Here is a 72,089-nt window from a genome sequence, read left to right as displayed (position 1 = left end):
TGTTTAAATTTATGAATACATCTATTTTCTTGGCTACTGGACATGATGATTCATAACTGAATACATCCCTTGCTATAGAATTTTTAATTACAAAGAAAACATAACATTCTAAGCCAATGAAACCTAAAAATGAGAAAAATAAATTGTTGAAACATCACAGATGATGGTAGAAGAGGATAACAAAGAATAAGAAAAACAGGAAATTTAGATTTAACAAATTTGTTTTCTCAGTCTTAACTATGGTCAAATTACCAATGGAATATATTTCCATTTTTAATTTAATGCAGATACCATGGAGAATAAAACATTGTTAACAACACTATCCATTCCTGCACAAGATTACTCTTAAATTTGAGTAGCATGTTGCAGTATTCAAATCACTTTCTTTCACTATTGTTTTTATTGTAAAGGATTATTTCATATTGTCTACCTGTCTTATAGAGATCCATCAGGCTAAGTAGAAACTTCTGATGGGCTTGAAGATTACTCTTATTCATTCACAAAACTGTGAATGTGTACAAAGAATGTTTGATGTTCAAATGCATACCCTGTGAAATATAAAATCATAGTTGTACCAAGTAAAGTGCTTAACAGTCTGATTGGTTACAGTTTTAATGGATGTATCATTAGGTTTTTAAATACCTATTTCATTTAAAATATGAGGTTCAAAACAATCAGGTCTGGTTTTGAGTAAATTAAAGATTCATGGTTATTAATACATTAATGAACCTGCTGACAGGCTACTTAACACTCAATTCTAGGGCTGGCAGCCACAGCATATGTGCCAAGTACAGACGGCCAGCTCAGAGAGGCATTTCACTTCATTGTAGGTGCTACTGCCTCCTGCTACCCAGTTCCTGAAGTCTGGCTAGGGAACTTGGGCACAGGCAGGTCTGTGCAGTTTAGCAATAGCAGTCCTTTGTGGCTAAGAAAAAAAAGTAAAGAATAAAGAAGGAAAGAAAGAAGAAAGTAAAGACCTGATTGCAAGTCAAACTAAAAGGGAAGAGAATATATGCAGGGCTTCAGCTCTAGAAAGGGCTACTTTCCCAAAGTAATAAAGTCTGTTGTTGAATTAGGGCCCTGGATTCAGCTGGAAAGATTGTGAGGTGAGCTGCAGGGAGATATGTAGAGGGCAAAAACCTTCCAGCTGCCTCCCAACGAAGATTTAAGGGACCCCAAAACAAAACTGCCCCACAATTGCCCTGGAATTCCCTTCCCAGACCCTTCCCATGCTACTTCTAAATCCCTGTACTGCTAGATCCCTGTGATGATCACTCTGCCCTGAGGTCCTCTCTGGCCATCGCAGCAACTAGAACACAATTTAAGTAATGTAACTGCTTTTGAATCTTCTCCTTCCAGGTAAGCAAAACCCACAACCAACAGCAATCCTTGAAAGCTATATATTTCTCTTTGGTGTGAATTTGATGACTTGATCAAAGATATTGTCTAAAGCATGATTTTTTGGTATTTTAGAAGAAAATCATTAACTGCAATGTTCTGGAGAAAGGAAAGTCTTAACTACTCCTAGTTCACTCCAGGTTCAGTCTTCCTCTACTCTAGTCCTCTACTCTAGTTTATCTCCATCACACAGCTCTAGTGGTTTAAACAGTGGCCCTTAACCATGGGCTACTTGAAGCAATGTCTGCTGATATTTTTTTGATTTTTGCAACTGAGTGGGGAGGGTGCTTCTGCCATTTTGTGGGCAAAGACCAGGGCTCCCACTGAACATCCTGAAGGGCAGTGGACAGCCCCCACAATGAAGGATCACCCAGCCCTACCTGTTATTATGGCCGAGGTTGAGAAATCCTGTGTTGAGTATCATCTATTACAACAGTGTTATGTCTCCAACCCATAGGAACCTTCGCCTTTGGCCAAGAGAAACCCTGGGCCTCAGTAAATCTTAGTCTCAATGATCACAGCTTTAACACAAGGAATTCCTCTAGAAGTAGAGGAACATAGGACTGGGGTATGAGCGGAATAATAATTTCATCCCGGCTTCCAATTTATTCTCCTTTACATTCTTATTCTTTACCAACAATACCAAAACCATCTGCTAAATGAACACCACTAAAGTGATGAAAAAACATTCTTCATTACTCTTGTCACAATTTATGCTTTCTCAATAACAAAAGTTGGTTTGCACAAAAACTTAGGAAACTAGTTGTTGCTTTTTAGGTTTTTGACTCTGCCTTTCATAATACAATATTTGCTCAAAGAGAACGCTAACTGGGCATGCTGGTAATCTCCAAAATGGGAAGCTGAGGTAGGAGTACAAATTCAAGCCCAGCTTGGACAACTTAATGACTTAGAAAAACCAAGACCCAAGCCAGTAGTGATGGCTCACACCTGTAATCCCAGCACTCGGGAAGCTGATGTGGGAGGATGGCTGCGAGTTCGAGACCAGCCTGGGTTACAAAGTGAGTTTAAGGCCAGTGAACTACATAGCGAGACCCTGTCTCAAAAAAAAAAAAAAAAAAAAATCAAGACTCTCTCTCAAAATAAGGAATAAAATAAAAAGAGTGGGGTTATAGCTCAGTATGAAGGCCCTGGGTTTGATCCCCAGTACCAAAAAAAAAAAGTTATTTCTAACTTTATAACCATTAGGCCACTCAAGATTAATGAGAAAGAAAAAAATGGCTTGGAAATATTTTTTGGCAGTTCTAATTATTTCAAAATGAACAGTTCTAAAATCTAATTTATTTTTTAAAAACTTCATTTTTCAATTTTTAAAAAGAAACACAAAGATTATGCCCAAACTAGAAAATAAAAATGTGTTCATGGACAACTATGTTATGTAGGAACTGTCTCAGTTTGGACCTCAAACATAGTTTGAAACTATTTCTTTACACTATTACATAAAGACCATATTTACAAGCTATCAGGTAAGCAGCTCTTAGATTTTGTTAATCGATAGTGGACATTACATTAGTGACAGAGAAAACAACATAAACTAGATGTAGATGAATGAAGTGATACACAAAAGGAAAGATAACAGGTTACAAGACTAAGTAAAGCTAAAATAACTAAACCAAAAAGAACTCCAATTTCAAGAATTTTTCTACTGAGTGATGAATAATGTTAAAATTAAGAAATGCTGTTGTAATTCTATTACCTGCTTAAAATGTAAAATTTAAAATTATTTAGAATCTTTTCATATACATGTATAAATATATTTTAATGTATTCTATTATAATTATACTTATGTAGATCTCTATAGAGGCTCTTTTCTTGAATGAGCTATATAATTCAATACAATGTTGGTCTCTAAAGAGAATAAATTATATTCTACATTGTACATTGTACTTTTATATCATGTATATGTATAATATTAAAATATTCTGAGTTCATGATTAAAATTAGATTTTAAAAACTTTTTATAAATGGTCAGAGCATATAAAATACTGAAATCCTTATTGAAGGTATATAAAACTAATAAATTTAAATTTCATAAATGGCCCCATAATAATCTGATTTTTAGAAAATAAACCATTAAATACCCTTACATGAACTATTCAACTCCTGTAATCCTGTAACTTTCCATATATAAGAAATATGTCATTCAATTCACAAGGTAATCTACACAAAGCAATCACTAAGAATCATTTTGCAAACCACGGGAGGTTAATAATGAAACACCCTTCAATTCACATGATTTTCCAATAATTGCTATTATTTTTACTTGTTATGAGTCCAAATATCTTTCCCTATGCTTGTTGCCTTCTATTAAGTACAAAAGTCTAGAGAATAAGAATTTTTATATGAAACAGTCATTGGCCCAGCAGATTTAAAATGTCAGCTTATTCTTTGGCACACTTATTTTTGGAAGAGTATCTTTCAAAAGGAATACTCTGTCCTGAATCCTCTGTACACAAAGAACTACCAAAGATGTTATGCCAGTAATTATTTCTTGCTTTGAGACTATCATCTAAATGGTCCTTTCTTTTGAGTTCCAGATTGTAAAGACAGTAAATAAATTTTAGAAGGCCTGTGTCTCCATTTTTCTGTCTTACCTTTGACATGAACAGAAGAATGCAAAATGATTTTGTAGGTGTGCAGTTTGACTTAATCTCCAAAAGGAAGTTGGAAATGCACTCAAAATTAAATGGCAATCGTCTTATTATACAGTCCCACATACAACAGAACAATTATTAAGTTACTTAAATTTCATGGGATCAATTTTTATTTACAATATCCACATGGCTAAGAAAAGGTCCAATTTTCAACAAATTTATCTACTCTATCGCCTGCCAGACAGACCCACAGCATAACTGATGTCACATGCAGATGTGCTTTTCTATATGCTATTATTACTTAATATATGTTACTTTCACAGCTAGAAGTAAAAAAGCATAGTCATTGCTTGTTAAGCACTAAAGACTTACATTCAGGTAAGCAATAGTCCTCACACCACTGTTAGTAACATGTGCTCAGTAAATGTCTGTTAAATAATGAATCAATTTCACCTGTGTTTTCCAACTTCCATTGCAACCACATTCTTAATAAAGGAACAATCTCAGGCCTTAGGGTAACACCTATATTCCCAATGCATCAATAAACTTTCTTTTTTTCTACTTAAAAAAAATTTTTTTTGCTGCCTTTGCAATTTTGCACAATTATCACAATCAGCCAACCACACATTTTCAGAACTCTTGTAAACTTAGTCTCACATGATCTTGCAAAGTTCATTTTAAAGAAAGTTTAGTCAACTGAACAAAAGAGAATATAAACAGGTATTCTCTGCAATTTATCAAACAGATGAACACTCAACAATTCCAAAAGCAATAAGGCCATTTTGTTTTTCTTCTCTAAGCCAGTTAACTATTTGTTTCTCAAGACAAATAATTTCACTAATTAAGGCTTTAGACCTTGTCATCCCTTTATTATTTTCTCCTCTTTATGTAAAATAGTTCAGTTCTAATAAATGTTAACCAGTATTAGAATGAACTATAAAATAATTCTGATTGTCTTAGATCTGGTGAGTTCATAATACAGGACATTTTAAAAATACATTACCCCAAAATAAATATAATCTTTAAAGTTCAACACTTTAACAAAATCAAGTAGTAGTAATCCAAATTAATAGTAGAAATAAGCTTAAAATGGAAGCCAAGATAAAAATATTACAAAGAGTTTCATCACACTGTGGTTAGCAGTAGGTTTTCACTATGGAGCTCTCTATGGAGATGACAGATCTCAAACTATCAGTCATAAGTGTTTGTGACTTTTAAAGTAAAACTGAAATTCAGAGCAACATATAAGAATATTCTTTTACCAAATGGACAAACTAAACTCAAAAAAACACAATTATTTCATTGTATGTGCATTTTAAAAAGCAATGAATGCTAGACAAAAACATATCACACTCAATAATTACTCAGCTTCTATTATTATTATTGTAAAGGCAAGCAAATCAAGTACAGAAAATATTAAAAATGAAAAAGATCTGAGTAATGTCCTTTCTCCATACTCAAACATGTCACTACTCTAACTTCTAAAACATAGCCACTACTCCCTCAGCCTATGAACTTGTTGTCCTCAACTCTTGAAACTGTAAATAAGGAATATGATTGAGCGATTCCACTATTTGTTATTAGTTTTTAACTCACTAAAATTTTGGAAGGTCCCCAAAGTACCAATAAAATCTAGATTTGTTAACACAGCGTTGGAAATTTCCTTATATATTAGCATAAATAAGAAAACAAGAAGTATGGTAGTTTTGTGGTATGCATTTTTCTAAGAATAGACACCAGCAGGACTACATGACACTGCACTATCTTGTGCCTGGAAATCTAAGACATATACATGTGCTTAGTATAACCTGACAACTTAAATTTTGCAACACATTGTATTTCCATTAAAAACTAAAACATTCCATTTTTAAGTTCTAAGAGAAGACAACTTAAAGGTTTTCCCTTTTGTCAAAGACACTACTTTCAAAAGTGTTTTTTTTTTTTTTCAGGCTTTGGGGCTGGTATGTTGGTTCTAATCAATGAAGCTATGCTTCTGTTTACAATTGTTTTCTCATTTCTAGCCAATTCTGAATTAACACTGAAACCAGACAAATTATTCATATATTTCATATATGAAAAGGATCAACTGATTATGTCCCTTTTACCTGTAAATTTCTACGGAGATTTTAAAAAAATTAAACCAAAGGCCTCACACATGCTAAACAGTTTCCACCACTTAGCTACCTCCCAGCCCTTACGGAGATTATTCCATGACTGTGCAGAACGTCCTCTGAAATGTAGAAATGCTTTTTAAAGAGCTGGGTGTGGTGGCTCATGCATGTAAATTCCAGCACTCAGGAGGCTGAGGCAGAAGGATCATTTGGGAGTTCAAGACCAACCTGCGCTACAAAGTGAGCTCAAGGCCAGCCCAAACTCCATAGCGAGATCCTGTCTCAAAAAAACTACAAAAAGAAAGAAAAAAAGAAAGAAAGAAAGAAAAAAAAACCTGAAAAGAAAAGGAATGGGTCTTAAGTCTGTGTCCAAACACCTGGGTAGCTCTCAGTACTGCACTCATTTGGAAGTTTGGACCAAATCATTGGTTCTCTGCATATGGTCTCCAGGCCAGCAACAGCACCATCACCTGAAAATTTTCTAGAAATGGAAATTACAAGATTTGATCCTTGATCCAATGAATAAGAAACTGAGGATGACCCAGCAACATGTGTATTGAAATTCAGGTAACTTTGATGTGTGACCAATTTTTAGAACCTCTGAACTAGATGATCCCTAGTCTTCTCATCAAAATCCCACTGTGATTAGATCAAACACTTCACTTACAATGAGCCCCATGTTCAACTGAATGCTTTCAACCATCTCAATAGCCTAAATAAAATGCTATAACCTAGCATTTTAAATAAAATGCTATAAAACTAGCACCTCTGTTAGTACATTTAGAAGTTTGCATTTTCATAGACAAAATTTAAATCAGCAAACCTTTTATAATTAAGCAGACACCGTGACAAATGTTTGATATCATATTAACTAATAGTGGTAATTTCCACATTAAATCTTGCTTCCTTTCACATTTATAATGTAGAAATTTATCCTGGCTGTTATAAAAAGTAAGTATGCTTTTTGACAGCTAAGGTGCAGACATTTTGCATCTATTTCACACAATCAGTTACTACAAAGCTTTTTTTTTTCATTTTCTCTCCTTGCTGTGACAAATATGGGGAGACCATTCAAAAGGCTGGGCTATAACAGAACTACATTGTTCAAATAGATGAGGCATTTTAGGATTCCATCTACAGGAAATATTTAACTCATCAGAAAACGAAAGAATTCTAATCTCAAACAGAGCTGGTTCCAAATGTGATTTAATGAAGTCTATTTCAACAGTTAACAACATGGAAATGTTTTATCTAAGAACCACAACTCCCCAAGATGAAAGGGTTAGACTTGAGGTGATACCTTAACTTTCCTGAGGCTACTACAAAAGGAGAAAAAAAATAATCCTTTGAAATGACACAAAACCTGGATTAACTGTCTTGACCAAAAGGAAAGGCTGTTAAAAAAACAGCAGGGGTCAACTTTAATAGTCAAGTTTTGCTCCCCAAGAAGGCTCTTTTCCCACCCAATTTCTGTTTTGACAGGTGATTGCCTTACAACAAAAGCCCTCCCTCCTAAATTCACTTCTTTTCACACTCTCCCTCAGCCCAACCTCTCCACTGAAACAAATGCTCCTATCTCTTCCCACCACAATACAGGAAGAAGGCTTCTTCTAGCCAAATCAACTGACATTTTTAAAAACATTTTTTCTTAAATGAAATGAATGTCCCTAGGCTTCAATTTTTGTCAAGAAATTAACAGAGAAAGACCCCCAACTTTGGAACTACTATTTTCTTGCCCCAGATACACAAGAAATTGCTGTAATTAAGAATCAGAAAAGCATGTTTTATAGTAGTTAATAAAGACATATTAAAATCTGCACCACCATCCTATACTTACAAAGAACTTAGTCCTCCTCCAAGTGACTAAATCTTGTATGTAGCTGATTAATGCATACAGCAATCTATTTCACTTCCAATTACCCACTTTCAAATATTTCCTGTCAGGTAGATATACATTTCTTAAATTAACTGTATACTTGTAAGCATTTTTGTTAAAAGGCTTCCAAGTAATAAAAAGTAAGTCAACAAACACCTTTTCAAAGAAATCCTTCAGACAGTACTTGAGACAGCTTCTGAATTTTCAACATTTTAGATGTACTTAAGCTACTATATTCACTCAAATGCCAGAATGAATCTTTACAAAAGGCATATATTTGAGAAATTTTCCTCAATTTCTGTATTTAGAATACTTATGCTGTTTCCTTCCAATTATGTTTAAATGTGAATTCAGAATGGCAAAAATGGCACTAGGATCATTACAGGCAAAACTGGTCATTCTCACACTGGAATACTGAAATGCCTCCTGGGAAAAATAAACATATGTTAAGGCAAGATATGTTAATGCAGCTCAAAGAAACTGTGATTTGTAATGTCTTTTGGCTTTGCCAAGGGAATAAATCCCTTTGTCAGACTTCACTTACACTTTATAAACCTAAGCTATATCAAGTACTCTTATATATAAACAACTCAAGGAGGCTGAGGCAGGAGAATCCCAAGTTCCAGCCCAGCTGAGCAACTTAGGAATTTAGTGAGACCCTGTCTCAAGCTGAAAAATAAAAAAATGGGCTGGGGATGTAGCTCAGTTTGAAGGTCCTGGGTTTAGTACCCAGTACTGGAAACACACACACACACACACACACACACACACACACACACACACACACACAGATTTTCATCTTACTTCATACTAAAGACATCTTTAAGAAAAATAAATATAAAAGCTCACACTGCCTCCTACTGTTAGGAGGAGAGTTTGTAAGGTCAAATTACGGTCCATAAACAGCAGTTAAGTCTTACCTTTTTTTAAAAAATAATGTAACCATGTTTCCATATGAAAACCTTGAAAGGGTTGGAATATTGTCTTATAATCTACACTGCAAAATACACTACAAGGTATGACTTTAAGGATTAAAACTATGCTTCCCATACTGTATTCTTGATGTGACACACACACACAACCGGAAAAAAAAAAAAAAAAGTGCCACCCTGCTTTGCCAGATGGATGGTTACTTTCCTAGATCTAAGGCAGTATTAGAAGTTGGTTTCTCCCTTTCCCCACTTACAGTGCAATAAACTGCTCCATGTCAGCAGAGCAGAATCAAAATGCACCTTCTCATCTTGTGATCAGACTGCACAGCCATATTCTGGGCTCCTAGACACTAAGGATTCTCCATATTTAAGAATTTGGAAATGTCACTCAACCTGGCAGCAAGCTACTTCTTCAAAATCTGACAACTCTCTGAGAACACCATTGACGTGCCCCTGTCCACCTCAGCCATGACACTATTATTACTGACACTGTAAACCACTGCATATGAAATATGGAAACACAAACAATAGTTCTGGGGTTGTTTCTTTAAAAATGGCATTTGTATTAAAAGTCTTAAAATGGAAAGACTGATTAAAAGGAGTGGAATTAAAAAATTACAATTAGAATTCTCTTGATATATCACAATGGTGAAATTTTGCTCTTTGCTTCTGGAGGAACCTTTGAGAGAGAATCAAAACATTTAAAAAGTAATATAAAAGGGGAACTAAATACCTGAAATTTGAACAAAACGAAGGTCTAAAAAAAAGCCCAGAATACTGCACGACATGGACATTTTAAAATGCTGAAAATGATAAAGAAACTCACTGCACAGCAGACCCTATTGTCCGGGCTCCTTCAGGAAGATTACCGAAAGGAATCTTCGGGTAGTGTGGGGGACAGCAAATTGTGGGACATGGCGGGAAGTTCACAGGTTGGCACCGGCTGGAACAGCTGAGTTTTGAAGGCACTCTGCAGACCCAGGGGTGCTGGGGGCCCTGAATCACATTTACAAAGTCTTTGTATTGTATTTTTAAAAGCTAATCTTTAAAATTCTGTTACTACCAACTAAAAGGGAAAAAAAAAAAAAAACAAAACCTAAACTTAAAACACAGGCACACACACACAATAGTACACACAGAATTGTGCAGATCTGTAACATTTTTTTTCACAGCTGATAAAAAAAAATACTACCATTTTCCCCCAGACTCCCCTTTGATACAGTAGGTAAACAAAATAGATTTTTTTTTTTCCACAAATATCAGCAGACACTTTCTGGCACCCCACACTGTATTGGCATCAGTGTTAACAGTCCCAGTTCAGATGTGCAATACTTCAGATTGGATACACTGTAACAAGAATCCAACTTTGCATAGACATCCTCAGAATCCCAGTCAGTCACAGGGTTGCCCTTCCAAGCCGGTAGAAAAGAAACCCGATTTTAATTTCCAGCTACTCCTGGAAAATAAGGGAAAAAACCCCGAAAGTTTCTTCCTCTTCCTGCTCCTTCATATGCTTTTCCCGGACTTCCTTCCATGTATTTAAAACTTAGAAATACAAAAACAGTTGTTGACAACAAAAGATGGAGGGAGGATTCCCCTCTTTCCACCTCGTTCCCTTCCATTTCCCCCACCTCCCCAACCCCCTCTTTTTCCAAGCTGAAACTTTTTGCTTGCCGGGTGTCAAGCTGCCAATACAACCCCCTAACGGCTACTTAAATGGGGAAATATGCATCAACCAAAAATCAATGAGAAACGTACATGCTGCAAAGAGCCACATTTCCACCAGGGTCTCAGATGGACCGGACAAGCCCCTCAGACAAGGGGTAAAGAAGGCAGGGGACGCTGGCTGAGGAAGCCAGTAGGGCTCCCGGGACACCCCGACCAATGCAAAGTCGTCTCCAATCTCAAAGCAAGAACAGAAATCACATTTAGAGTCGGATGCGTTTGGCTTTTGTGCGCAGAGCGTGGCCAGCGCTCGGCGGCCACGGGCGCCTCAGAGGATCACGCAGGCCGAGCAGCAGCCCTCGTCGCCGTTGGGCTGCGCCGCATAGTTCATCTGCCGCACGATCTCGGCGAACAGCTCATCCACTGAGGCTTTGTTTTTGGCGGATGTCTCCATGAAGGGGCAGCTCCACTCCTCGGCCAGGGCCTTGCCCTCGCCGTAGGAGACCTCGCGCTCGCCCTCCAGGTCCACCTTGTTCCCCACCAGGATCATGGGCACGCGCTCGTACCGCTTCACACGGATGATCTGGTCCCGCATGGGCTTGATATCCTGGAAGCTCTGCTGGTTCACGAGGCTGTAGACGAGGATGAAGCCCTGGCCATTCTTGATGTACAGGTCCCGCATGGACGCAAACTGCTCGGTGCCGGCCGTGTCCAGGATCTCCAGGACCGACGGCGAAGAGTCCACCTCGATCTCTTTGCGGTAGAAGTCCTCGATGGTCGGGTCGTACTTCTCGATGAAGGAGCCCGTCACGAACTGCACGGTGAGCGCGGACTTGCCCACGCCGCCCGAGCCCAGCACCACCACTTTGTACTCTCTCATGGCTCCGTCAGCGCTCTCCCCACGCCTGCCGCGGCCCCGTCGGGGCTGCGCGCCTGGGAAGGCTGGACTCGCTGGCTGGACTGCTGCCCTTCCTCACTCGGCAGGAGAAACCCAGGACCGGGTGGCCCAGGAGCGCGGAGTGCAGCGATCACCACGCGGGACCCGGCGAGGGCGGGCGAGCTGGCCGGAGGCGGAGGCGGGCTCCCGGGGAGCGGGTCTGGGGCCCCGCAGCAGTTCGCGGTGCAAGTCCCGGCGGCGGATCCGGAGGGAGGACAATGCCGGCTGCCTGCGGGAGGCGACGGCTGGGGCTCCTACCGCGGCAGCCCAGGAGGTCGGGAGGCGGAGGCGGCGCGCTGCGGAGGCGGCAGCTAATTGCGCGTCGGGCCGGGCCACGCGTGGCATGGATCCCCGCGGATCGTGCGCCCACCTCCTCGGCCCATCGCACTCTCGCCTGCAGCCTCCGCGGGGCTAGGGCTTCCTACTCGCCGCGCGCAGCCCGGCCCTCCCGTCCCCTCCCCGCCCGCCGGGGCGAGCATGCCCAGTGCGCCGCGGCCGCGCCCCGCCCGAACTTCCGCTCCTGGTTTTCTGCTGGGTCGGGAGGGGGCGGGACGGGAGGCAGGGCTCGCGATTTGAGTCCGTAGAAGCGCAGTGCGGAGTGCGCGGAGTCTAGTGCTCGATAAGGTAATGCGTGTGCACCGGGAGTTGGGACGGCTCAGAGGATGGGGTGCGTGCTGAGCGCGGAGGCGCCCCGGGAAGGAGCGGTCATCAGATCGTGGACGCTGGGCCGAGCTCCGGCGGTGTGTGTCTGCGGGCTGCCGAGCTCAGGGGCACGTGGGTGCCGCAAAACGCGCCCGCTCCCACGCTCTAAACCTCCGGCGAAGCGGTGCTCCGCCCCAGCTGGCCGGCTCTTCTGCTTTGCAACCCCGGGACAAAGGAAACCGGAGGGACGCTGCCTGTTACACTTGTCCGGAGGAGGGATGGAGTGTCCCTTGGTGCCCGCCCGCTCTCCAATCGGGCGGGTCCCGTCCTCCGCCCCGCGAGGCTCTGGCCAAAACCCGGAAAGGCGGACGGCTTCTAAATCCCGGAGTCTCGGGGTACCCGCAGTCTGGGAATGCTCAAGCGGCAGAGCAGTTTTTCGGGCTTCGAAGTAGGAAGCTTTTGCACCACACACCCACACTGTGTCTCAAATTACCTCTTCCCAGACTCTGAACTCATTGGTCCCAGGGCGCGAGTCTCACACCCCCAAGTGTCTCTCCATTGGCTGTAGCCAAGGTTTTGTCAGTTTGGGCTGCTTCATTGGCTGAAAAGTAGCCTCCGCTCAGGATTGGTTATTTATAGAGATTGAGTTGGGAGGCAAAGGCACAGCTGTTCTTTCTCCGCTGCTCCCCCGCCCCCTTCCTCCCACTTCCCCAACCCAGTCGTTTTGAAGCTAAGAGTGAAAAAAAGAAGAGGAATTTAGGCGGAGAACTCAGAACTAAATATAGTCCTTTGTTGGTGCTTTAGAGAGAGTCTGACTTATCAGTGCCCAGTCACGACTGTCCCCTAAAGGGAGCAGCTCGGGCTGATGCGTTCTTGGTCTGTAAGAAACGAAGTTTACACGGGAATCTTTCTTTTTCTTTTTCTTTTTCTCTTTCTTTCTTTTCTTTTTCTTTTTTGGCAAGGGTGGGGGGAGGGCACCAGATGAGAGATGAGCCACTTGGCACTCCTTTCACCTGGAGAAGTGAGGGGCAATGCCCAGGCTTGCCTTTTCAGGAATAGTCTATGCTGCTGGGGCGGGTAGTCCGTGGGTTTGGCTTGCATTTGCAGGAGGTGCAAGGGAGCTGCCTCGACATGTTCTGATTCTCCCCTGTTCCCCACTAGGAGAGATGTCAAGACGTGTCTGCAGAAGGCGGCTGCAGAAGGCGCTGGCAGCGTGAGCACCTAGTGGGTGGGAAAGAATCAAGCGTCCACCTGGCTCTCTTACCTGCCGTTTGCTTCTGTTAATGCAGCCCTTGTCTTCATCCGAGAGACAAGGGACAGACCCTGAGATGTGCTGACACTGCATTTCAGTTCCTAGTCCCACCGTGACTCATGGCCACGTTTCCCATTACCATCTCCAAACCTCTGATTACCACCACAGCAGGAAGTGACCTAGGAGGAGGTACTGGCTGGACTAGGGCTGCAGCCTCCTTGGGCACGGTAGGGGATTCTCACCCTTGTGCCTTTTAGAGCAGCGAGGGTTTCACCTTGACTATCAGAGTGCTTGGATATCATTATGCTTACATAATTCTCTGGGAAAATCTCCCGGAGATAAATCCTTTTGTAGCTGGATAGAACACGGCCAATCTTACCGTGTTTAATGTCTACCAATTAATATACTTTTTACAGATAGGACACTGAAGCCCTAAAATGTTTGGTAACTTGCTTGAGATTCCCCAGTTAGGAAGTGCCAAAGCTTAGGTTCCAAAAGGAGTGTTTGGCTTCGGAACCTGCTCTCAACAGTAACTGATCCAACCTGCTTATAAGAAAATTCCATTTTTACTCATTCTTAGGTTAAACCTAGAGGCAGTATGATCAGACTGGCTCTTAGGCCCATTCGAGAGGAACCTGTGCCTATCAGGAGCCTCTGGCTCTCCCCTGACGGTGCCCCTCCCACACAGCAAGGTGATGACCATCTAGATGCTGAGCCCTCTTCTAGACCAGAGCCCAGATATTCTGAACTCTAGAAAGCTTGTCCCAAACCATGGTGCTAATTTCACTTTCAGATCTGTGTGGGACTCTGAATTCAACCCTGTGTGCAAGAAATGGCTTCTTATTGGGGTGTGCACGCTTGTGTGTTTTAGTGCAAGAAGTGTCAGTGAGGTCAGTTTTATCTTTCCTTATACATTCTAGAGTGCCTTATGGACATCCAAGAATTCCTTATTCTCCTTGGAGATCCAGTTCTTGTGGAGAGCTGTTTCTATCATAAGGTGGAAGGATAGATCATATTATCACAGTTTCTTATCTTGATTTATAACTTAAGTACTGAGATAATGCTATGTGGGCCTGCATGTGTACTCTTACCACAAAGGTGTGGGTTCTGAGTACGATACAGCAAAAATAATGCTTTATCCTTATAGGTCTGGTGTCTAATCTTGAGCATTGTATATTAATTATTACCTTGGGCCTTGGACAAGTTCCTTAAGGTTTCTGAACTTAGTTTTCCTACCTTTAAACTTGTGATAATAGAAGTTGCCTTACTTACCTAGCTGTACAAAGAAGGTTGCCAACAATCTAATCACCAAAGCCCTCATTTTACAGCAAAGAAGGCTGAACAAAATTAAACTAGGGCTGTGCTCTCAACAGTGCCATTAGGGTAATGATTAACAACTAATAGGCTCAGTGATTCACACTTACAGTCCTAGCGCTTGAGAGACTGAAGCAGGAAGGTTGAGAGTTCAAGGCCAGATTGAGCTAATTAGTGAGATCATGTCTCAAGCAACTAACCAAACAAAACTTAATGCTAATGGTGGGAAGCCAACTTTTAAAGCTGTTGTACCCAGACCCATGCAGCTTGATAGCCCCATCTGGAAGGGAGCATCCATCCATAGGACTCTAGGTAGCCTCGTGAATGAGTATTACTAAAACTTGATGACTTCTTCAGGACAGAAAGGTAACACAATTTGAATAGTTTCTACTATGTATCTTTCAAAGCAATTTTTATTACACTCATCTCACATTGTATACTGGGATTAAAGACAAAGGAAATAATATTACTGATGTACAAACTTTAAGGCTGGTCACTTCCTTCGATGAATTGTGTTGGGAGATTTTTTTTACCCCACTTACAGCATGAATCATCATCCTATACCATAGTTACTTACATAGCTAAGTCTGGTATTCTAAACACTGTGAATTACTTGAGACCATGATCTTCATTGATCTTCGGAGCCTCCTCTCTCTTCCTTATCTTTTACCTCAGCAGGAGGTCTTTAATAAACTTTTATTGATATATGAATGTTACTTTATTCTTTTTCTGAATTCTATTTGTGACATATATCAGTCCTAAAAGAGACATAATATTTCCCAAATCTCAAGAAAAATGTATAGTTAACATTTCAGTTTCCCTGAGTCATACATGCTAGGCTAATGAAGGTCTATAGTTAGTTGAATAGAACTCTCAGTTAATGTTATCTTCAGAAAAGACACTTAGATATTGGGTAGATAAACGCTTACTCCTATGAAGGCTAAATATTTTCAAATAACATGAAAAGGAATTTCTGGAAAACAATCTAAAGTAAAAGCTAGCAGGTAAAGACAGCTCAGCTTTTCATATTGAATGTTGTTTAAGTAGCAGTTCCATCTCTGTTCTCACAGAAGTATTGCAGCACTCCTTTTAAGGTGTTAGCATTCAAAGAATGTTAGAATGTGAAATCTTAAAAAAAAATGAAAAGAAATACTCCCTCCACACTGGTCCTCATTTACATAAAGAGATTGATTTCATTGGCATTTGTACTATTAGCTAGTGTCACCTATAGCTAAGCAAATGTAGACAAATTCTTCTAATTTTGAAAACACCAAGGGTAGATTGGTAGTGGTCATATATCCTTATTCTAAGATGGAAGCATAAGATTTGTTTCACTTTTCCATAATGCAAGGGAGAAAACAGGAGGAAAGGAAAAAAAGGCCATTATTGAGGGATTGGGAGGGCTGCTGAAGAGAGGCAGGCATCATGGAAGCTTTGAGGAAAAAACCAGGACTTTGTATAGAATTTGACAGGGGCAGAGCTAAAGGACCAGGGGGAATGATGTAGTGACAGCTGATTGGAGGAGCCTTTGCATATGTGCAAAAAGTGGGAGGTTTGACTTGTGGATCCAGGAGAAGAACTTAGGGAGGTGCTGTCCAGCACCAAAGAAACCCACACATGGAGAAAAACCTGTCAAGATTAACTTACTCTTGCAAAATTTTCAATGAATATTTGCTAAGTAACTGAACATGTTACTGTACAATTAGGCAATGTAGGATGTTTTATCAGCCATCCTTTTAAAACAAGTTCCAGTAATACCTCTAGACATATTTTGTACATTGATCAAAACACTATTTGTCATATTATTCATATTGTTGAGATTACACCTTAGGTAGCCAACATATTATACACATCACTTTATATTCCTATGCACTAATCATGCTATACTATGAGCAGCCCTCCTGTAAACACAAAGACTTACACTAACTACAAAGATATTTTGTTTCTTTAAATCTTAAAAATGTCATAAAACTGTAGCATGATAACTAAAAAGAGATAAAGATATGCCTAGTTTTATAATTAGTATCTGCTTATATCACTTGTATTCTAATTTCTTTTTCCTCTTTTAATTATTCTTTGAAGAAACAAATATCATTCTTGTCTCTATCCAGAATTTATCCTCAGCTGAAATATTATTCAGGTGTAGACTAACACCACAAAACTACTCACTAGGTTTGTGTCCCACTATTAACTTTTATTTATCGTTTGGTACATCTTAGGTCTTAATTCTGGATTTTAGGAAAAAAAAAAAAGTAAAGTCCCTCTTCTCTGAGATAAATGATCTGACCTTTTTCTCTCATGTCTTGGATTTACCTGACACCTGATCTGTAGTTAAAACAAGACAAAGAAAACAACACTGCAGACTGCTTGTAGCATGACTTTTATATGATGAATGTTCTCTCACTGAAGGGACATTTTAGGGATTTCATTGATCCTACTTTTCTTCATTAAAAGCTCAATTTCTAATTCCAGTCTGTTTAAGATTTGACTCCTCAGTACCTTCTGTTCCAGAGAACCAAATAGGAAAGAATAGTGTCATGGTTTATGTCTGTGTCCCCCAGGCCTCATGAGTTTGCATTGTGTATTTGTGATTGGTTCATTGTCTAGTGCTTGGATTGATGATGTCAGTGCTCCACCCATATAGGGGTGGAGGCAGGATGTGATGTAATGGCAGGAAGAAGGTGTGTCTTGCTCTTTGCTGGTTCCTGTTTGCTGTTTGCAGCCACCATGAACTGTGGCCCAGCCATGCCCTCCTGGCTTGGAGCCAACTGAGTGTGGACTGAAACCTCCCAAAACTGTAAGAAATAAACCTTTCCTTTCCCAACTTGGGCTTCAGGTATTTTGTCTCAGCAACGAGTAAAAAGTAACTAAGACAGAATTTGGTACCAAGAAGTGCGGTCATTTGCTGTGACCATATCTGACCATGTTTCTTGAGAGGCTTTGGAAATGGCTTGTGAACAGAGTTTGGAAAGGTTCAGACATGTTGCCTGAATACATAGAGCTGGAGCGGCTTAGGCTGTTCTGTAGAAGTGATTCTGGTCAGAGCTCAGGAGACCAGAAGGCTGATAGAAAGACCAGGCTTGGGAGGCTTCTGCTGGGAAGAAAGACTGCATTGGTTGTTGGACTCCACATGATGTATGTTATGGCTTGGTAGAAAGTTTGTCTGCATTTTGCTCCTGCCCAGAGACTTTGTCTAAGACTGAGACAAAGGGCAATGGGCTGATTAATCTTGAAAAAGAAATTAAAAAGCAATTGAACATTGAGGCTGTGGCATGGCTATTGTTGGGGGCTTTCAGCCAGCTTTATGTTTCAAATGAAGAGCAAAGAGCCCAGCAGGATAATTTGCAATACTGTGAGTTTGGCTAGAAGGAAAATGCCAGGAAGGCTATGGAATGTAAAGACAGAGTTGAGATTTTGATTACTGAGGAGAAACAGATAAGAAAGATGGCTCTGGGGCATCTCAGGAAGCAGGTCCCCACCCTCTGCAGCCTCACTGCAAAGGTGAAAGAATTTGCTCAGAGGGAAAAGCTGCAGAGCACCATGTTCCAGAATGTCAACAGAGGCCACATGAGTTTCCAGAATGGCAAGAGAGGGCACATGAGGTTCCAGAATGGTGGCAACATAGAGAAGCCTTTCCTCACAATCAGGTAAAAGAACCCTGTGATCCAGGCAACTGATCCCTATAGCCAAGAGAGAGAAAAGCCTGGCTACTGCTTCAGGTGGCAGCAGACCTTGGCAGCATCCACAAGGTGCTGATTTTAGTGCAAGGAAAATGCACAAATTCTGAGGGTAAGATGGCTTCCACCTTGATTGCAAAGGGCCTGGCTGGCCAAGCAGTATGCCCCTGAGAGGGAAATTTGTGAAGGTGTAAAGGTGAAGCCAAAGGTGTAGTGGAGACCCCAGAAGTTTAGAAAAGACAGGAATGTGGATGATCCAAGGAAAGCTGCCAAAAGAGAGCAGAGAGGATTTAAGAGAAAAGCTGCAGGAGCTGATATCCCTGCAAGTGCCATGGGAGTGGAATCACCCAAGCCTTTTGGAGCTTGTAACCAGATTGCTTCAGATGCTGAGCATGGAACTCTGGGACTTAATGTTTGTCCTGCATGCTGGACTTGCTTTGTTTCTAATGCTTTATATTCTCCTGTTTGTAACTTTTGGAATGGTAATGTTTATCTTGTGCCTTTGCATTTCAGAAATGTTTAACCTTGTTTCATTTGTACAGGAGGTTACAGTTAAGAGTTTACCATGGATCTTGGAGGAGACTTGGGACTTGGACTATTCAGCAATGCTGAAGCTGTTAGGACTTAGGCAACTCTTGGAGGTGGACTAAATGTCTTTTGTATAAAGGATGTACATGAGTCCTGGGGGCCAGGGGTGGAATGTCATGGCTTATGTCTGTGTCCCCCAGGCCTCATGAGTTTGCATTGTGTATTTGTGATTGGTTCATTGTCTAGTGCTTGGATCGATGGTGTCAGTGCTCCACCCACATAGGGGTGGAGGCAGGATGTGATGTAATGGGAGGAAGAAGGCATGTCTTGCTCTTTGCTGGTTCCTGTTTGCTGTTTGCAGCCACCATGAACTGTGGCCCAGCCATGCCCACCTGCCTTGGAGCCAACTGAGTGTGGACTGAAACCTCTCAAAACTATAAGAAATCAACCTTTCCTTTCCCAACTTGGACTTCAGGTATTTTGTCTCAGCAATGAGTAAAAAGTAACTAAGACAAATAGGAAAAATTGCTTAACTACATTACAAAGAATTTTCCTCTCATTTTCTTTCTCACCCTCCTGGAGGGCTGAGAATCCGGCACTTCCCCTGCTGCATGGCTGAAGCCCATGGTCGCTTCTGCAGCAGTTGTTCTGGTCAGTCTTTCAGACTATGGTTTTGATGGAGACTATGAGAGTTTACACTAGTAGAAAGGAAGTTTTCTTTGTTAATTATTGCCAGCAAAAAGGTCTGTTTTAAGGAATCTACCCAATGAGAGCTCTGTTTTCCTGGAAGTTACATAATCTAGCAGTTAAGAGATAGAGCACAGGATCTGTGAGTGTTAGGGGAAATATCACAAAATCACAGCATTCCATCTATTCAAATAGTTTTGTGGTGGTTTTACTCAATTCTCTCTGTTTTTAACTCTTTTGAAGGTCTTTGTGGTGGTTTTACTCAATTCTGTCTGTTTTTTAACTCTTTTGAAGGTCTTTAAAAGCTGTTTTAGAGCTTATGCATGAAAGGAAGATTATTGTTCTGTTCTTCAACTATTGTGATATGGATGTATTGCCACAGATTATAAAAATTAAGTCCTTTCTGCTAAGGAATTTCCTCAAAAAAATAAGAATAAAAACCTCTCATTACCTTGTAGAATATAATTTTCTGGAAAATCCTGGAAGACATTCAGTCAATATTTTTGTGTTATGGTATACACTAAATATTCTAGTTAGTGGAGTTTTTTTTTGTTGTTGTTTTGTTTGTTTTGTTTTTTTATACCTCCAGTGAAGGACCAGGTGGTAAGTTTTCAGGTTTTTCAGGTCCATACCATCTTTTTTGTTTGTTTGCATGTTTTTTTGTAGCTATTCAATTCTGTCCTAGTATGAGAACTGCCATAGACAACATGCAGATAAATGGGCTGTATTCCAGGCACACTGTCTTTGTGCAAACAAGTGGTGCACTGAATTTGGCTTGTGGGCTCACAGTTTACCAATTACTAAACTGCATATTGAGAGGGGGTAAAAGTCTTCATTTGTTGCTGTAGTTTTTTTTTTTTGTTGTTGTTGTTGTTTGTTTGTTTTGTTTTAACCAAAATAACCTACTGATCTGCCCACAGATGTAATCCCAATTCTTGGCCATAAACCTTAGTAAAATGGCATTCAAATGTATCTCAGTGGTCAATGTATAGCAATGTAAATCATGGTGAATGTATAGTGAATTTTCTCATGGCTAGGTCAAAACACCCAACACCTGTAATTTAAAGGAGGAAATGTCTGGGCCCATTGTGGTAGCAAACATCTCTAATCATAGCTAAGGAGAAGAAGGATTGCTGCAAGTTCTAGGCCAGCCTGGGCATAAAGCAAGAATCTAGAGGAAGAGAGAGCGAGAGACAGACAAACAGAGATAACAGAGACAAAAATTTTAAATAAGTATTTAAAAATAAAGGAGGAGAGATTTATTTGGCTCACATTTCAGCAGTATTAGTCCTTCAATGCTCAGCTGACTCCAAGGAAGGACATCTGAGCACTAGTGACAGAGGAAAAGTTGCCCACAGCATGGTGGCTAGAAAGCAGAGTGAAAGGAGAAGCTGGGAAGGAAGTGAGACCCTTTTAGGTCACACCCCCAGTGACCTGCCTCTTCCAATCAGGCTGAAACTCTTAACAGCAAACCAGCTATACATTTCCATAACCCAATCATCTTCCAATAGCCCTGTCTGTGAGTGCACCAAACTTGGAGGACATGTGGATATAAGCCATGGCATTTCACCCCTATCGCCTAAAAGCATCATGTGTGTCCAGTTATGTAAAATACATTTTGTCTATCTCTAAGAGTTGCCAAAGTACTGACAGTTTCAGCATTGCTGAAAGGTTCAAGTCCTACATCTCTGAAATTCAAAGAAAAGACTTACATGTAAGCCCTGTAAAAATAAAAGTTAAACATTTACATTGTACAGTGAAAAGTGTAAACATTTCCATTCCAAAAGGGAGGGATCGCGGGGGGGGGCAGAGAGGGGGTAGGTCAATCCTATAATTCCTTGTCCAGCACCCACAGTAAGTGGTGATGATATGTGAACTCTAAAGGGCTTGGACAACCTGCTCATACATCATTGCCAATGGTTGCATCATTGCCGATGGCTTACTTTTGGGCTGGTTTTGATCAGTCCATGTGACTTTCCTCATATGTTCCACATTGGACTTCTGCAACACCTTGTGCTCTCCAGTGCACTTGCAGCTTCTCTCTCACAGCTCAATGCATTGCTGTCTCAAGGGGCACGTTGCCTGGCTTCTGAGACCTTTTTTTGAAGTCTGGGTAGGAGCATTTTTGACCCCACAGCTCTCTTCTGCTCTGCGCGTCTATAAACCAGTACCATATGGATGAATGACATCAAGATCTGCCTCCAGATGGAGCAGCATCCAGGCTTCCTTGGATCATGACTGCAGGCTCTGTGAGTGCCTGGAGGGTTGACCACTACAAATGGAGTCCTGAGGAACAAATTCCATAGGTAGACTGTCTCCAGTATGGTGACCTGAGGCTCTCTTCTCAAATCAAAGTCTTTCACTTTTGGCATTTTAAACATGCAAGAGTGGCACATTACTGGCTCAGCTCATGGCCTTAAGCCCTTTTTCCTATTGTCTTGTTGTAAGGAACTTGGCTTCCTTTTTATGTTAATCATTTTAGTAAACAAAGTCTCCTCTAGTCCAACTTTACAGGCCCTAACTTTACTAGAGTTTCCCTTCTTCTCAAATTCAAAACTTTTTACATCATTCAGCTGTGCCATTTGCTCTTGATTTTCAGTGTAGAGTTGGCTAAAGGTCCCCAACAGTACCCATGCCCAATAGATAGTCTTGAAATTCTCTCCACTACATTTATTAGTTCATTGTTGTTTATCTGACTCTCCTACGAGGTCTGGACATTGGCAAAATGTAGTCAAACTTTCTACCAGACCATAATATGCATGGTTTTCAGTCCAATTGCAAATAGAATACTTGTTCCAAATGGAAGCCTCCTGAGCCTGGTCTTTATCATCTGCATTTCTAGGAACTCCAAGAAGAATCTCTCATCAAGCTTGGTTTATAGCATTTTAGGGCTATTTCTACAGCTGCATCTCAAAATCATTCCAAATTCCTCCCATGTACAGTTCCAAAGAGGCTTCTGAACCACACGATTAGGTGTAGTCCAAACAACAGCACCACTTTCCTGGTATCAAAATTTGTCTGGTCTCTTTCCTTGTCACTGAAATATGATACTCAACACCTGAAAAATAAAGGAAGGAGGAGCTTATTTTGGCTCACTGTTTGTATAGGTTTCATTCAGTCTACTGGCTCCAAAGCAAGGTGGTATGGCACAGGGGCATGATAGGGGAAAAGTCACTTCAAATTTTATATAATGTATAAAATACTGATTTAGATGTTATTACACAAATAATATTACTTCTTAACAGTTAAGGTATCCACCATGCTTTATCATACTTCTCTTTGTATTTATTTGTAATTGTTGCTTATGAATTAGGGTTATATAATATAATATACAAGGATACAATCATCATATGTCATATGGCTTGAAAATAATTTATCAATTTGTGATTAGTCCTTGATTTGCTTATGCTTTTCAGTTGAGATCTTTAAAGTATTTCTGTTTTGAATTTATTGATATCTTCCTTAGTAGGTTTCCTTTGCAGGTGTCATGCCACAATAGGAAGATACCTCATACTCCAAGCTTTGTGTGACTAGGGCTTTCTTCTTGCATTTTTATGGCTGCATGTGGCTTGCCTTTCAAGAGACAATGAGAGCCAGAAATTCAAGTGATGAGATAGCCACTGAAGTTTCTGAATAAAGAGCAAGAAGTCTGTGAGAACTCTCGTGAGAAGGAAGACCCTCCTCTACCAGGAAAGGAGCCAAGAAACTTGAAAATGAACTGAGGAGGTGAAAACTTGCAAAGCTGCAAATAACCTCTACATAGGTAAAAACAGCAAGACACCTCTGGAAAAAGGAAGTCAGGTGTGGGTTTAAGAATCTGAGTGGAAATGAAGTTGTTTCTAGCAGTGACTATGCAGCACACAGCATGATAAGCTGGGCTGCTAAATTTGGGTCATATAAATTTGTGAAGATATCAATTCAGCTTTATTTTTATTAAGATTATATTCATAATTTCCCTTAAGGATGTCAAATCAGATTCTGCTGAAATTTCTGAAGACTTTCTCAGCACATATATAATTATAAAATGAACTATATATCCCTCATCTGCCCATATCCTTAGTGAAGACACACATTCACCTGTAATTAAAAATTTCATTACTAATGGGAAATTGAGTGAACTCAGTAAAACTGTCTTACTTATGTAGTCTCTTGAGTTTCCATTTGTATTGCATGCTAAATTATGATAAAACTTTAACCACTTGAACTCTCAAGGAACAGGTTATTCTGAGTAGTTGAATATTTGTCCACAAAATATTTCTGCTGTCCAAGGTGTTCTTTCACAATAAGAAGAATATTTATATTTTTTCATTATATATTCAGTATGATTTTATTAAGAAAGCAGCAAAAAAGTAAAAATAAATTATCTGAACACAAAATCTTAACATTTGGTTAACAGTCTTTTTGTCTTGTTAAAATAACAGAGTTATTTTATGTGTTACACCAAGCCAATTTTCTCATGACTCTCTTAATTTACAGCTCAATTTAGGCTTCAGGTATTCTATAATCTGCTGGCTAGGACCAAATACCTATTTGGTGAACAATTTCTCTCTTGATAGAAATTTTTATTATCTCTTACATTAAAGTTGTTGCAGTGCTGTTGCAGTCAAAAGTTGCTCAAGAAGTTGCTCCACTGATAAAGTTCCTGATGGCAGGCTGGCTTGGGGCTGGGAGCTGGTTTGTCCTGAACATGGGATAAAGCATGTTTGGGTCCATGGTTTCTGAGGAGCAGAACATGGCCACCTGTCAGCACAATCAACTAGTGAGCCAGGCTTTAGCTGTGCTCTCTCAAATGGTTTTGTCATTCTCCAGAAATCCTCTCCCTCCCTTCTGCAAACAGTGCCTTTTGATGTGTCAGTACCGGTCAGAGCACGGGCCCTGACTTCTACCCCATTAACACATTTTTACTAACACAGTTCTACTTTCTTTGTCTCTCTGCAGCCAACCTTCTATTTTCTCTATTTATCCAGAGGCTAAAAAGAAAACTGCCCTTTCCCCTTTCCCCAGTGTATCCGAGTATGTAAGATTTATTCTCAAGCCCAAAAAAGTCTTTATTAAAATAAAAGATACTTTTGCTGACATGGTTTCAGACCCAAATTTTTGCTGAACTGTAAATTTTAGAGTTTGATTTGGATAGAATACCAGGCATAAGCAATATTTAAAATTAGGTATTTACTGTAAGGATGGAATGAGAATTCCTGAATATTATGTGCCTGATAAGTGTAGTTTCTCATTAAACCTCACATGCAGTAAAATGTCCTATCTTGAATAACACTTTTTCTATAAGCTGACTCAGGGAGTTAATATTTGGTGGCTGGCAGATTGAGATACTGTTCACAGATACCACCCCTTTCCTCCGAGTGAGCAGAATAATTGTGTAGAAAGGGGATAGTTTTGTTACCCTCAGATAATCCTGTGGTCCTGAAAATATTCTTTATTCAATGTAAACCAAAGTGGAGGGAGGAGGTTGAAGATGACAGTAGAAGCTGTCTGACTTTCCTGGCGTTACTCGCAGGCAGGTACGGTGGAGCACATCCATAATCCTAGCAGCTCAGAAGCTGAGGCAAGAAGATCACAAGTTAGAGCTCCATCTCGGCAAGACAGCAAGGCTCTTTCTAAAAATTAAAAAAAAAGACTGAGGATCTGGCACAGTAGTAAAGCACTCCAGGGTTTAAACCCCAGTATCAAAACAAACAGCAATATAAATCAAGCATTACGATCTGTAAGCAACAGGTTCCAGGGCCACGTAATTTCCCAAATATTAAACTTTCAAGCTATTCTTACTGTGTTTAATCCGATAAGATTTTACTAGTATATAAAGCTACAAGTTAAACCAGACCCACTTTATATGACTTTTGTGTGTCAGGAATTATAGCTTGAGCCTAAGCTGCTTTCACCCTAAAATGCAAGCCGAGCAGTGAAGGAAGGGCTGGGACATGTAAATCAATCCAGGAGATGCACTGTTCTGTAGGGGTCCAGTCAGCACTGGTGAGGTAAAAGAACATGTGGGGAAGCTCAGAAGTGTGATTCAAAGATAGCAGAAAGCATCTAAGAAAAAGAAAATGTCTGTTCAATGCAGAGATTATATTTAGATGGCTTGGAATTGCCATAATGATGTACATTGGAGAAAGTTCCTCAGCCCTTAGAATCAAGGTATGGACCACATTGGGACCCACATCTTCCACCCTTGATGCCAGAGTCTGCAGCTACCTCTTGCTGAGGCTCTGAGACAGATTGCCACAGCAACAAGCAATCATTTACATCAGCAGCACTAACAGTCTCTTTGGACACTGGCAGCTTCGACAAACATCCCAATATAATGAGCTGATCCCGGAGTAAAAGCAATTCCTAGAGGCAGGCAGGAAAACGGGGCAGGGGAAGAGCAAGGGAGACAACTCTAACGCCTCAGGGGCTGTGTGGGGAGTCAAGGTGGTCCAACTTTGGCTTCCAGCAGCGTAGAGATTAAGCAAATGTCACTTTATCCTTCAGGCAGCGGTATAAGGAATTAAGATGCAAAGGAAGTTGTTTAAACATATTTTTCAATAAGCAGCTAAAGTTTTCTAACATCCCATTTTGTTCCTGTTAGATTTGATGACTTTACTTTCAATATCCTCTAAATTTACCTTAAACTGAAAGGATTAGAAATGCTTATAGCTCCACTAAACAGGAAACACAACCAAAGGGATATGGAATCAAACAAATTAGGGTTTATTTTCTACATAAAACACAACACAACACAACACACACACACACACACACACACAGACACACACACACACACACACCCGTCTGTGTTGAGTGCTTCTGACTTTAATAGCTCAGTGTAGAGAAAGGCTATCCCAGGAAGTAGTTAGCTTTAGTGGCAGAACAGTGGTGAGCTCTAAGAGCTGGATTGGAGGGCCTGCCACGTTGCCATGCTCTCTCTTTCCACCTTTCCCTATTCCCTGCTGTGGCCCTTCTCTTCTGCATTGCTGGGATTTGAATCCAGGACCTCACACATACTGGCTAAGTGCTTCACCCTGAGCTACATCTCCAGCACTTCTTATTTCTTATTTTGATTATTGTCCAGGTCAACCTCAAACTTGAACCTTTAATCCACCTGTCTCAGCCTTGTCAGGGACAGGAATTATAGATGTGGATCACCATGCTCAGTCATTCTCTTATCTTTATATTGAAAATTGCATTTAAAGTGACATTTGTTTTCAAGTTTAATTGTGTGCATGTTGAAAAGTTTTATATAATCTACTTTGGTTTACACAAATCGCAAAAATTTAACTGTCTCTCTTGAACAATTATATATATATATATATATATATATATATATATATATATATATTCCTACAACTCATTTGAAGGAACACAGTGGACTTTCAGACTGATAAAATTGGTTTTAAAATTTGAATTTTAAGAAAGCTTAGATAACTTAGTTCATTTCTTTGACCGCCTGACTCCAAGAGAACCAACCCCACCTACCCCATCTCCCAGCATCTACATCTTCAGGTGATTTATACCCTGGGGTGGTCCTCAGCTATGGGAAGTCAAGGTTGGTCTGAATGATCAGTGAAACATCACAAGAGGGAGAGAATGTCATTTCCTGGATTAAATTGGAAAATCCAAAGATTCTGTCTCTCTTGAGTTTTCCATCTTGGACATTTAAGCAACTCTATGGAGGGGACCATGTAAAAGAGAGTCTTGTCCCAAATATGGAGAGTAGCTGGGACTTGGTAGCAACCAGGACATTTAACTGGAAGCTGGTCCTTCAGAATGAAGATGACCACCATCCTAGACAATAGCCAACGCAGCCTTGCCCAGAACCACCCAACTAAGCTGCTCCTCTAGTCCTGGGCTTCAGGATCTGTGTGAGAGAAAGTTTTTCTTTTTCTTTTTTAATCAGATAACATTTTGAGTAACCTGCTAAACAACAATGTATAATTATTATACTTTCTTTAAATTAGAACTTCCCAAGGAAGAACTGGGCATTTGAGAGTTAATAAGATAACATGTGAAACTATCCAATGGAATTTCTGCAACATAATTATATAGAAATTGTTAATTTGACAAGTAATATTTGTTCCTGATCATTTTCATATGTTTATCCTCATCAGAACTGTTGTTTAATTCTAATATAGTTTAAAAATATCTTTGTCAGCCAGACTTGATAATTCCTGCTTCCCAGCACCCTGGGAAGCTGAGGCAGGAAGATTGGAAGTTTAAGCCCAACCTGGGAAATTTAGCAAGATCTTGTCTCAAAATTGAAAATAATTTTGTTTTTTAAAGGGCTAGGAATGTAGCTCAGTGTGAAGATCCTGAGTTCAATTCCCCAGGACCACAAACAAACAAGTAGACATCTTTGCTTTTAGTGTCTCATCAGTGTAGAATGCATGCCATTCAGCAGCTGAATCTGTGGCATTACCTTGCTGTGCCTACTGTCTTGCTGATGGTTTTGTTCACTATACTCACTGTGTTTAGTAATACTGTCTTACCCGGAATGTCGAATGGTGGTATCTGATGTGTCTTTAATAGACTGCTGACTGATAAAATATTGCCCTACTATTGATGTAAATAACTCTTGTCTTTCACCAGAAAGCCTGGGTGATTTTAATATGCCTCACTAAGGAAATGTGCCTCTCCTACTAAATCACTGACACAGGGAGTATGTGGTGAAGCTGACCGTCTACCACACATTCTGCAACCTTCTCCAGTCTGATTTCTCTGTCTCTAGTCCTTTGCTCCTTTCCACTGCCCTATACACCTCAGATCACAGGTTCTAGGAAGAGACTTGCTATCTTTTTCTTTTTTATACAGCCTCAGATCATCTCTGCCATTTTCTCCCTTAAAAAATTACTTTCCTATTTTTTGTTTTATGCCATTTGTGTATCTCAATGTCTTTATGCCTAAAAAGAGTGCATGAATATATAAATACATACATCCACACATGAATTAATTTATGAGTGTGTATCCCATTCAGTTGCAATATCATTCTTTTTTCACTTGACCAACACAGCATGCTGGAGTAACTTTGATTCACTGAACACAATTCTCTGAAAACAATCATTTGTGTCTGAATACTCAGAGCTAACTTCTTTGTCCCTAGACAGGACAGTTTTTGTTGCTGTTGCTGTTGGATATATACATTTTTCTGCCTCTGCAGTAGTTCTTAAAATTTCAAGACAGTACTGGTTTCCTGACAGCAGAGGTTTCCCCATGGTATTATTTATGAATCATTTCCTCTCTCATTACTGTTGATCAGTCCAGCTTCCTAACTGGACTTAGTCTGCAGTCTTGCTCTCCTCCCTGGACAGTCAGTCCCCTACAATACCAGTGGATAGGGCTCACTGTAAAAATGAAAAACAAAACTGAGAAACGAGTAAATTACAATATGGATGACTTTTAAAGACATAATGTTGAGTGAAAGAAAATAGACATAGTAGAACACATTCTATTTATACAATCCTTATAAAAGGCAAAATCTTTTTCTAGGCATGTGTAATTAGAGAGTAGATGCTCAAGGGAATCAAAAAATAATGGTTAGCACTGGGTGGTGGTTGGGGAGAACTGTAAGTTGAGCTGTTTTACAGAAGAAAGTTTGGGGCAGGAGAATCTACATAATTTGTGGGGCCCAATGCCAAACGAAAGTTCTGGATCCCTCGTTTAAAAATTGTTGCTGTTATTTTGAGACAGAATCTCACTGTGTATCTTAGGCTGGCCTCAAATTCATGGAAATCCTCCTGTGTGGCCTCCTGAGTACTGGGATTATTGGCATATGCCCCATGCCCAACTCACAAATTACTATTAACTTCAAGATGCCCGCAGCAGAGCACGATTCCAAGCGAGGATCCTCCTGGGCAGCACCGTCTGTGCAGATGCTCAGGGTGCATATCCTTGGTGTCAGCCTTGGTTTTAGAACTTCAAGTGTTTTGCTCATGCTTTACTTTTTAGCTAGGGAGAAGATGAGTCATACATATATTTGTTTCAGAAAATTTCTGAAGTTGCATGTTAAAGATAAATGCACATTGTCGAGAGTTTTTTTGTATCTTATAATTCCCTTTTTTAAAAAAAAAGTGTGAAATGAAACAACCAAACAGAACTGATCAGAATACTTCCTGCTCAGAACTCACAATGGTTTCTCATAGATTAAAATGCTTTCCTTTGGACTTTCATCTGTTGCAAGCCCAGTTCAAATGCCAGCTCATCTATGAAACATCCTGGATTTCTTCCCCTGAAATCAACCATTTCCTCCCTGTCATCTGTAGGACCTTAAAGGAACTTAGATGATTATTAAATGTAACCGAATTTTTATCAAATATTTTACAACCTTTATAAAACCTAAAACATTCAAAATTCTTACACATTATAAGTCCTTGAATTATGCAATGATGCTAGGTAACAATGGTAAAAATTCCTATGCAGACTAAGACATGTTTGTTTTCCTGGTTAAAATTGAAATAGGCACCAAGTATTTTACAATATTATTCAGAGCTTTTCTGTTTTGCAGATGAGTAAAACTCATAATGATCTTTCTTAAAAATGCTTAACATAAAAAAAAAATAGCCAGGGATATAGCTCAGTGGCACAGTGCCTGCCTGGCAAGCACAAGTTCATGAGTTTAAAGTCCAGTACCACACACACACACAAAAAAAATGCTTAACATCGTAAATGTAATGTGCTGGGATTATTTGATGTCATAAAAACCGTAGATTCCATTTTCACCAGAAACACATTTTAAAACAACATTTCCAGTTGTTTTGTTAAATTTTTTTCTTGGCATATTTTAGTTTTTACTAACACTTTGGGTTTTTTTGATAAATGAGTGACTTGTACATTTTCTTAAAACAGACAGATGGGTGTGTTCTCTGGGTATTTATTTTAAAATGAAGAAAATGTTCTCTTTGATAGCATCTGGGAGGAATTTGGAGTCCCAGCACAGATTTGAAATACAGACAGAAGCAATCATATCTTTCCCAGATAAGGTGACTCTGCAAATAATCTTTATTTAAACATTCTTTTGCCTCTGTCAAGCTTTGAAATCACAAATGAAGTATGGGTTCAGAAATACTACTATAAAAATAGTATTCGGACATTTCTTTTCATCATTTATTTTTCAACATGCTCTCTAATCACATTACACAGATGGTTAGTTTACAAGTTTATGCAGCAAGAAAAAAAAGGCTTTAGATACATAGATAAATCACTGATGAATAGACTTAACATATATTTTTTATTCATCTTTATATAAAATTTCACTGTACAAATCCTATTCAAATGGATTATGAAATTTTGTTGGCAGACATATGGTTACATTCTCAGTGACATAGACATATGGTTAAATCATTCAATGAAAAAATGTCTACCATTTCCACGGAATAATTCATTTTAATCAACACAAAGACTGCCAAGTAACCATCACAAAGGAAAAAAAAAAAATCAACCTATGATCCTTGCCAGAGACAATGACAGTAAGAGAATATGAAGTCTCATTGAAGGAATGTTTATTCCATTTCTTTCTACATTTTTCGCCTAATGACAGAGATCAATGCCCACACATACAGTAATATAGTTACCTCTTATATACCTTTTCTTTCCTCTTTTTTTATTTTGGCAGAACTGAAGATCAATTCTAGAGGTGCTGTTCTCCTGAGCTATATCCCCAGCCCTTTATTTTATTTTTTAAAATTTTGAGACAGACTCACCAAATTGCCCAAGCAGAACTGAAATATGCAGTCCTCCTGCTTCAACCTCACACTACTGCAGTTACAGACTTGCACCACAGAACTTGGCTTACACCATGTATTTTGAAAGGTATTCAGATGAAATACAGGATTTCATTCCTTAATAAATATTTATATGCAACAGGGGGTCCTATGTGCTTGGACTGCTTCAGAGTCTTCTCATCTTTTCATTTGTTCTCCCTCAGCCTGGGGTACTCTGCTCCCCACTCTTCCTGCAGCTGGGTTCCTCTCATTCATAAAGATAATACTTTCTCTCTCTCTCTCTCTCTCTCTCTCTCTCTCTCTCTCTCTCTCTCTCTTTCTCTCTCTCTCTCTTGCTCTGTGTGTGTGTGTGTGTGCTAGAGATTGAACCCAGGATGTCAGCTTGCTAAGCACACAGTGCATTACTGAGCTATAACCCGCGCCTGGACTTCACTTTTTCAGAGAAGAGATATCAAACTCTCTCTAGGTTAACTATACTCCTTTCTTCTTTAAGCCTGCAGCCAGGAGTTAACGTACAGAAATATCCTAGTTTAAATATGACCCTCCACTTGCTTTAGAACAACCCATGATTTAAGGATGGTTTTAACCTATTTTTAACAGCATAAATGGACAAATGAATAATATTTAATGAAATATGAGAATGCTAAGGAATTCACATTTTAGTATCAGTAAGTAAACTTCTGAAGAGTGACATCATGCCTATTCGCATACATTGGCTTTCTTAGGGTGCAGGAAGCAAAACTGTAACAGAGACAAAGTAACCTATGTACAGTCTGTATGGCTCTCTACAGGAAAAGTTCTATACCCCTGATGAAGACAGGGGTCATCTGCTTTGTCACCTGTTTTGCACTTGTGACATCTGTTTTTGCTTTTTACTAATTTACCTGCTCGCTTTAATTGCCTAAGTAAGTTGGGGATATTGTTAATCTCCCCAGGATCCGACCAGTAAGTCTTTGGTGTCCAAATGCACGAAGAGGTAATTAATGTATCCTTATTGAATGGCTATAAAATAAATAAATTAGGCTATAGATTCTGGGATACGTTTCCTTACTTTATTCTTATATGCTTCATTCAGTCTGAGGCAAAATGGGAGAACTCACTTCTTACTATATTTAAGGGCAGTATAGTATTATTGAGATTAAAAACCACTCACACAAAAGCACAAGCATTGAATAGGAGCAATACTATTTATGGACATTCACTTTGCCATAGGCTCTGGATGGCCCACTTTAGCTTCTGAGTGAGAGGATGCTACCAGGTCCATACAGAAGTAAGTAGATACTGTTGTGGTTTCCCTTCTGAGCGAGAGGCAGCTTCCATGTCCAGCACAGTCCCGTCCAGTAGTCAGTCTGATACACACGTCTGCCTATCCTGGAGGCCTAACTGCACACTTTCTATGTGAGGCTTACCCTCAGTGGTCTTGGATTCTCACTTAGGAGCAATTAAGGCCCAGGAATAGCTGTAATCAGTGGAGTCTATATACGTTTTTTAACCTTGATGATGATTCTGAGCCATCCTAAATAGATTCAGGTCTCCAAAGCCCACTTAAATTATCATGCCAGGTCATACATGCTAATGAGAGTATGCTTAGACTCTGGAATGTTTCCTTACTTTATTCTTATATGCTTCATTCACTCTGAGGCAAACCCCAGTGGTCCTGTGTCCCACCCATAAACTGTCCCCTAATTTGTCATTATTGAGCTGAAGTTCCAGAGAAAGGAGAGACCTTGATGTAAAAGGAACTTGCAATTTTGGAAACACAGGACAGTGTCTCAGCCTTCAAGGTAAGAGTCACTATTTCACAAGAAAAACCTGCATTCTCATTCCAACAATTAGATGAGTAGAGAGTTAGCACTGCTTTGGTAAAATCTGACTAATGGTTGTAGTCTTCATTCTGGAGCTAGGCTGATGACCAGGTCTTGCTAGAGGAAATCTAGAACCAATAAACCTCAATGATTTGTTAAAATTCATTAAAGCATCTAGAATATCAGCTGATCGACTTGGTGCTGCTAGATGATCACTCTTTGGCTGTTGTTTAATAAATGAATCGCTGAAGCTTCTGCTAGATTTTGATGTATGTCCATAAACCATGTTTATTTAATTTGTGCTTAACAGCATTTCAATAAAAAGAGCATATGTGCCCCCATTTCAATTAAAGTGAGCAGAGGAGTGAAATCCAAGATTACTGGCTTTAAATTTGAGTAATTCTTGGGACCCCTGAAATGAATATATGTAAATATGTGTATTTGTCCCAAATATATTCTCCAAAATTAAAGATATATTACCATGTTTGAATAATGAGTAACTGACAGAAGCCTTCATTTGTTTATATGTATTATATGGCCTGAGGGATTTATAGCCTAAAACTCATTTAAAAGGTGTTTATGGACATTCAGAGGCAGCTTAATTTCTACAATGCTACTTCGGATATCTGAGGGTATCTGAGTCTGTGAGATGCCTCCTGCCAAGAACTCTCAGTTTGATTATAGAGTCAGGAGAGGCTGGCACCCTGCATAGTATAACTTCACCTTTAGGAGCTGGTATGTTTTTTCCTTGTGGAACAGTGTAAGTCATGTTTTCCTATCTTCTTTGTCATGTCGAGTTAAATTCAGAGCTCCGCTTTAGTTCTTAATGTTTGACTTGGAAAAATGTGAAGGGCTACTTATCTGAGTTCTAACTTTTCCACCCAAGTATTTTCACAGTGGGGTGGATCACTTCACCTCTGCTGCCCTCAGAAATCTCATTAATTAATTAAGAACACTAGAAAATATGTGTGATTTTTCACATTGTTTTGGAGCAACATTTTAAGTGCCTCCTCTGGAGCAGGACTGTAGATGGATTGCAGCCTGAAGCTTTAAGGTAGCTAAAAATCTCTACCTCTCATGTTTAAAAACAAGGACAACACCTCTTTTACTAGATTGCACCTTAAAAAATGAGTTACTCTTGAAACTCTTGTGCTTCTAATTTCTATGACTTCTTTCAGCTTCATACAGTTTTAAACAATAAAGTTAGTGATCCAAAGATTAAAATTCTCTATTAAGTTGATGTAAGTTATCTTGTCAGGTCGTACTTTGGCTTTGGCTTTTGGGTCTTCCCTTATCGGTTTTAAATCTATAAATGCAGAAGATCAAATGTAGTGATTTGAAGATATTCTGCTTTAGAATGCCTTGTCTACTTGTTCTCATCTATCTTTCCTAGACAGCCAACCTCTTAGAGAGCTCAGTAGAAGCTTTCTAAATGGGATTTTAAAAAAAGACTATCCCACTTCCTCCTTTGGTTCATTTTCAGTCACCTTGTATTATGTGTGGATCCATATCCAGAAAAGCAAATGAAAGAGCGGGAGGGTAGAGGATCAGATGAGACTTAACATTTAAATATGCCATCATCTGTGCAGCTGTTTTGTTCGCTCAAGATCATCAAAATGACCTTTGAGGGTCTGACAAAGGACTGAGTCAGACTGGGATTAGCTCACAGTATTGCCATCTTAGTTGTTTGTAGTCAAACTGACTGCTGACCTGACAGAACACGTTGGGGATTTTCCTCCGTGCCAGCTTCCACCCGGGAAATGCCTAGTCACGCTCTGCCTAATCACCGGTTTCTGTAACACTGAGCTTCGTCATGGGGAATGGGTGGGGCAGTTTCACCAAAGTTCTGTGCAAGTTTCCTTTAATGAGTTTCATATGCTGTATCTGGAGGTAACATTCTTATCAAATATAATATGATATCTAAATGCTATCCCAGATTGTGTGGGGTCGGTTCCTTTACTCACTTTCAATCCTACAAATTATAGAATTCTGTTTCCATCACCATAATAGGAGGTGATTGTTTTGACCCCTATGGAGTATGAACCTCATGAAGAGAAAGTTGTTTACTTGAAGGTTTTCATGAGAGCCTTAGAATAAGTACCTACTGATTCTGGAAAGGGGCTGTGAGTCACATTGGGGAGAACTATAACACTGCTTATATTGGTCATTAGCTGTCCAGTCATTTTCCACACCTCTTGGCTTAGAGAGCTTCTGACATTTTCTCCAAAGATATTTAGTGCTAACTTTCTCTAATTCATTCCTATTTGCTTTAGAATCTATCCCTGGAAGAACATTCTTTTAAAGAGAATTCCTTGGTTTTAACTACATTTCCTCCTATTGAAACTTTTGCAAAGGACTTTTATATAACTCCACTTCTTGCTGTTTCAAAGAAAAAAAGAACATTCATCATATGAAATCTCACCATTCTTCTATTAGTTCCTTAATCACCGAACAGAATATTTTTGTAATATTGGTGAAAACTAGACTATTACAATCAGATTTATCCCAGGCAAACACAGAAGGTATTTTAGGTATTGGGAGGCTAGTCAACAATTACAAAGGTGGCCATTGGGCGCGAAATAGTTCTAGGGAGGTTGTTAATGTTAACAATCAAGGAAAAGAGATGAAAAATTTCTTCCTTTGTTATATGAATCCAAACTCCGGATGACTGGGTGAAATACTTGTGACTTTACTTCCTCTTCAAGATTGTTCTTGATATTATTATTTAACCTGATCGTGCAATAAACTTTAACCTAACTGTGTATTCAGGGAGTTTATTGAACCTAGTTTTAATTTCAAAAGAGGAAATTTTTTGGTTGATTAGCCTGTAAATTCTTACTCTTAAAAGATAACTTGAATGCTTGCAACTCACTAAAAAAATAGTTGTAAATATTACATCTACACATCTATTGTATCACTGTCGCCAGAATTTTTTGAACATTACAAGAATAAACTCTGAAATTTTGTATGAAACAGTGAGAAGGAATTGAGTTGGTTTAAATTTTGTTTTTCTTTAAGGGTCAGTTTTTATCAGAAATTCTAGTGCTATAAAGAGGAGGAACATGAAGGAAAAATGGAGCAAAAATGCACACTGTAATTTATTTACAACATATTTCTCCCTTAAACTGCTTTACATGAAGATATAATTTCCTGAAATGTTCTAACCCTTAAGTATTTCACATGAAAATAATTTAAGCTATTAGTCGAATGCTTGTCATTATATTTATTTACCTGTTTATAGAGGAAAAGGATCTTAGTTGTCCCCTTAGGAGATCTTTATCTACAGGATTTCTAAATTGCTTCCTGAGTCAGTGACCCTATTGCAGATGACAGTTTCTAACAGAGCTTCCAAACAGCATGTTCTTTCTGAAAAGTAAGTTTTGCTTAGACAACACCTAAGAAAGACAGTTTAGAGAAGACAAGTTGCTAAATGGTTCCTCAAACCTATATACAATATAGTCTTAGCCCTGGTCTTGAAAAGTACTCAAAAAGTGCTCACTGAAAAAATGTTGACCAACAAATGAATTGGCTGATTGGGAGTGGCAAGCTCTATAGACATTATATTAATACATTTTCCTACAATGCTGCCCTTTTTACTAATTTATCTCTCCAATAGATCTTCAACTTCCTGCCTCCCTATTCTGTGTTATCAGCTATTAATTTCCTAAGCATACTCCTCTGCATTCCTCTATTTTTGATTTTCATTTCCCTCTAGATTTGACAAAGCTCAATTACGCGTTGCTAAAATTTATTGCAACAACATGGGAGACAAATGGTAGTTTAGGTGGGGAGAGGCACTAATGTAAATTAAAATCACAGAGAGCAAGATAAATTCAGAAAGGCAATTTCAGTGGGTATCATTTTTCTACTGTAGATAGAATCTACATAGTTTAGTTACCTTTGACAGGAATATTTTTTAGAATTATTTGTTCTACAGTGGGATTCGAACACAAATGAGATTAAAGAATTTTTTTAGATGAGATGAGAATGCACCAGTTAAAATATGACCATCACATCCAGGGCGTTAGAGTCTAAAATTCTTTGGACCAGCAGATTCTCTAGAGGAGGCATGAATAAACTGAGTATAGCATGTGTTCTATATCTCAATTCAAATTTGGTTATGGAGTGTATAGAAATTCCACCAAGCTTGTACATTAAAGATCAGGCATATTATCACAAACAAGCCATATCAAATAAAAGAAGAATAAGGGTATAAACTTATTTGTGAAACCAAGTATCCTAATTGATTATAACAGTTTTCTGAAAGCAAAGGTTGGTATACAATAATGATACCAATAACAGAGGAGAAGTTTACCTCCTAGAATCTAAGAAAAAGAGAACTTGAGACCAATAGCTTGGTAATATTTTTTATAGTTTCTAAGCTACAGTGATTGTATCTGAGGAGTTCTGACATTCAGAATTAGGAAGGAGAGGGGGAGTCTATGAAGTATCATCCAGCAAACTTCTTGTTTTTAACTGTCCGTACAACATTTTCATCTTTCATTCTAAATGGATAAATTACTGTCTGGTAGATAAGTGTCTTTTAAAAGTCTCAATGACTTGAAGAACTAGTTTTCTGACATGCTTACCCACTTTAGGAAGTAGCCATGAAAGATGGGACATAACTGGACTAAGTATAATTCCTGGGCCCACAACGGTCGTATCCAACTGTAAGTCCCCGTGTCCTGTCAGCTTCCCTAATGTAAATTCTAAGAGTGACAATAAATTCTCTGTGGAGGAAGTATGAAGAATGGGGTGAGGGTAACATACAATATGTCTTTGATGTTGCAAGAGTAGAAAAAAGATAAAATTAACTTGATGTCAAAACTGTAACTTTCTGAATTCATATTTTTACCCTTGCAAAATAATATCGCTATAGGTGTTAAATATGTTTCAAAACACCTACTGCACAATATTTGGTAGTATGATGAGTCTTCCCATTAAAAGGAATACGAAGAACAGAGTCTATAAATATGTGAAGGACTTTATTTCAGTATATTTAAAATGCAGTGGTTACCAGATCACATATTTAAGGGAGTTTTGAAAGCAGTATATTTTAAAGGGATTGTGAGTTAATTCAATACTTTTGTTTCTAAAACTTCATCTAACCAATTTTTAATAACTATTTCATCTGTGGAACCAATGAAAAGAATACTGTATTATCCAAAAATAACATAAAGATACTTTTTTGGTGTGTTTTCCTACAATAAAACAGAGTAAATTAAAATACAAAATCAGTAAGAAGAGATTTCAGAAAGTCATTTAAAGTGTGGATGTAAATTTTTCTATGTAGTAGATTGAAAACTGGTGGTCAACTTAAGAAAGCTGAAGTGAATCAGAGTAGGGCTGAGTTGGGGGTCCACCTGAGGATTGTTGCCAATATAAAAAGAGAACAAGAGACTGTTGTTAGTTTTCCATAGTGTTGTTGATTCTCCTGATTCTGTTGATTGTCCTGGAGAAGCTTGTCATGCTTCCTCCCTGATATGAACTTGGCTGTTATCATCTGAGGAGCTCAGGATCTTGTCATTGACAATGACTGACTTTGGGGGAGCCCTGATCCTTACTTTGAGCATTGCTTTCTAGCTCCAGAGGGGAAGATGCTTGCTGGTCAACCTCCAGGAGAAGCTTGTCATGCTGGCTTCCTGATATGAACTTGGCTGTTATCATCATCAAAGGAGCTTGGGACCTCATTGTTGCTGAGAATGGCTGTGGTATTTTTCGTGGGAGCCCTGGTCCTTATTTTGAGTGTCACTTCTTGTTTTCAGTGCAGATCCCTCAGCCTGCTGGCATAGACTTTCTAGCTTCCACCACTGATCTTGGGACCTTCCCTGTGCAGATCCATGTAACAGACTTGCATGTGCCATTGTCATGAGCTCTAGGTCTTCAGCTGAACTCATGCAGGATATTGCCTTGGGATCCAGGCCTTCATCTGGATTCTTTGGGTCTTTAGTGTGTATTCAGATTTCTTGCACTTCTTGTATTTAACTCTTTGGGTGACTATTACAGAAGGAACATTACATATTATATGTCCTGCATATAATTGTTTTCCTTGTAATCCTTCATACAATACACTAAGTCACAGTAGGATCAAATCTTTTAAAAAGGGGAGCTAAAAGTTTCCAAAATTCTTTGTTTAAACCACCATAGAATAATAGGCCACTGGCTGCAACAAAATCAATGTAAAATTCAGTTCTCTTCTCCTGACATGTTTTTTTTTTTTTACTGCCACACCAGCATATGCATGCTTTTCATTAGCAATAATAGTATTTTCGATCTCCTTTGCCTGCACCTCACAGAGTTGACCAAATTTAATTCATTTTGTAGGTCAAAACAGATCTCTCATAAATTTTAGAAAATATTAAGGGAGTGTTCTAGTCTTTTACTTAGTAGAAAATAGTATATATGTAAGCACTACAGACAGATTTGCTGACTAGTTGAAAGGAAATTCATTTCTGAATGATATTGTTGCATGGCCAGGAAATTGAAAACACTCATCCACATGAAGCCCCGGTAGTCATTTGTGTGTAAAGTGATAGGTATTTGTAAGAATAATTGTCCCAAATTTCATAGCCTCTTCAGAAGTCAAAATTATAAACACCAGATAGATACTTGCTATTTAAACAGCTTACTATTCTCTTTTGGGCAAGACGCTAAGAAAAATATGTTTAAAGCTAATAAAGTATGAGATAATTTTATTTTATAATGTGCTTCTCATATGTAAAATAAAAACAAAAAATCAACATGCAATCTTTCCTAACACAGTTCAATAACTTTGCTAAGTTGTTATAGTGCAGATGTCTTTGATATTAAGCAGCAGCAGGGAATTGGATATGAGATAGAAAAACATTGAAATCTTCAGTCCTTCCCTCGATCAAAGGACAGCCAGGCCTCAAACAAAACTGCAATAAAAGGTTCTGCTCGTTTTGAATATGTTACAGTTTTATGGTTCTATAATTCATCAATGAAATTGCTGTGCAAATAGAGGTTCATCTTAAGCTGAGGTTTTATGTATTTTTGAAGTCTGATTTGGGCATAAAGTTCTCTCTCAGCAGCCCAACAAATCAATTTAATTTTATAAATATTTATCACCACAATTTTGTAGCCCCTAAGATGATACTAGCAGAGTTATATAAAAAGAAGTAAAGAGGATGAGGGTATAACTCTGTGGCAGAGCACTCACTTATTTTGTTTGAGCTCTGGGTTCCATCTGAAAATTATTAGAAAAAATGTAAGCTATAGTCTCAATAAAGTGTTAGATGGTTTAGAGACTCTAGATGGGAAATGAAAAACTTGCTTTTTGTAATGTCTTGGTAATTAAGAATTATAGCAAGCTTACAATGTATTTGAATATTACTCATTTTCAGGGTCTTGGCTGTTCCTTAACCCAGTAGTAAAATACAAGGTGGCTTTTATAGACTATACCCACGAAAGTTGTCAGTGGAGACCCATGTGTGTGAAGGTTGTAAGACACAGAGTAATAGTTTGGATGAGAGTAAATTTCACCACTCATAGCGCTTTTTCAAGAACAGAAACACTTACATATGTCTGAACCGTACAAAGTTTTCTTCAGAAAAATACTATCTAGACATCTTGAAAATGAATTGACTATGTTTCCATTGGGCCTAAGGAAATGTTGATTTTATGACAATAAGGATGAGCTAGTGTTTTGGAATAGTTTTTATCTAAGACTCTCTGTGGGGTAGTAAAACACAGGTTTATAAAAATACTTAGAATTTTTTACTCTATGAAAAGATGTTTTACTATCTAAAACACATTTGTAACCAAGACATTTCATTAAGTTTCCTAAAAAGTTTCCCATTGCTCAACATGTTACATCTTGACACAGGATCTTTCAAAAGAATACTGTTGCTGATAGCTCTTATTTTTTCAAATATATAGCACAAAGTATCTCAGATTTTGGAAACTTATTCTTCCAGCATTCCACAAGGCAGTATAATTTCAAAAGATTAAGATGAAAATGAAAATAATTAATGTGACTTGGTAAAATTGTAGTTAAAGCTTTTGTATACTATTAGTTTAGATCTCAGCAATTATCTCTCAGTTAACTGGACATTTCAGGTGGTATATTTTTTACCTTATTTTTAAGATCAAAAAGAAAACTGGGATGTGAAATACACCAACTTCAGGCAAAGAATGTAAACATTATGCACATTATACATAACATAAACTAAAACTTGAAAAAAAACCTAAATTCACAGTACTTCAGTAATCAAGGACAACACAAATAAATACTATGAAAATATGTATGGCTGTTTTGTTTAGGGGCCACAAAAGAAAATATCTTGACCACAGAGAGGACAATCAGGATTCTGCCAGTTGTTTCAGCCAATCTTCCTTACTGTGCACCAAGGTGTGGCCAGCTACTCTTGCCCACGAAAAGTCAATATTTGACTATTGCTTTGGCTCAGTGTCCTAAGGAAAGCAAGAGTCTCACTTCAGGGGAGGAGCACGGTGAGAAACCACTTCTTTCAGCCTCTTTATCTGCTCCAGGATCCACCTGATTCCACACTTTAATTACTAATCTGGGCTCACCAGCTACATGCCTTTTATTTTCTCTGAACCTGTTTTCTAGTCATTGATTTCCAAACGGCGCTACTGATTACTACAGTAAAGAAACTAATTACTCCAGTGATAAAAACCTTGGCTAAAACTGGAAACAATCAACAGCAAAGGAGGAAAACTGATGAAGTGAATAATTACTCACATCCTGTTGTTAGACAATAACACATAGCTCCTGGAAATGACAGTACCGCTTCTATACATGACGTCAGTGTGTGTCACAAGCGAGCAAAGGTGAACTGACTTTCACAGGTTGCTCTGGACAGATCAGACAACCTATGTATCCTGTAGTCAATTTCTTGAGTTCTACAAGTCACTTTTACAAACCACTCATGCTTTCTGTACTAAACACTAAATCAGGGTACGTTGTATAGAGGAAGAGGCTGTGTTACCACTGGTTTTGACATCATAAAACAACTAACCTGAGCAAGTCAGCTTCTCTGTGTCCCGTTTGCCTCATCAGTGGAATGAGGATAATGTTTCCTGCTTTACACATTGCCTCACAGAGCAATGATGAGACCCTGAAGAGGTAATAGATGTGGAAAAGTTTCGAAGTTAAAAGTGCTGGGGATATGCAGTAATGATTATAAAAAAAAAAGAGTCTGCTGTAGGCAACTCAGCTGGAAAACGGTAAGCTGGCAGACCTGCAGGAATTTGAAAAATCAAGTCCAAGCTCCAATTTTACAGATAGGAAGACTTTGACCCAAGGGACAGTGAAATGCACAAATAACTCCCATAATTTTAAATAATAATAATCATAATAATTAGATGCTTTGCCCAAGACAAGATGCTGTGCTAAGTGATTTACATACATTATCTCATTTAATCTTTTCTATGTCTCAGGTAGGGCGAAGACTCGGGAAATTGACTTGTTCAAGGTCACATGAGTAGAACTGATAGGGCCTGGGTGCTAACGCTCCACTCTTAGTAAAGTTTCTGATATCAAACTCCATGTTGGATGTTGGATGACAAACAAGCTTTAAAAATAAACTAATTAATTTGTCTTTGACCATGGTCTGGAGGAAGCTACACTACCAGCAGAGAGCGAGTAGTATTGTAAGATGATACATCGTGGGATCTATTTGAAGCACAAAGAGCTATAGCATATTAAGATTTAGTCAAATATCCTTCCCTTTGAAATCCTAAAGCTATTACTTAAGTATTCTTAATGGAGGATGTAGTACATAAATAACAGTAATTTTCAGTGTCTAAGTCTAATGTGAAACACGTGCCATGGAAAATGGGAAACTTTATAACATAAGGGATTCACACGCCTTGCCATTTGCAGGTGTAGGCACCAACATCACACACCTAATAGTCTAACCTCTGTAACCAGTAGCATATTTCAGAAATAACTGAATGAGACATCATTTAAAAGTGAGTATTGGTGGGAATTTCCAGTTCCAATAGCTGGCCTGGAGCATTCTCAGAATTCCTTTTGTGTCTCCAGGTCCCTTGCTTCCAAAGTAAAGTAGCTTTAGCAGTGACGCAAAGTCCATTCCACAATCGTATGACAGACACAGGTCTGGAGGACAGATAGATGGTCTCCAGGCCTCAGATTAAGGAGAAGACCTATGTTCAAGGAGCTGTACCTAAGGAACTACATCTGCAGGGCCTTGTTGGTGCTTTGAACTGGTTTAGATCACCAAATTTTAGACTGAATTAATCTGTTCAGGGATGAACCTTTTGACTTGCCTGCATTTTTGCTTGTAGGAGGAAAAGAAATAATTTGGAGATCAGGGAAGTGAATTCCTCACATGATTGTTGTATTTTACTATTCATTCCCTTTGCATAGGCCACTGACAGTGGAAAACACTGGCATGTAACATTAGCAGGGCATTGTACAAATGGCAGATTACAATTTTCAAGACTGGATCAGTTTCTACTTTGCTTTCTTTAGGATCAGTTGTTCCAGGGGAAAGCAGGGTTTGCATCATGAAGACAATCAAGTCATTTTCTATTGAGCTTCACGCGGCGGAACGCTGACAGTCAACATTAATTTGCCACCATGTAAAAGCACCATCTTTGAAAATGATATTCTCGGTTTAGTTAAAGCTCCAGACAACCAGTCAGACCCAGCAACTTAATTGCTCCTCTGTGAGGATTCTGAACCAGAAGGATTCACTTAAATCTTTTTTGAATTCCTGACCCTGTATGAGATCATTTATTTTTATTGTTGTGTTAAGCTTCTAAGATTTAAAAGTAATTTGTTACAGAGAAATAGATATAGCAGAACATTGAAACAAGCTTATCTTAAACCTTTTCACTTCAGAGAAGTTTATTCATTCATAAGTTTAGAATTTAGAAAGTTAAAAGATTATTCATTTCAAATGCAATGTGTGTGTAAGTTTCCAAACCACAAATGATTAGAATTAGTGATTTAACAAAAATGAAATCATTATACCAGAAGTTCATAGACTAATCTTCATTTTATTTTATTTTCCTGCTGATTTCTCCCTCAGATGACCGGAAGGAGGATGAGTTATGTACGTAACTGCCAAAATCTCTCCAAACAAGGAAACTTTTAAGGACAGAAGCATTCTTGGGAAGAAAAGGTTAGAAGTAACTGATGGGTTCAAATTCTTTTTGGAGTTTTTGAGTAAGGATTACCTTTACTTTTATTTCTTTCTTTTGTGCATGTATGTAGTACATATTTGTTTATATCCTTGTGAGGGAATTGATGCATGTATATAATATGTCTTAACTCTTCTCTTTGATTCCCTTTCTTTTAATTTCCCTGCTCCCTCTATCTATTTCTTGATCATCTTTCATTTTTTGTACAAGTTTGCAATACATAATGTTTACATTTCTTGTGTGGAGTTGATTATATGTACATAACAATTTAATTCCCTTTCTTCTCTTATGCTCCCTCTTCCTCCATGTTTTTTTTTCAAAGTAAGATCGTAGGACAGTAACAATGTTAGTATACTGCATATTGTTATCTTAGTAGTTGCTCATACTATAAGATGTAGACGTGAAAAAGTGATCAGGCAGTGTAGGCACAAACATTTCTTTTTAATGAAGTAATAGAAATATGTAGTATAACTATCTTAAGTACTATGCATTCTTTTCTTTTCCCTTTCCTCCTTTTCTCCTTTGCTCCATCCAAGATTCTCTTTCCTTTTGAACAATTTCTTCCCATTTCACAATATCCGTTTTATATTGTAGATCTGATTTACTGTTCCAGCTTCTTACACTAAGGAGACAATACGATGTTTACATATTCGAGTCTGATTTATTTTACTTATGCATATAGTCGCAAGTTGCATAAATTTCCCTATAAATGTCTTAAGTTGTCCTTCCACAGCTGATTAATACTCCGTTGTGTAAAAATACCACATCATTTTTATCCATTCCTTTGTTGATAGACATTTCGATTGTTCCAAGATTTAACTATTACAAATTATGCTGCTCTAAACAAGGATGCACATATTGCTGTGGTATAATGTTTCTAATACTTTTCAGAAAATACCCAGATGGGAAATAGCTGAGTCAAATGGGACTTCAAATCCTAGATTTTTGTGGATTCTCCAAAATAATTTCCATAGTGGTTGCACAAGTCCACATTCCCACCAACAGTGGAAAAGGATTGGTTTTTACCCCAGCCCCTCCAACAATTGTTATTGGTTGATTTCTTTATGATAGCAATTCTTACTGGGATGAGATGGAATTTCAGTGTTTTCATTTGCATCTTTCAAATGATCAATAATGTTGAACATTTTTTAATATATTTATTTGCCATTTGCATTTCTTCATCTGAGATGTGTATGTTTATCCCAGATGCCCATTTTTGCATCGGGTCTTTAATTTGGTGGAGAGTCTGATTTTTTAAAAATTCTTTGTATGTTCTAGATAGAGGTCCTTTGAGGAACAATTGGCTAAAATTATTTCTCATTCTGTGGGTTGTTTTTTCATTCTGTTAATGATTTCTTTTGATGTGAAAAAGTTTGTTAATAGGATGAGATCCCAGATGTTGATTCTTTGAAGTATTTCTTGTGCAGTGTGGGTTTTGTCCATTAACTCTGCCTACACGTATGTCTTCAAGATTTCTACTTACATTCTCTATCAGTAGATTTAGTATTCCTGTTTTAATATTTAGGTCTTTCATCCATTTTGATTTTAATTTAGTGCATAGTGATAGGCATTGATCTAGTTTTAATCTTTGGCATGTAGAGAGCCAGTTTTCCCAGCACAATTTATTAAACATGCTAACTTTCTTCCAGTGAACATATTTACCAGCTTTGCTGAAGATAAGATGATTGAGTGTATTTAGAATTTTGTCTGCATCTTCTAATCTGTTCTACTGATCCTGAGGTCTATTTTTTGCCAGTAACATGCTGATTTTATAGCAGTAGCTTTGTAATATAATTTCTAGTCAGGGATATAATGCTTTTCATCTTGTCTTGTTATCCAGAATTGATAATAAGCAAATATTTTTTATTTTCTATTTGAATATTTTATATGGCTATTACTTGGTAAATATAATCCATTATATTAGTTTCCATTTTTCATCAGCAAATTTTCAGAAAAATTTTCCAGGAACAGGTAATTGTGAACATATTTTCATACTATATGCACTGAATGAATGAAGAATAGATAAAGAATCATTCATCCTGGTGGCGTGTGGAGCCCATTCCTGGTGCAGGCCTTCATTCTGGGATGCAATTTCCCACAGAGAGACACCCACATTCTGCCTCAGTGTAAACTGTATATTCATGATTTTATTGAGTCAAACTTCTATCACTCATTATTTATTAGCTCTGACACCATGAAAATACCTAACTATCAATTAATTCATACTCTAAATTTTGTCTAAATTAACAAATCTTGAGTTCAAAGCTGTCATTTATCTGTTTGGTTGCACGGTCACCTCCAAAGCTGTGATGCATTTCACCCTCTAATCCATGTTCAGTCCATGTTAACTGGACTGAAGTGACAGAGGAGTCCATATCTGAGCAAGCCTGGAGGGAGTTTTTAGAGAGAGCAGATAGCATGCTTCTAATGAAGAGCAGTTTGTCTGACACAGAACGAGAGAGAGGAAAATGGGAAGCCTCTAACTATGGTACCTTTGAAGTGCTGAGACCATGGGAGGGGTAAGTTCTAGTTATCTTTTTCAACATTCACTGTGACTACTAGTTGAGAATCAGGCAACAGGAAAAGCAAATACAGAAGTAAGGAGATGTTGTATGCCAAATTTGAGACAAAAGTTTAGGAATGAATGAGCAGCACATGATGATTGAAAGCATGGTATTTAACTTACAACAAAAGGAAAGGAAGTATTATTTCTATAATAATAGTTAAATAAAGCAGAAGCAAAATGTCACCTTTTTTTTCTTTTTTTGGAAAAGTACTCTTGCTATGTTGCCCAGGTTGGTCTCAATCTCCTGGGTTCAAGCAATCCTCTTGCCTCAGCCTCCTATGTAGCAAAGACTATAGGCCTTGCAAATCACCTGACTGTAGTCTTGGTTCTTTCATTTGTAAGGAAGCTAGCTTTATTAAAAGAAGACTCAGTGTCAGGTGGAATTTTGTATCTAATGGAACTTAGCTTTAGAAATCTAATGAAATGCTGCTGTACTGTATTTAATCTTACTTTAAAACTCATGTCATTCCATACTGAGAGCATGACGCGTATCACGTTCGACTAATACATTTTTGTCTTTTAGATTACAAAGAGAAAGAGAAAGAAATGAAAGAGGAAAAACGAGAGGTTAACTTGAGGATAAAGAAAGAGTTGTACCAAATATCAGGAAGAGATGACAGGAATTAAAGAGGAAATATCAGCGAAACTGCAACTGAGTAAGTTGGGAAGGGCGATGGGAAGAAGAAGGCCGCGGCTGGTGGTGGATCCACTGCATTAAGAAGAGGGTGGTAAAGGAAAGAAATCGCCATGATTACAGGGTGAAATGCATCACAGCTTCGGAGGCGACCGTGCAACCAGACAGATAAATGACAGCTTTGAACTCAAGATTTGTTAATTTAGACAAAATTTAGAGTATGAATTAATTGATAGTTAGGTATTTTCATGGTGTCAGAGCTAATAAATAATAAAAGATCTAAGAGTTTAATGAGTCAAAATGATAAACCCTCCTCTTAAATTTATCCCAATGAGGTCAACAAATTTCTCACTCCAAAATATCTAGAAATATTAAATACATATATTCTAGCAAAGGATGATTATCTGAGGTTTACTGGCAAAATATTTCATTTTAATGTGCTAACAGTTTTTACTTCTATTAAGAAGAGGTACTAGAGAACAATTAATTCCTGGCTATGTTTTCTTATAAAAGCAATTCCTCTTATTATTTAATATATTCCAAAGTTTACATCCGATAATATGTGTGATATGCATATGAAGGTATTTGTAAAAGTATGTGTAGAAAGGAAATGCCACGTTCTGTCTGAATGTTAGTATCCTAATTTGAGAAAGTCTTAATTTGTGATTTCATAAAAATTGCACTTATGTACACTATATGTAAACTTGATTGTGAAAGTTGAGCTCGAACACATCGATATAAGGTTATATTCTACTAAAATATGTAAAACTTCAATATTATTTTATATTATTCAGTTTAATTCTTTAAAAACAAAGGGATAGAAATGCATGCTAATCACAGCATGACCTATAATAGTAAGAAAGTTAATAGTTTTTCAAAACAACTAACCAGAAAAATCTCCTATATTTTTATCTTTCCTAGCCAGAGAAATTGTGTCAAAAGGAGGCTGGTAAGAATCATCTCTAATTTTTGAATACACGATTTTTGCTACAGTATAGGCAGGGCCTTAAATACATTTCTCACTACTGCATCTATTTTTAATTTCTATTCAACATAGAATTCTTAATTCACTGTGTCTAAGTCGCAAGCTATTTACAAAAGCTTAGGTGAAGCAGCAGGCCTTTATTGAGTATTTTATTTTTAATTTTTTTCCCAGCAATAACACAAAAGGGATGTCTTTTAAAAATGTGATGAGGATATATCTGGTAGATTTTTCCTTCCCATTATTAAAAATAGATTTCTTGCATCAGCAATGACAGTGCTGTCTCAACCAAGCAAGTAGCATTATTATAGATTCTGAACACAAATGCATGGGATCAACAGACCTTAAGCTATAAAGATCAAGGAAAGTAAGACCACTTTAAAACAATAAAAAATTCTTAATAGCGTTTTGATAAATTTTGTGACTGATTTTGGATTTGTTTGTATAGGAAACACGTGACCAGCTAGTATCATGATGGGCAATTTTATTTTTACTCCTATTTAGCACAATTTGTAGCACAGTGAATAAAATCTACCTAGATGGCTCAAATAACAGCCATGGGACAGAGTAAAACTCATGGCCTCACACTTGTCAGGCAAGCACTTATGCCACTGAGCTAATTCCCAGGCCCACTGTCTTAAAGTACATAAATTGTGCATTTAAAAAATATGCACATTTTTATTTCTCTCTTGGGACACTTATGGACATTTTGGGGTCTCTCTTACTTTCCTCTTATCTCCACTGTACCAAGGAACCAGCATCCTAAATTTTTAGCAATGTTTTCCTGAAAATTTTGTAATGGAATTACCTCCAATTCATAGAAGCTATGAAGTAACATATAAGCTATTATTTATGAGATTCTGAGGCTTTAGTTATTTGGTAGCCATTAGAGAACTAATCTTTGGTTCTAGAGGACTGTTTTGGTTAAGATGTCAGTTACTTAACTGGAAATGAGGTAGAGGAAGCCTCTTATCATATCTTGTTTGCAGTAGAGGAGTAGAGGTTTGTTTTGTTTTATTTTTGTTCTGGTACCAAGGATCAAAGTCATGACCTTGCACTTGCCAGGCAGGTGCTTATGCCACTGAACTAAATCCTTGGCCTGGAGTAGAGGTTAGGGTTAAATGTGACTCACACAATACAGTACTACTATGCCATAAAGAAGGATAAACTTGAACCATGTATAGGAAGATGGATGCACCTTGAGATCATAATAATAAGTAAAATAAATCAGACACGCAAGATTAAATGTCACATGATTTATCTTCTATAAGAAACTCAAAGTGTGAAAAAGACCAAAATAAAATATAAGTAATAGGGAAAAAAAAGTAGAGCTATCTCAAAAGGAAGGGAATCAAGAGCTGGAGGAAGAGTCCCCAGGACAGTCAGGCTTGCGAGGCGAATCTGAGCCCGTGCTCTGTACTTTCTCCATTGTCTCCGGGCCAGCAGTCCATAAGAGTGTAAGGACACACACTTGTGGTGAAAAAGAAACAATGCTCACTGTTGGTGGGAAGGTAGACTTGTTCAGTCACTATGGAAATCAGTGTGGAGGCGCCTCAAAAAGCTAGGATTAGAGGTCTCATTCAACCCAGCTATTCACCTTCTGGGTATCTTCCCAGAAGAACTGAAAACATCATACCACAAGTGATACATATGCACCTGTGTTTATAGCATCATAATTTGTAACAGCTAAGTCTTGGAAACAACCCAAATGCCCATCAACCAAGGAATGGATAAAAAAGATGTGGCATCTTTATGCAATGGAGTACTACTCAACCATAAAAAAGATAAGATGGACACTTTTATAGGTGAGTGTGACACCATACTCATAAGTGAAATAAATTAGATTCACATGTATAAATGTCATATTGTCTCCCTGATATGAGAAACTAGGAGGGAGTGAATAGGCTTAAAATGTTCAAAAGATATTGTGAAACTAAAAGAAATTATTAAAAAGGAAAATGGAATAGGATAAAGGAAAGGAGAAAGGAAGGAAGGGAAAAGAGAATAAAATACAAGTTAGTTATCCTATTAATTCATAAAAAGGGAAGATTTGTGTTAATATTCTTTGGAGAGTTTTTTATGCTCATATCTTTTACTATGAGTATTTCAAAGATAATAATATGCAGTGTATTAACTGTAGCTGTTCTATCATCTTGTAAAATTTTTCTTTACCTTTTTTACATAAAATGAAAAAAATTGCTCATTTTAAGTTTAAACTATTTTATGTCTTTTAATATTTAGATCAACAAACTTATAGAGCCAGGTTAATGTCACCCAAAACAATATCACAAACCCCTCTTGAGATGTCATTGGTGAAATTGGCATACTTAAAAAATAATATTATCAGGGCTGGGATTTAGCTCAGCAACATAAGTGCTTGCCTTGTAAGTGCACAGTCTTGAGTTCGATCCCCAGTAGCAAAAAAAAAAAAAAAAAAAAAAAAAAAAAAAAAAAAAAAAAGATAAAAAGTATTATCAGTATTGTAGAAGATCTGCACTCAAGCAAAATTATAATTATTTGTAATTAACTTTTCCATTTTCAGCAAATTAATTAAATTAAGACCTACATACCTCTACTCTCTGTATAACATGGTACACTGAATCTTGAAAGTTTGTACATTAAATCAAAATATGCATATCTATTCTAGATCTCTCATCCTCTTTGTTAACAAAAATAATTCTCTGGTTCTAGAATAGAAACAGCAAAGCTTTGAAATTATATGGTGTTAGGTTGAATATAAATTTGATGCTTCATTTTTAACATACATTTTAAAATTTAGATCTCAAAAGACTTTCAACAGTACAACTCGTAAGTTAAAATGGTATAATTGATACAAAATGATTAAAAGAATCAAGATAAAATAGAAGTTAAATTCTCTGAATAACAAAGACATATGAGATATTACATATTTACTGGTTCATATAATGAATACATAATATATACATATATGAACACACTTATTTTGTTCATACTTTGTTAAGAATCAGGTTGATTTTCAAATGTTACTAATGTTAAAATTTCATATGATAGGTCTACATTATTATTTTTTTCTTAGATAGGTCTATATTATACATGAACATGAAGATATTCTAAATTTAATGATGTAATAATCCAAATATATATATAGAGAGAGAATGCCTTTACTTTTATTGTAAAATATAAACTAAAATTTATTGTGAAAATATCCAGTGTTGTAGAAGAAAAGGCTAAGTGTTGTTGGTAGAAAAGTAATTTTGGGGGGCTGGGGATTTAGCTCAGTGGTATAAACGCCTGCCTGGCAAGTGCAAGGTTGTGAGTTTGATCACTAGTACAAAAAAAGGGGGGCTTTTATTTTTGAGACAGGGTCTTGTTATGCAGTTCAGGCTGGCCTTGAACTCACTCTGTAGCCCAGGTTGGTCTTGAACTCACAGCAATCCTCCTGCCTCAGCCTCCTGAGTGTTGGGATTATAGGTGTATACCACCGTGCCTGGAGCTAAAAAAAGTACTTTTTAACATGAGAAGATTCCTTGTGAAAATGTTCGCAACAATAACAGCTAATATTACCATTTATTACATTTGTAATTCCTGAGAATATATAAATAAAAGATCTCATTTTTGATTTTCTAAAAGCAGATTAGAGATAAAGCAGATTAGAGACTAAGCATGCAAAACCAAAACAGTGACTGTACCAAAATCTGCACAGTAATATGAAGTTTAAAAAGTAAGAAAACATAGAAAAACATTTGTATGATAGAAACCTTATAATGAATATTATAAACTTTGTCATTAACATACTGTTATAGATAGCATCAGTATATTAATGTTTCCATTTCTATGTTTATACAGAAATCAAAATTGATTTGTCATATCAGACAATAAGAAAATTTTTCTATTCATTTTTAATATAGGAAAAATAATTTTATACAATGGATTTTGATTTTATATGAAATGGAGTTACAATGTATAGGGAAGAAAGGATAATTTGAGGACAGAAGGCACAATAGTTATTATTTTTTTAAATAGGCTTAATTTCTACTTCTCTACTTACCAAATGTAATTAATTACTGGAGTAATTGGACTCACTGACATGTGGTTTATTTATGGTATATATAATAGGCGTGCCATCACCAGTTAGGTTTTTACATATTACTGTCTGCAGTTTAGAGCTGGGAGGTGGAACAGTAGGGAGGTAGTATAATAATAAGAATAATGAGTGCATTATCTTCAGTTCTACACAGAAGTTTTGCAATAATTTTGCTACAGTCTTTTTTTTCCTTCATGTTTCATTCAGCTACTATCCTCTGTCTGAGACCTGTTTTGTGTGCCAAGCATTGTGTCTATGACAGCCCTCCTTTCCCAAAGATGAATAAGGTTTAGTCCATGCCCCAGAGAAGCGTATGGTCTACCAGGGAAGCAGACATGTGGAATAGTCATCGCTGTTCAGTATGTGATTAAGGGAATGCAAGAGTCAAGTTTTCTGACCTGCTATTGCATATATGAAACTTTTTAATGGCAATGTTTGTTAACATAATATTTCTGTAGAACATAGACATTTCTATGCATACCAGCACTGATTTCAATAATATTTGCGTGATTCAGGCAAGCAATGAAGTTTTGGGTTTTTTTTTTTTTTTTTTTTTTTTTACAAAAACAGACATAAGAATTATTCTTTGGTGTATTTTTCTTTTCTGGAAACTCTCTTCAGGGTGACCCCTGGGTCTGACCCAAACTCTCCCCATGGTGACCTCTGGGCCTGACCCCCTCCAACAAGATGAGGGATGCAGAACAAAAGGTATTCGGTAGGGGCTGCAGTCCTGGCGGGGCCCAGAGGAGCTCCCAGTCCTGAAAATAAAACACACTGCTCAGGAATTCACTGCCTAACATTTTGCATTCTTTCCCAGCCCTTGGTGTTGCTAGCTGGCAAGGATGTCTGGATTTCAAAGAGAGAGAGGGGAGAAACCTGCCTTGTTTTGAGGGTATGAAGTGACAACACAGCTCTGGCATCTCAAGTAGCAAGGGAGACAGAACTGTAAGGCACACAAGTTCAGTTTCCTCACAATAATGCAAACACAGTGTTCTCAGTAACTATCACATGTTGTCTCCATGACGATATAAAGGCTTCTTAAGATACTGTCTTACATGCACACGTGCACACAGGTGCACTCATATGCACAATAACTTACAAGAGAGATGATTGTTGTACCTTTACTAAAGAAAAATTTCCCACATTTATGATAAGCATAAAACCTTCACAGGTTTTTCATTTTTTTCTAGCATGATTTCAGACACTGTATCTTAAAAGAATACCCAGAAGTATTTTAAAGTTAGGCCTAAATTGTAGGTAGCTGACTTTGTGCTTATCTATCCTGTATAGTTTTTGTCCATTGCTATTCTTGAGGCTGGTACTTTGTAAGAAAAAGAAGCTCATTTAGCTCATAGCTGTAGATGTTCAAGAGCATGATGCCAACGTCTGCTTGGCTCTGGGGAGACCCCTTGACTATAACACATAGTGGCAGGAGCACATGCAAGATAAAACAAATGGTAAGAAAGGACACTGAAGGACAGGGAGGGTCAGGCTTGCTCTTTTTATAATAACTTATTCTTTTTGCTAATTGACCAAAGTTCTACAGTTACCTTAACATCTTCCAACAACTATGGTGCCAATGATACATTGCTTCTCACTAGGCTCCACCTCTCACTGATTCCACACCTCTAAACAATGCCACACAGGAGACCAAGCTTCAGGTATATGAACGCCTGGGAGGCACACTGAAGCCATATCCAAACTGCAGCTTGTACTACAGCAAATTTAAACTGTGCTGCCTCCTTTCTTCCCAAGGGAAGCATCAGAGATGGATGCTCAAAATCCCTTGACTGGAGAAAAACCATGACACTCAGTAAAGATGGCACAAGTTCCTGATGCGTAGCAATCAAGTGGGATTGCAGGGATGCTACTTAAAACCTTTCTTGGTAATGGTTCAGTATTTTTATTTCCTAACAAATAAATTATACAGACCTCTGGGACTCATTCCATTACCAATCTAGTTAAAACTATGCATTTGACAAATTCTGAGTATTTTTTATCTTTCTATTTCTCATATCCTCACAATAGAGAGAGGAAGAAAACATTTCTTCTTGGCCTCCTACTATAAACTAAAATTAAGTGAACCCTATCAAAAAGTCAGGCAGACAGCTTGATAATAGGAAATTCAACGAAACAGAAGTGGGTTGAATAAGGAAGTATCTCAGATAAAGAAGAACTGGGCTCTTGTCAGTTAAACTGTAGTAGGACTAATTTAGCATTCTTTACCAGATGAAAGGCTTTCAATTTCATCTGTCTCTCCGAGTTGCCATCTATAATGCTTTGGGCGCATTTTGTAGGTGTGACATTCTTTGTTCTTCAGGAAGTATGTAGCTGTGTCTTTGATTTACTTTAACTTTGAAAACATTTCCAGATTTATCCAAATCTCCTCCTGTGGTAGAAAGACTAATTCTTGAGTACTTGAACTTAAAATGAGATTCACAGTACTATCAAACTGGACATCTTTCAGTTAAATGCATCTTTCTGATGATACGAGTGGTCTCAGTCCTGTCCACTTAAGACCCATGGCTCTGCTTTGACTGACAGGTCTCTGCTGGACCAGTGTGAGGTTTGCTCTATCCAGTGAGTTAGGGAGGCTAAAAACTTGGTTCTATCATTCTTTATCCCTGCATTGGAGCAGAGATTAGTACTGAAGGCTAGCACAGTTTCCTTTACTCCTACAGATTCCAGGAAGCCACATTCCCATTCAAACAACTCCTCTGGCCTAAGATCTGCCTATTCAAAGTCATATCTGATGCACTATTCTTAGTTTTGTTGCTTTATACAATTTTCAGAAGACATTGCATTGTAGACAAAGTTTATTTCTTCATGCAGCCATGCCTCTGCCAGTGGAAGTCTTGAGAACTGTCAGAATCCTGTCTGTGTACTGTCAAGTAAATCACAAGGGCTGGGACAGATTTCAATCTGCAGAGGTGAGAAATTTGTCGGGCACCGCCCAACGACTGATATTTGCAAAACAATATTTATTATCAAAGGTTTGGAGACAAAACTTTGCAATATCATTGGAAGTTACCTTCACAATAAAAATCCCTTTATTCCTAGATTATGTCGGAGCAGCCATTCTTCTGGTGAAGCGGAGACACCCAGGGGACACCAGCAGCCATATCTGCACTCAGTAAACAAGACTGAACACAAGGAAGGAGCAGAACAGGAAGGTCACCTCGTGGGAGAGCTCAGAAGTGCAAAGTTACTCCCAAGCAGTGCACTTTGGGCAAAATTTGGAGTTCTGATCATCACACTTTAGTGCTCAGTGCTGATTCCTTAAAGTCAGTCTCCTTACTTCACAGTTCTGTGCCTCTTCTCCCTCCCAAACCTGTGAACTTGGTGTTTGTACAGATGAATTACTCTAAACAAAAACATTGACTGATATGAGCAAAACTGCATTAATATTCAGAAAGGAAAATTTTTATAACTTAGCAACAGAGACCAAACCCATAATCTTAAAGGAGAGGGTGTTGTTAATTGGACAGCATCCTTTCTTATGCAGGCCAATGAGGCACAGGCACCTTAATGGAACCAAATTGTATCCTACTAAAAATTACAAGAAATGTAATTTTAATTGCCACAGTCTAGTAACTTCTATGATTAAAAACTGAATGGTAACTTTGTGGTAAACTATTTCATACAAATTGACATGTGCACAATGCAATGACTTGTTGGAATTATCTTATTCTAAAAAGCTCAAAAGAATTGAGTCCAAAGAGCCACCTCTGATAATTTTGAGCTGAATGTCAACTCCCACTATTTGTTTATACAGAAGTAAACCATTCTGTCATTTGATCTGCATTTTTATTCACGGGGCCATTCTTCTTAATTCATGCAATTTTAAAAGATTGAATGTTTCAAGATAAAATATTTTTTAATTATAAAATTGCAAGTCAAATAAATGTAGAAAAAAGAGACCATCTAGACTCAGCATAAGTGTCTTGTGGATTTTTACACATGAATGGAACAAGAAACTGTTAGAAGAAATTCAGTATGGAAATATGTGTGCAAAATGAAGATGAGCACTTCTGTTAAAGCATTGTTTTATAGTTTTATCACGTGCAGTGTAAGCTTCAAGAATTTTAAATGATCCTGGTAATTTCAGAGTGAAATTTTCTTTTAAAAGTACTAGAATAAAATGGAGGAAATATGTATTAACTTCTCTTCAGAGGACTGCATGGTCCTCCCTCCTACCACTATTCCACGTAGATTCATGAAGCTTGAGAATCCCTGGGTGTGTAAGCATAGTTGATGAGATAGAGGAATCAAATTGGCAGATTGTGTCAAGGAACTGTGGTCAGATCACTCCTGAGAAGCGTTAGGATGATTCTCATACATGAGACTATCTTGACATATTATTTTGAAATAAAATGTTTTTGTTTTGATACCTATTCCTGTGATGGTGGTTAATTTTACATGTCAGTTTTCCATGTCACAAGTTAAGTGCTCAAACATTATTCTGAATTTTTTTTTTGTAGAATGTTTTTGGGAGGATTAACATTTAATTCAATGTTCTTCAATGTTAAAAGTAAAAAAGATTGCCTTCTGTAATATAAGTGTGCCTTGTTCAATGAGTTGAAGGCTAAAAGAGGGCCAAACACTCACCTCTCCAAATGAGAGCGAATTCTGACTCTAAATGGCAGGAAGACCTAAACAGTAATGTTGGGTCTTCACTGATTGCTAGCCTACTGGTACACCCTGTATAGTTTGGGTTTGTCTTCCTTTACAGTTACGTGAGCCAATTCCTTTAAATAAATCTCTGTCTATTATCTGTATGTCATCTGGGTTAATCAACTTTCCATTATTACAACTAAAATCCTGAGATAACTTATGAGGAGATAGGATTGTAAGATAATTTATGAGGAGAAGAGGTTTATTTTGGCTCCCAGACTGGAGGTTCCAGTTAAAGTTCAGGTAGACCTATTGCCGCAGGCCTGGGGGAGGCATGACAGACAACAATGACAGGGGTTGTGTGGCAAAACAAATTGCTCACCTCCTGGCCAGGAACCAAAGAAGATAAAGGAAGAAGCCAAGGTTCCACCATCCCCTTGCGATGTATGTCTTCAGTGACTCAAATACAGACGATTTAAGAACATCATAGAACACAGAAAGGCTTTTCTCTCAAAGGTCCACAGCACCTCCAAATACATCACCCTCAAGATCCAGCCTTTGGCACATAGACCTTTGGGTGGTCCTCAACACTTGTTATGCTTTATATCTAGATGTGTCCCCAAAGTCTCATGTGGTCATAGATGAGGATTTTCAGAGATGGCTGTGTTTGGTGTGTGAATGTGTATGAAGAGTGTGATATTGGGTTTAAGAGTGAGGCTAAAGGAGCCCCAGCCTGGGTGTCAGTGGTGTCAATCAATAGGCTTTAGCCTTGATGAAACATGAAGTCATAGAGACAAAGCAGGCTGCTGCTGCTGCTTGCTGTCCTGCTGTCTTCTGATTGCCACACCATGGACTGTTTGCCCCTGCTGTGCTACCCTGACTTGGAGCCTGCTGATTGTGGACTGAAGCCTCTACAGACTGCAGAATGAAATAAATTTTTCCTCCTTTAACTTTGAGTAGCAGGTGTTTTGTCTCCACAATTTACTTTCTAGTAACTAAGACAAAGCTACAACCACAGCACAACGTTGTTCATTCTGTTTCTCTGGGGAAGCCTAATATACCTGTCTAGCTCAGACTCCAAAACCACAAGCTGCAATATGATAATTGTGACATCTCTCAGGGCAGCAGAATGAAACATTATCAGAAATTCTTTAAAAATGCAGGAAAGTGACTGAATTAATTTATAGTGTATTTTCTTACACTACACAATACAGAAAGTATAAGTGTAAAAAGTACTGTAATAGTTGATACATTGTGTCTGCTTGAGAAGTCTCAAAGCTTAACTAAGAGACTCAGCAGAGGACCAAGATCCTCATTTTGTAAACATTCTCATCCTGTGCAAGAGGAGGGTATGGAGATGGTGTCATTATGAAGGATCCAGCCTATGGCAGAGGGCCTGCATGAAGAGGGCCTGCATGCAATATAAGGGAGGATAAGGAGCTTGCTCTTCCCCCTTTGTTTTGCTCTCCTGGCTGCCTTGAACTGTTTTGTCTGTCACCACGTCAGGCTTCCTTGGAGCCAACTAATTATGAACTGAAACCTCCACAAACTGTGAACTAAATAAATCTTTGCTTTCTTAACTTTGGATATCAGGTATTTTGTCTCAGCAACAAGAGAAAAATAATGAAGACAAATACTAAATAAAATTTCAAATGTTTCCAGGCAGCCAGTAGGTAATAGGTAGAGGACACACACGATAATAGTGCTGCCTGCAGTGTATGGTGAGAAATCTAATTTCTCTTTCTCCTCCTCTTATTCCTCCTCTTTTTTATTCTTGTTTTATTTCTCCTTCTTTTTCCTGTTTTCCTCATTTCTTCTCTTCATTCTCATTCTTCTTCTTTATAAATGAATATTGTACAGGCCAAATACAAAGATAAAAGTCTTCTATAGTCAATCAATTTTTACATTATGTAATAAATTTAAACTTGAAAGTTCAGAAGATTTTCACTAAACAAATGCTGGAACAAGAGTGATGGAAAGACAACATAAAGACTCTTTTTTTAGACACAGTCTCACTTTGTAATTCAGACTGGCCTTGCACTCATGATCTTGCCTCAGCCTCCTGAGTTGCTGGTATGAGCCCCCACACCTGACCCAGAGCATGCTTTTTGAGGAGTACTATATCTCATGAAACAGCAGGAAGAGTATCACTGAATTAGGCTCATAGAGATCAGAGTGAAAAAGGGGGAGGTGTGAACAGATCTCCTAGAAGTAATAATATCAAACTCCAGAACCCGAACTGCAAGGGCAAGTTCAAAACTAAAAGCTCCCAAATCGTGACTTCCCCAAGGTTCCAAGCAGTTTTCTGTGAGCACAAGAAAGAACAAATGAAATTAGCTAGATACAACACACACAGAATTTAGTTTCCTCTAAGGAAAGAATTCTGTAAAATTATAGCCATATTAAACCATAAATTTCTTGAGATAGATTATGAATATAACAATTGATCATGGTACCACATACAAAGTAGGGGCTTGATAAGTATTAGCTGTTTCAAAGAGAATTTAAAAATGATTAAATAGTCAATCTGCTGTGTCAAAGGCTTTGTTACTCAAGAAGTGGATGAACAGAAGTGGCTATTAGATGTAGGAGTAGCTTTGCATCCCTAGGGATGACTGAGTCCCTACGTAAACCTCCAACTGAGCTTCAGGATAGACTTGGGCTTAAAAATATCCCTTCCTTAGCACCATATGTGAGCTCTCACTGTAATGCCGTGCCTGATCTTGAAATCCTGGGCTCAAGTGATCTTTCTGCCTCAGCTATCCAAAGGAGCTAAAAACAGGCCAGCACCACAGTGTCTAGCTTTTGAAAGAATTTTTTACACCACATTCAAAAGTCCTTGCAGTGGAGATGCCCTTAGCTAGTGTATACCCTTCTTAAAAATCTAGCCTGGGAATGTGGCTCAGAGCTGGAGGGCTTGCCTAGTATGCATAATGTGCTCTGAATTTGCTCCTCAACACTACACATACACAAAAGAAATTAGAAGGACTTTTAGGGTTAATATGACAGTTCCACCAAGATGAAGTAATTTAAATCAGTTTTTCATCTAGATATTAGCTGAAGTTACCTTTATTTGTGGAGATGAAGGATCTTGTCGTGAGTGTAGAAGCGAGAAGCATTTTAAGGGAAAAAGGGTTGCCACAGTGAACTTAGACAACAATCAACACAGGGCAGGTTGGACAGAAAGGTTTGAGGACTGCAGTCTTTATGATTAGTTAAGAAAACCTCAGATGTTGTCACAGAACATGTGGTTTGAAGACCAGCAGTGCAGCATCACCTGTGAGCTTGCTAGAAACATGCAATTCCAGGATCCATCCTGAGCCCAGTGAAGCAAATCTGCCTTTTAGCAAAATCCTTAGATGACTTTTATACTCATGAAAACTTCAGAAATACTATAAAAACATATTTTTAATTTCCAAGACGTGGAAATGTGAGAAATGCTTCTATTCCTCCTTTTTCTGCTCAAATGAGTTCCTGCTTATAGGAAACAGGATTTAGGCCTGTGCTATGACTAAAGTATTTCCACTTTGTTATAGGTTAAACATGCTTTAAAACAAGCCTAAGAGCCAAATCAATGCATTCAATACAATACAGCATCTGCAGGGAATTTGTCCTCACTTAAACAGCTAACCTCCAAATAAGCTGGTAGAACACAATTCCTTTATAAATTTGGTTGCCTTTAGTCATCCACAGAAAAAGACTATTCTTAGTACAGAAAGCAAAACTGAATTTTGCTACAACAATGTATAAGTAGCAAAGTTAATAATGTAAGAATTTCCATATTCAAATATCTGTAACAGTGAGAAAAAATCAAATAGCTAAGCATTTCCTCAATACCATCAATTTAAATATGACAAATCATGATTTGTACATCCTACTTTAATTTTGCATTCATCAGAGAAATTTAAAAAAATCTGCCAATGAATAGAAACATTTCTTTCAAGATTACTTATGGCTTAAAAACAGAGCCATTATCTTACCTGTCTATTCCCAGCACCCAGAAGTATGTCCAGAATAAAGAAAAATCTCAGTAGCTCCAAATAAATGAATGAAAGAATGAATGAACTCCATGTCCAATACAATGCCATTTTAAAGTAGATTCTAAGGAAATATATCAAATCACTCAGCATATAGGAGAAAATACATCAAAATACTCAATTAATAAAAGAGATTGACTCAGAGTCCCTAGTGCATATATACTGAATTAAAATGTCATATTATACATTACTGAGGATAGAAAAATTTTAAGATGACCTTTAATAATTGTACATTTTTTCTTTTAGCTATAATGAAACCATGTGTAGTTAAAAGAAATAAATTTTGTGGAAGACCACTGAGGGGAATCTATTCTTTGCAAACCTTCAAGTCTGGATAATCATTCCGGGTGACGTCTATTTGTAAAGTATTGCCATTTATGTTCACTGAAAAATCCTTAACCCTCAAAAATATAACTCACTGATTAAAATGTATTTTGAATATATTATGTCTCTATCTTCGAATATTTTGTTATGTCTATCTCTGAGATGGGATGGGGCAGAGCAGATAAGAGACAAAAAGGAGATACCAGATAATGAGAAGTGCTATATGTAAAATAAAATAATCTGACACCTGATACTGTACATGGTAGTTAACCTTAGACTATGTATTTAGAAAGGTTTCTCTAAAGAAATTGTGTTTCTCTAAAACACAAAGAAGGTGCGAGGTGCGTAAGTATCAAAGATAAGGGCATTTTGGGCAGCAAATATTTAGTGCCACCTTTGCATGCTTACAAAATAGAAAGAATTGGGCATAAAGATGGTGACTAGAAATTAGGTTAGATGGATAGGCAGGGGCTAGATATATAGAATGGATGGGCAAAGGAACTTGCATTCATGTTGAATTGAAATAAGTTTTTGAAAGGATTTAAACACAAGAACGACTTGATCAGATTCAAGATGTGAAGAGACTGTCTTGGCTGATTTGCGAAGGGTGGATAACAGAGGGAAAAGATTTAAAATTACTAAGCCGGATGTGGTGCTACACCCCTAAAATCTCAGTACTCTTGGATGCTGAGACAGGAGGATTCCAATTTTTAGCTCTGCCTGGAAAACTTAGGAGAACCTATTTCAAAATGAAAAAATAGAAAGGCCAGGGGATGTATCTAGTACAAACATCCTGGGTTCAATTCTCAGTACCAAAAAATTGAAAGCTACTGCAATCTTGGAAGACAGCAAGCGTTTAGACAGTGTGGTATGTATAGAAATGCAGCAAAGTGTATATATTTTTAAAAAAATAATTTGAAGGCAATAGAAGCACATATGAAGTGTAATTATTCCATAGCTCCTTATGAGGTAGGCCTTTTTATTTCTTGTACTCAGCTAAGCCATGTTGGATTTACTATTATTTTGTTTTGAAATCCATTATTGCATTCATTGTTTGTTTTTGATTGGTTCTATTTTTACTACGTCTGAAGGTATCCACAGCTATTTTGAAGTCGTGATATTATGGGAACCATTGTTCATTTTATATTGTTTTGAAGTCCTGTGTCACTTACACCCTTATTTTTTTGATTGGCTTTATTCTTTTTTATTTTGCTTGGTTTTATTCTCTTTAAAGTAAAATTTTTTAAAAAGTTAAAAAGACAAAGAATTCTATTGATTTTTGTAGACCAAACTACTTTTAATATCAATGTCTTCATAAAAGAGACTATGTTTATTTCTCGAGTTCTTTTTTCTTTTCTCTCTAGGAGTTATGAAAACTCATAATTCACTGTCTTTCTGAGCACTTTGGAGTGTTTTTATAAAATGCATGATTTACTATTTCCCTCTGGGCTCCATAAGGGCAGAGGTAGTCTTAAATGTGTCTTACTGTCATCTGGAATAGGCACAGAAGGTAAAATAGACTTCCGATGCATGCCCCAAAATAAATGAATAGATGTTACCAAGGCTAACCTTCATTTCTCCCTGTTCTACTTATAATGTATAGGTGCTTCCTAAAATGTATCCCATTTGTTATTCTACCACCTGGAGGACTGTATCAGAAAAACCTAATTTCTGAACTGCAGTTGTCTGATGATGGAACATTTTGTTTTGAAGATTTTAACTAATATTAGTACCAGTACATGACTATTTGTGTTTATTTAAAAATACATATTAGTTCACTAGAGCTGCCATACCTAATCCCCACGGTGCTTTAAACAACAGAAACTCTATGCCTCATGGTTTAGGAGGTAGAAGTCCAAGATGTAGGTGTCAGCAGGTCTGGTGTCCCCTGAGGCCTCTCCTCTGGGTTTGCAGTCGACATCTTTCGGCTGTGTCTGTACAGGGTACTCTTCTGTACACACACACCATGGTGTCGGTGTGTACAAGTTCCCTTTACTGTAAGGGCACCCATCAGACTGTGTTATGACACACTCTCAAAGCATCACTTTAACTTCATAACCTACTTAAAGTGCTCATATATAAATAGTCACATCCCAACATGGAGAGGAGTATTAGGGCTTCAACATGATAGGATGGGGTAATTCAAACTATATTTTCTTTTTACAAATGCTGATTAATTAACAGTAAGAAAATAGACTCTTTATGTTAGATGAATATATGCCACATTGATAAAACATGAAATACATCTTTGGTCTCTCACTTCAGTTCTGTAACAGGACCTAAAACTAAAATTCTTGGAATTCACAGCATAACAGGGTAAGGTGAATATCTCTTGTTATTCAAAAGTCCCTTTCAACTATACCTGAGGTTTTGCTAATAAGGTGACTCTTGAAGGATGAGGGCTTCTTACAAGAAGAACCATCCACGTGATTAAGTGGCTACAATTTTCAAACCATTTCCAGATCCTGCAGATGAATAGAGGAGAGGGATTGGAGATATACCTATTCATCCACGGTTAATAATTTAATCAACCATATAGATGTAATGGAACTTCTGTAACCCTTAAACAACAGGATTTGGAGAGGTTTTGTGTTGTTGACTACACGGAGGGCTGGAAGTGTGGTACTTCTTACCCCATATCCTCTGCTTATTTTCAATTTGGATGTTCCAGAGTTATATCCTTATTAGCTGGTAATAGTAGCTGAAATATTTCTTTGTGTTATATGAATGGTTATATGATACAGTCATGACACAGTCAGAGATCACTGTAGAGACAAAGAACATATAAACTCCGGGGTCTTTAATACATTACTCATTGCAAGCTTCATTTATGTTTTCTTCTAAGGCAGTTGGGGACTTAACAGTGTTTTTTTTTGTTTTTTTCCAAAAAGTGTAACTTTTTACTTACACCTACAAATACCCGTGGTGATTAAAAGTAAAATCAAACTTGGTCTTCATTTTGTGAATATTGGTCATTAGGAAAGTGTTTGCTTTATTAACCCTAAATCTCTGTAGTCTGCCTTATCACCACTTCAAGAGTGAGAACACCCATGCCTGGTGGTCTCCACTGCCTTAAACATGTGGTACCTTGGATTCGAGCTGAGCCCCACTTGACTGGCTTTGTCCCCTGAATCGTAAGAATTCCTCAGATAAGAACTAAATTGCCTCTCAGACTGGAAAGGAAACTTCAAAACTTATAGTCTGTCATTATATTCAAGGATGGGAAAGGCCAAACCACAGCCCATGCCTGTAATTAGAGTGGCAGAACTCAGTTAGTCTTCACGTTCCGGTTCTGCTGCAGTGTGTAAGGGCACCTCGTTATGTTAACCTGTTCAAAGGTAAGTGATACATAAGGTAGGACTGTCCCAGCGAGTCCCTCAGTCTGTCAGTTTCAGCTTGTCAGTTCTGTCCCCTCTCTAGATGAAGCAAGGACTTGATCAATTCTTGAAGTCTGTCCTAGAAGTCTCAATTTGTCAGGCTGTTTCAGATTCACTTAGACTTCGCCCTGGGGTTTGGGGCAGTAACATATTAACCTCTATATACCTATGAGTGGGTGCTTAGACTGAGTGTGAACAGATGACACAAACAATAGGTCACTGCTTCTGTGCTTCATGAAGAAAGTCTCCCTCTGGGGAGGGGCTCACATGTTCAGCACTTGAATGGGTCAGATTTCTGGGTTTTTATAGCAGCATCTAAAGGGCTAAGTGGTGACTCCACCTCTGTAATGGGGGTTTGACTCAGTGCTATCACTTACTGTGTACTGACCTGACAAGGGGAGGTATGTGTGCCTATTGCCTGGGCAGACCTGTGTCTCTTTGAAGGGAGTGGCCAGAGTGACAAGTTGTCTTCTTTATCTCTGACAGAGGCATCCCATCCTTTGTTTGTTGCAACTCTGTGCAAAGGCTGACAAACCCAAAGTATGAGGAATCAGTCAGTACGGGTGCAAGTCAGTGTAAAATGACTCACATTAAATGTATGTTGAAGAATTTCGAGAAAGGCTTTTTGGACAACTATAGAATGAAAACGAAACCTCAATGCCTCTGCACCTTCTGCAGAACATGCATATGCCCTTCTTGGCCACCAGAGGGCACTCTGAAGACAGAAGTTCTGTGCCAGATTTAGAATCTAGTTGGAGAGCCTGGTCCCGAAAGCTGCCCTGACCAGTTGCCATACATTTATAATGCATGGCAGAATGTATGTTAGAATTCACCATCTTGGCTCCAGGCTAGTGCCTGCCAGGAAAAAGGAATTCTCTTGGTAATAAAGAAAGACTGGCCAGATCACAAATCCTCTAGATAGACAATGACCTGAAAGACTAAAAGGATTTATCCACCCTGCCTGATGATCTTGATGAGGACTTCCCCCTGCTGTGTACGATGAGTGACAACCTGAGTCTGTCAGGGCCTCTGCCACCCCCAGAAGCAGCTCCCAACCAGCCATCAGCCAGCCACTGAGATTTTACCTCTGTGAAGCTACTGCGACTTCCAATACCACCTCATCCACCGCTGGCCCTTCTCCCAGCACAGCCTGATCTGTCCCTCCTCTCTGCACCTCTTCCAACACAGCCTACTCTGTCTCTGCACTCAGCACTGCTCCTGGCACAGCCTGATCCCCACTGCCCCCTGAGCCAAGCCCTATCTGCCTGCGGCTATGCTGGACACATCTCCAGATTCCTCTTCAAGGATATCCTGGTGGTCAAAGGGAATTGAATCAGCAACCTGCATTACACTTCCAAACTTTCAGTTCCACTGATCTCCTTAACTAGAAGCATCACACTCCCTCCTACTTGAATAAACCTCAACCATGATCGATTTCTTAACTTCAATCTTTTGGATACATCAACCCAACTGGGAAGGCAGCCAACAAATTCTCCTGACCCACTTCAGCACCGAAGAGTATATGTTTTGAGTGGGGATGAACCTGACTAAAGACTAGAATTCCAGACTCTGTTGTTCATCCTGTTACTTGGATAAACACCATTTTCCCTCCTACCTGTCCAGACTAGGATTTCAATTCTCAAAGGACGTGGAGTCTTTGAAACTGTATCACAAGGATTTTCTGACAGGAATAAAAGGGGAGGAAAAAAGCCAATCAACATGTCCCAGACTGATGAAATTATCCAAGAACCCAATGAAAATCCTGCTAAACTCTCTATGTGAAACATGCTGAACTTACTCTCCTTTTGACCCTGAGGCTCCAGAAAATCAGCAGATGATAAATTCAGGCTTTGTGACACACTGTACCCCTGACATCCACAAGAAGACTGAGGAAATTGATGGGTTTTCTGGCATGAATGCCTCCCAACTGCTTCAGATAGCCCAGAAAGTTTTCATAAACTGGGAAACGGAAGAGAAAAAGGGATGTAAGTGTCACCAGACTGCACTTTTGGCCACAATCACAGTAAAGCTTCTCCCAGAAAAGTCCCAGATGAATCAACCTCACTACTACGGCAAAGACAACAATGAGGTTCCACAGGGTCCCCAATTCAACACAGGAGGTTGCCCCTACACTTTGGCTCCAAACCAGTGTGCCTGATGTAAGCAGCTGTGACACTGGGAAGACAAATGTCCTCTCTACCTAAGAGATCAACAGGTTCCTGAAGAACCGAGTCTGCTGAGCCCTGACTTCCTGCTTTCACGTTACCCTGAGGGAAAGGACAGACTGGGCTCTACGAGCCTGGGCTCCCAGGAGCCTCCAGTCACTGCTACAATCAGGGGGAGATAAATGACATTTATGGTAGACAGTGGGGCTAAACATTCTGTTGTGACTAGGCCCATTGCTCCTTTTACCTCCCAGAAAATTCAGATAATTGGCATCATGGGGATCCTCACTGGGAAAAAGTTCCACAGCGTCCCCAAATTCAAATCTACCCCAAATTTGTAGATATTTTGTCAAACATGAATTCCTATACATGCCTGAATGCCCCTTTCCTCTCCTGGGATGGGACCTCCTCTCGAAGCTGAGAACAACTATTTCCTTTGCCCCAAACCAGCCAGCATCTCTCATGCTTAAGCCTATGGCTCCAGACTTGATCTTAACTTTGTGCCCCAAGAAGGAAGAATGGTGACTACATCAGACAGAGACCCCCGGAGACTAGAATCCTGAAATCTTAAAAGACATGTTTCCAGATGTAGAAGACACACCACTAGGGCCAGCTGTTAACCACGCCTCTCTGATAGCTGAACTGAAATGGAGCGCCACTCCTGTTGCTGTGGGCCAATCCTCGACGCCATGAGAAGCCTCCCTGGGATCCTGCTCTGCATATCCAGATTCTAATAGACAGTCTGTCACCATGGAACACTTCCCTGCTGCCAGTAAAGAAACCAAATGGAGACTTCCACCCAGTGCAGGATCTCTGTCATCAATGCAGCCACCATGAACTCACTTCCAACGGTCCCAAGCTAGTACACTCTACTGAGTTGGCTCCTTCCTGATGCTGCCTGGCTCATTGACTTGGACTTAAAAAATACTTTCTTTTGTCTGCAAGTGACTCTTGTCAGACAACCTTTGTTTGCTTTTGAGTGAGAGGACCCTACTATAGGGTGAAAGGAACAATTTACATGGACTCACCTTCCACCAGGTTTTAAGAATTCTCCCACATTGTTTGGGGAAGCTCTGGATACAGACCTGGCCAAGTTCCTCTACAGAAGACTTAGCTGTGTGCTACTGTAGTACCTCGATTATATTTTAATAGGGAGCTCCACAGTATAGGGCTGTTGGGAAGGAACTAAGGCTCTCCTCTGCCATCTGCTGGCCACCAGCTATAAGATCTCTTGAGAAAAGGCTCACTTTTTTTTAATTTAAAGAAAGACAAAACAAAATAGAAAATGGACAGAAATGTACTTTCAAAGAAAATAAATAAACAGTAATAAATCACTAGTTGATGTACACATATTGTACCCCCACAAATAGTTGTTCAAGATACAAAAGTGGAACATATAAATGGGAATTCAGCCAGGGAGACTGCAAATAGTTCTGTTCAACTATCCAACAAAAATTAAGTAATATGGCTATCAATCTTATACACTTAGACATGTACACATTTATTAATATCTTTTTATATCTTCATTTATGTTGAGACCTAACAAAACTCATTAGACTAAAATCCTTCTGAACAAAGATTAATTATATTGCTGGATTTCACATCATGGCACTCTGGAATCAGCACTGGGTACTGCAGTGCCCCTTTCTTTCCTTCAAAGCATTTGTTCATTTCATCATGTGTTATAAGATCAGTTCTCATAAACTGTTTATAGGTTTTACGCAAGCATGACTCTTAACATGTATTTCTATCCTTTCTATATTAGAGGGAGAAGCAGAACAAAGCAGGACAGAACTAAACTGTTTCCTATAGACACATAAAACTAAAAAGACATATAAAACTGCTATATCAGGAGATCTACCATGCAAACTGTGCTGTATCTTGTTATCATCAACAGAATTGGCTATATCATCAGATAAAGTATAATTGAATATATCTGTACATAACAGAATCAACAGAAATACAACTTTGTAGATAGTGTAGAGCTACAAAAACAGGCAGTAATCAAATCAGAATGGATATCACGGTGAATCACTGTCATTTTCAGTATAGTTGTCTATACTCCTGAACTTGAAACCAGCAACCTAACAGCTTTGAATAAAATCTGTCAATAGTAAGCAGCAATCAAACAAGTCAGATTTAACTAAGATCAGTCATGATACAACAGTATAAGTCATACAGGGATCCTGATTGTGTTAATAGGAAATTAAAGATGACCACTGTGCTGTCCTGATATCTTCTCACAGCTGTCTGTGCCTTCAGATCCAGTGCTTGTATACAAACTAGGACGGAACAAGTTTCAACCAAGCAGAGTGGTGTGAGTAATAGGGGTTTTAATTCCTGATACACGATTAGCTATATCTTCTGTGTTTTTTTTTTGTTTTTTTTTTTTGTGAAGACTGTCCCTCCCCTTTACTCACCCAGAATGAACTATATAGTTTTGGGTTTCCCCAACACTCATGGTTTTGTATTGGGGGGACAACCTGCTATTTATCTAAGTGTTTCCAAATTTTCTCACTCCTGGGCTGGATTTCTAATTATATTTCTTCATTTATTAAAGCCTGGCTGTTCACCCTATCCATAAATACTGGTCTGGTTACCCCTATTATTCTCTGGTTCCCTATCACATCAAGTTCTGTTTTCTCATATTTGAAGAAGGTCATATAACCTTCTTCAGCCTAATTACATTTCCTATAAAGAGCCTCTCAGTGGACCCTACCTCTTGATCCACTCTGTCTGAGATTCTCTTTTTTTCTCCCTTAAGTTAGTGTATCTAGGCCATCTATATTAGAAATTATATCCAACCTTCTTTGCCTCATTTCTGTTGTGCTCTTTTTCTGTCATTAGTTGTCTGTTTGTCTTCTTCATTTTGCTTTCTGCTCCATTTGTTGTGGTCTCTCTGCCACTGTTTCTGGAATCCTGGTACTTTTCTCTCTCTTTAGAATGTCCTGCAGTATTCTCTGTAGAGTCGGATTGGTGGTTGCGAATTCTCCAAGTTCCTCTTTATGTTGGAAGCACCTTGTTTCTCCATTAATTTTTAGGGACAGTTGTGCAGGATATATCAATCTTGGCTGGAGGTTTTTATCTTTCAAAGCTTGGATTATTTTGCCCCACGCTCTTTGAGATTTGATGGTTTGTGCCAAGAAGTCTGCTGTAATTCTGATGGGTGTTCCCTTGTAAGTGATCTGTTTCTTGTCTCTGATAGCTTTTAATATTCTGTTCTTATATTGGATTTCTGGAATCTTGATTATTATATTTCTGGGTGTAGTTCTGTTTTGATTGTAGGTGGCTGGAGTTCTGTATACTTCATACATCTGAGCATCCTTACCTTTTCCTGTGTTTGGGAAGTTTTCCCTGATTATTTCTGTGAATAGCCTTTGCAGTTCCTTTGTTTGTACCCCTGATTCTTCATTCACATTCTTTATTCTTAAGTTATAATCCTCTTGTCATCTTCTAGACTTTGTATTGTTACTGCTTGTTTCCTTGTTATTTTAAAGAAGTTTTTCCTTTCATGTTTCCACATTACAAACCTGTCCTCCAGTTCAGATAACCTATCCTTAGTTTCTTTCAAGCTGTTATGCAAGCTTTCAATAGAGTTTTTAGTTTCCTGGTAATCTCTTTGAACCTGCTTCATTTATTCTATGTTTTCTCTATCAAACAATCCCCCCCCAACCTTTTTTTGTTCTTCCATTCTACCATCTGTTTTTTCTTGGGAGGTATTTAGCATTTCTTTTAATTATTCTATTTATATCTTGCTTTACTTGGTTAAAAACTTCACTTTTGAACTCACCTATGAGGCTCTGGAGATATCACTTTATGTCTATTGGTGCCATGCCTGATATTGCATGTTTTCTGTCCTCATTATCCTTTGCATTTACCTTTCCTGGATCAGTGTTCTCAGGATTGGGGACTGAGGACCCTTTCGTGTTGCCTTCTCTTCTCATATTTTTTGTTCCTTCCATATAGGCATATATAGGAGGCCCAGTTTCTTTATTTGTCAGTTTCAGTTTGCCTGAAGCACACTGACTAGGTGGTCCTGCCCACTTCAGTGTACTAGGAGGTACAGACCTGGGCAACCTATGTTGGGCCCGCCCCTCCAGGTCAATCTACTGAAGGCTTCACTGCATAGGATGCAGTGACTTGATTTGGGTCTCAGGGACTTGATTTGGGTAGCCTATTGGGCCTCAGTCTGTGGCATCACCCAGGTCAAGCGCTTCCCACTGATCCCGCTTGAGAGGGGAATTTGTGACTGAAGTCACTGCAGCACCCTGTTCCCGCCAGTCTGCCCAGTCCCAGAATATCCTCTGTCAGAGCCTCTTTGTCTATGGAAAGGTCTTTATTCCTCTCACTCACTGCAGGTCAATGCAGGATTCCCTGCCAGCTCTGCTCTCAATTCAGTTCACCAATTCCTATTCTCAGAGCGTTCGTGTCTCCAGTGAGTTGAAACTAGCAGGCTATCCCAGCTGTGCCAATTCAGGTGTGGCAGTGGCAGCAAGTTCAATCCACAAGTTCTAGCAGTGGCACACAGACTTTAGCTGGTCCAACTGTAGCACTTGAACTTCATTTCCAATTGGTTTCTCTCAGCTTAGTTTGTTCCTGGGTTGGCAGGGTATGTCTTCCTCTGCTTAGGACTCTCCACACCACACCGTTCCTGGAATCTAAACTGGCTAACTCAAAGGGCCTCTGTAGCTGCTGTTATCTATCCACCATCTTTTCTTGATCTCTCAAGGCTCACATTTTTGTACAGAAAGGCAGATACTCAGGATTTGACTTAAAACAGGGGCCTTGAAGCTTAGGCCCAGAGAGAAAAGAAGTCACCTGTTCCATTCCCAATCCAATTGCAGACGGGAACTTAGAGAATTCCTTGGAGCAGACTGATTTTGTAGGATGTGGATACCTGAGATTGCTGAAAAAGCAAGGCCACTCTACGATATGCTGGAGTAAGCCAAAACAGAAAAAGAGGAAATTAATTGGACTTTAGAACACATTAAAGCCTTCAAACGGGTCAAAAAAGCATTAGCCTCAGCTC

At 38.4% G+C, this 72,089-nt stretch overlaps 1 protein-coding gene and 2 long non-coding RNA genes across 3 annotated transcripts; 1 reads left to right on the top strand and 2 right to left on the bottom strand.

Annotated features, from left to right (window-relative positions):
* Positions 1-4,145: 4,145 nt before the first annotated feature.
* Rap2b (RAP2B, member of RAS oncogene family) lies at positions 4,146-11,507 on the bottom strand. Its single transcript, XM_063249213.1, has one exon. It carries the CDS (start codon positions 11,472-11,474, stop codon positions 10,923-10,925), a length of 552 nt encoding a protein of 183 aa, XP_063105283.1. The 5' UTR covers positions 11,475-11,507; the 3' UTR covers positions 4,146-10,922.
* Positions 11,508-20,867: 9,360 nt separating this feature from the next.
* On the bottom strand, positions 20,868-25,362 carry LOC134476121 (uncharacterized). Its single transcript, XR_010047629.1, has 2 exons — positions 24,208-25,362; positions 20,868-22,689 (listed from the first exon to the last, which is right to left on the bottom strand). It is a non-coding gene; the product is annotated as an uncharacterized LOC134476121 (long non-coding RNA).
* A 29,847-nt stretch (positions 25,363-55,209) lies between these two features.
* On the top strand, positions 55,210-56,937 carry LOC134475899 (uncharacterized). Its single transcript, XR_010047225.1, has 2 exons — positions 55,210-55,473; positions 55,604-56,937. It is a non-coding gene; the product is annotated as an uncharacterized LOC134475899 (long non-coding RNA).
* Positions 56,938-72,089: the final 15,152 nt, after the last annotated feature.

Source organism: Cavia porcellus, unplaced genomic scaffold (genome assembly GCF_034190915.1).
Source record: "Cavia porcellus strain 051 isolate PalLab524CR breed Dunkin Hartley unplaced genomic scaffold, mCavPor4.1 scaffold_5, whole genome shotgun sequence".
NCBI lineage: Eukaryota > Metazoa > Chordata > Mammalia > Rodentia > Caviidae > Cavia > Cavia porcellus.
The sequence above is the reverse complement of the archived record's forward strand: the minus strand, read 5'-3'. Positions and strand labels throughout refer to the sequence as shown.

Excerpts from the sequence above, each read along its gene's own strand:
- Rap2b (XM_063249213.1), bottom strand. The coding sequence starts at position 11,474 with ATGAGAGAGTACAAAGTGGTGGTGCTGGGCTCGGGCGGCGTGGGCAAG.